We start from the raw sequence: 72,089 nt of genomic DNA on the forward strand, positions 1-72,089 counted from the left end.
GGGAGTAGAAACTCCTTGTCAGAATAGATATGTTGGATATTTTGCACAAGTCAAACATCTCTACACCTGGAATCTCCCTCCAAGACGGATACTCTTTATAAAAAGATTCATTATTTATTCGACTCCTGGTGTTGGAACAGGCGATGTATGTGATCTACAATTCCAAACAGTAATGGAGAAAAAGGTTGTCTTTTCCAGTACTTCATTAGGAAATTGTTCGCTGCCTCCCTTGGCCTCCCAAAGTGCTAAGATTACAGCCTCTGCCCGGCTGACCCCGTCTGGGAAGTGGGGAGCGTCTCTGCCTGGCCGCCCATCGTCTGGGATGTGAGGAGCGCCTCTGCCCGGCCACCCATCGTCTGGGAAGTGAGGAGCGCCTCTGCCCGGCTGCCCCGCCTGGGAGGTGAGGAGCATCTCTGTCTGCCCGGCCACCCCGTCTGGGAAGTGAGGAGGGCCTCTGCCCGGCCACCCCGCCTGGGAAGTGAGGAGCGCCTCTGCCCGGCCGCCCCATCTGGGAGGCGAGGAGCACCTCTACCCGGCCGCCCTGTCTGGGAAGTGGGCGCCTCTGCCTGGCCGCCCTGCCTGGGATGTGAGGGGCGCCTCTGCCCGGCCGCCCCACCTGGTAGGTGAGGGGCGTCTCTGCCCGGCCGCCCCACCTGGGAAGTGAGGAGTGCCTCTGCCTGGCTGTCCTTCGTCTGGGAGGTGGGGAGCGTCTCTGCCCGGCCGCCCCACCTGGGAAGTGAGGAGTGCCTCTGCCTGGCTGTCCTTCGTCTGGGAGGTGGGGAGCGCCTCTACCCGGCCGCCCCGCCTGGGATGTGAGGAGCGCCTCTACCCGGCCGCCCCATCTGGGAAGTGGGCGCCTCTGCCCGGCCGCCCTGTCTGGGAAGTGGGCGCCTCTGCCCGGCCGCCCTGTCTGGGAAGTGGGCGCCTCTGCCTGGCCGCCCCGTCTGGGAGGTGAGGGGCATCTCTGCCCGGACGCCCCACCTGGGAAGTGAGGAGCGCCTCTGCCCGGCTGTCCTTCGTCTGGGAGGTGGGGAGCGCCTCTGCCTGGCCGCCCCGTCTGGGAAGTGGGCGCCTCTGCCCGGCCGCCCCATCTGGGAGGTGGGGAGCGCCTCTGCCCAGCCGCCACCCATCTGGGAAGGGAGGTGCGCCTGTGCCCGGCCCCCCCATCTGGGAAGTGAGGAGCGCCTCTGCCAGGCTGCCCCGTCTGGGAAGTGTACCCAACAGCTCCGAAGAGACAGCGACCATCAAGAACGGGCCATGATGACGATGGCGTTTTTTTTTTCTTGAGACGGAGTCTCGCTCTGTCGCCCAGGCTGGAGTGCAGTGGCGCGATCTCGGCTCACTGCAAGCTCCGCCTCCCAGGTTCACGCCATTCTCCTGCCTCAGCCTCCCGCGTAGCTGGGACTACAGGCGCCCGCCACCACGCCCGGCTAATTTTTTGTATTTTTTAGTAGAGACGGGGTTTCACTGTGTTAGCCAGGATGGTCTCGATCTCCTGACCTCGTCATCTGCCCACCTCGGCCTCCCAAAGTGCTGGGATTACAGGCGTGAGCCACCGCGCCCGGCCTGACGATGGCGTTTTTGTCGAAAAGAAAAGGGGGAAATGAGAAAAGAAAGAGAGATCAGATTGTTACTGTGTCTGTGTAGAAAGAAGTTGACATAGGAGACACCATTTTGTTCTGTACTAAGAAAAATTCTTCTGCCTTGGGATGCTGTTAATCTTTAACCTTACCCCCGACCCCGTGCTCTCTGAAACATGTGCTGTGTTAACTCAGGGTTAAATGGATTAAGGCCGGTGCAAGATGTGCTTTGTTAAACAGATGATTGAAGGCAGCATGCTCCTTAACAGTCATCACCACTCCCTAATCTCAAGTACCCAGGGACACAAACACTGCTGAAGGCCGCAGGGACCTCTGCCTAGGAAAACCAGAGACCTTTGTTCACGTGTTTATCTGCTGACCTTCTCTCCACTATTATCCTATGACCCTGCCACATCCCCCTCTCTGAGAATCACCCAAGAATGATCAATAAATACTAAAAAAAAAAAAAAGAAAGAAAATGTAACTGCACAAAAACAGGTAACGGTGGAAAGCCACTACCCAATTCCATTTTCCCCTTGACACTCTCTTTCAACTTATCCTCAATGTAATAGAAGTTTGACTGCAGAGTGGCATCTTGGACTGCCCACATTTCCTGGTCAGTGTTGGGCAGGGGAAGCTGTCTGCCTTCCTTACAGCTCACCCAGAGGGCACTCACTGCGGCGCTCCCAGCAGTCTTGCCATCTACCTGACGCCCCCACCTGGGCACCAGCTCCTGAGTTCTCCTTGCTCAGCTTTGCTTTGTCAGAAAACAAGAAGGACAATTCATCTGGGAAGGGATAAATAGGCAGCTGGCAAGAGAGAGCAAGCTAGTTACTACTGATAAGGGAGGGTGGGTGTGGGAAGGAAAGCGAGACAGGCAAACTGGGAATTCTTTGTGTCATGAACCCTCTTGAGAATTGATTAAAAGCTACCAAGGCTTTCTCCAGAACACAACCATATGCATATATGCACACAATTTTGCATTCATTTCATGAGTTCCCATCTCACTTTCACACAAACATACCTCTTGTTCTAAAAACATAAACTCTAGAAGCTATAAGCTTCCAAATCTTACTAACCAAGAAATTCTGAAAAACTTTTTAATCATGACAACTTTTTAATATCAAGGATTCTCCAGTTGTAGTCTTATATGTTTCAAATATAATCAGTTTCAAAAGCAATTCCTAAAACACTAAAAATGGTCAAAATGGACACTTATGGTAAAAAATACTTGTTACCAATGTTTCTTCCCACGTTGCAAAGCACACTGTATTTCAAGTTTCTACATATGCATTTACATAAAATTATTTTTTTTTGAGATGGAGTTTTGCTCTTGTTGCGCATGCTGGAGTGCAATGATGCGACCTCATCTCACTGCAACCTCCGCCTCCTGGGTTCAAGTGATTCTCCTGCCTCAGGCTCCCAAGTAGCTGGTATTACAGGCGTCCACCACCACAAGCGGCTAATTTTTTGTATTTTTAGTAGAGATGGGGTTTTGCCATGTTGGCCAAGCTGGTCTCAAACTCCTGACTTCAGGTGATCCACCCACTTCAGCCTCCCAAAGTGCTGGGATTACAGGTGTGAGCCACCACACCCGGCCTATTAATTTTGTTTAAAGAAAAAAGACTTCCAAATCTTGGATGGCGGTTGGGTGGCGGGGGTGTCAAATCACCTGGTATTTGACTATTCAGGGCTCTTTTAGGGAAATAAAAAGCATAAAAGCAAACAAAACAGTTTTGTCCATCTACCAGGCTCATACACGCTGTGTCCTGAAAGGAGGGGGAACATCTCCAAGTTCAACTAAAAATGCATTAACTGCAAGCTGGGCGTGGTGGCCCACACCTGTAATCCTAGCCCTCTGGGAGGCTGAGGAGGGCAGATTGCTTGAGCTCGGGAGTTCGAGACCAGCCTGGGCAACATAGCAAGACCCGTCTCTAAAAAAAAAAATGCTAACTGCAAATTGCACAGTCTGCAAATGGTTCAGTGTAGGAACAGAAGGCTTTTTCTGATCTCTTCTTGAAGGTAGGTCCAGGGCCTTTGGCTTATCTTCTTTTCGAAGACCATACAGGAAGAGGTTTTCAAACAAGGATGGAGCAAGAGGGCAGCGGTGCTTGGACCAGCTGCAGGCAAAGACACAGGAGAAACTCCACCTGCCCTCTGTCACAGCATGTGGGAGAGCAGAAGGGGCAGAGATAACCGCTGGCAAAGGGAACATGTGGGAGAAAGTAAGGGGAAATCAATAAAACAGAGATTAAAAAAATAATGTGCTTTCCATGCCATGAAGGAAAGTCATGATGAAGGCCCAAGTTAACTCCCCAAATGCTTTCAGGATCACAGAAATGACACTGTCAAATACAACATTAGTTTTCTGAAGCCTATGGGCTGAATTTTATTTATGTTAAGTTAACTCCCATTTAAAAAGATAGCATATTCTACATCAAAGGGAAAAAAACTTTTCCTAATGTATACATTTCTCTTCTGAAGCACACGAGCTGTTGCTATATAATGCTTTGTGGTGTTTTCTCAACGGTACTTGCTTTTCTCTGTATCAGGAAATGCACAGTAAACAGGCTCAAGCCTGGGTCTGCTGCTTCTCAATGCCAAACCGGCAATCGTTTGATTGTGTGTGTGTTTTTAAATGCATTGTTTTAAGTAAGATTTATATATGCTCCATGAATGATGTTTCAAAGCAGGAGAGAAAAAGAGGATCAGGCATCGCTATAAAATCAGTTCCTGGTAAATTGTGTAAAAGTGCAAACCATAAGCTGTCAAGAGGATTGGACTGGGGTGGCCTTTGGGGAATGATTCAGGTTTCTGCGGTGACTATTTTGTTCTCCCTGGAAGTTCAGCTGGTGGTTTCCTGGGTCTGATCAAAACTTCACCACCTGGTGAAGATAAGCACTAGCTGTCTACCAGCTTTCTGGATATGGTTTTCCTGGCCGTGAGAAGAGACTAAAATGTCCATCTTTCTGAATTGCTGGCCTTCTCATTGTTCTCCAAATATACTTTGCTCATTTCTGAGTCTGAGTGCTAGTTAGTTTGAACTAGTTAGCTAGTTCTTTTCCGAGCATAGAGAAGTCAATTTTAGTGTAAACACAGTGGATAAGACCATGGACTTGGCAGTGGGATGGCCTGGATTAACTCTCTGGTCTGCCATTTACTGGCCCATGTCTCAGTTGAAAATGGGGATAATACGATTATCTACCTCACAGGGGTATTAAGAGCAAATAAGTAATATGTAAAAGTTATTTAGAATAGTACCTGGTACATAGTGAGTTCTTTATTTTAGAGTGTTTGCAATGACGATGATTGTTGTAGTTGTTATTTTTCTGGTGACCTCATTATGGTTTTTTTCTCTGGGGAGCTGATCTTGTTCTGACATGGCTTAGATGGAGCTGACCTCACCTGCCTCTGTTCTATGGGTGGGCACATAGCTCAGACCTGGCCAATCAATGAATTCTGTCCTCCCAGCTACAGTGATTGCCTCAGGGATAGGAAAGTGACATAAATTGGTCCAATCAGGGGATCACAGGAGTGTTTTTAGAACTGTTGAGAAAGAGAGCTTATCTTTTGTGTTGGGGTAGTTAGGGAGTAGGATGTAAGCCAGAAGATGCAAGGGGCTACTGTGTGCAGTCAGGCTGAGACTGAAACCAGTGTAGAGGAAAGCAGAGCCAGGTGATGAAGGGAGAAAGAGGAATCAACTGAAATTTTAGGACCCCATGGCTCTAGCCATGCCTGAAGCCCTAGGACCACTCTTTCTGCACAAGTCAGTTTGCGTTGGGTTTCTCTCCTTGGCTGTCACTAACTCAGCCTCCCCTATGACACAATCTATCTCCTCTACCCATTCATATGCAACCCATCCTTTGAGGCACTGTACAAAGCCCACACCTTCAGGAAGTAATGCTTCCTTTTCTAAGTTCCCATAGCACCTACCCTCTGGGCCATCAATCTAGTACTTATTATTCACTTTAGAAAGTATACCTTTGCCAATGCAGCTATGGCATCTCTTCAGTGCTACAGATTGACTCCGTGTTTTACTGTTTGGTGATTTCCATAACCGTTTGCACATCTGGCATTTTACAGCAAGCTTGCCAGTATTTATTATTTTAATTCCTTCTATCCTCTTATATCCATCAGAAGTGGATTAAATACTTCAGTACGCAAAGATATGTAAGCATAGGAGTACATGAAGTAAACTGAAGATGGGGCAAACAAAGTTATATTGTTCATGTAGGTAACTTTCAAGTGAAAAGCCCAGCTTCTTGTCACATGTGAGAAGCAGCAGTAGGATGTGGACTTGTTTATATTTGTCCCATCAGGTTGTAGGCTTCGTAAGAGCAAGGACTAGCTCTATTTTTTAAACACTGTCCTTAGTGCTTGGCTCAGTATGTGGCACATTGTATATGCTCAGTAAATACTTGTTGAGTGAATGCTGCATGTTGTAGTATAGGGGGCTTCCATTAATAACTAACCCTTACCAACATGTAAAGGAAATGAACTAAGGAACTAAGAAAGGAATTGCTAGTTCCGTGAAGCCAACACCTTCTTTCCATTATTCTGAGCTCTTTCTACCATCACCTCATTTCTCCAAATTACAAGAATAAATTAAGGCATTCCCTAGGATGACAGATGAGGTGTAACGACAATAGTATGTTTGGAATTTCCAGGTCTGTAAGAAAATTGGTATGAATTCCAGATCCAACAAGGAAAGGCTTACGATCTTCAGAATGAGTGAGTGGAGGAATATGAAAGTTGAATCACAGGTTTATAAAAAGGCACTGTATTGAAATGTTCATTATATACAAAAAAAAAATCTGGGTTTGGATCAGTCATATTTTCTTGGCATCATTATACAGCATCAGTTCTATAGAAGCTTTATGTACTATAAATTGAAGAAAATACATGCCCCTTTTCCTTTAAACTAGTTGATTTTCTCCCATAGAAAGTATGAATATATTAGTTATTCCCTTTCCCAGCACAATATTTTTTATTCATCCTTTATTATTCACATGCCAAAATTATCATTAAAAGCTCATTTTATTAGGTCAATAGTCTTGAAAACATTGTTGCTCCTTCACCATAAAATGCAAGCTAAATCAGACAGCCAAGGCCTTCAGTAATTTGACCCCAATCTACCTTTCCATAGCTGAACTTTTCCCCTGTCCCCCATACAAGCCTCTAATCCATTTACCTTTGTCTATTTACTGTCTCTCTCACTTGATTCATACCTTTGTTCTTCTGAACCTTTCTGCCTATTCAAACATGTGTTTTCTTTTAAGTAACATTCTTTAATCACTCCAACTGGAGGTAGGCTGTAGCGTTTATGGCCTGCATCACTAGTTCCTTGTGTTGTCTCAGCATTTCATGTGAATGTGTTCTACGTCTTTTACTATAAACTTTTTTTTTTTTTTTTTTTTTTTTTGAGACGGAGTCTCGCTCTGTCACCCAGGCTGGACTGCAGTGGTGCAATCTGGGCTCACTGCAAGCTCCGCCTCCCGGGTTCACGCCATTCTCCTGCCTCAGCATCCCGAGTAGCTGGGACTACAGGCGCCCGCCACTACGCCCGGCTAACTTTTTTTTGTATTTTTAGTAGAGACGGGGTTTCACCTTGGTCTCGATCTCCTGACCTCGTGATCCGCCTGCCTCGGCCTCCCAAAGTGCTGGGATTACAGGCGTGAGCCACTGCGCCCGGCCTACTATAAACTTTTTAAAGGCAGGGATCACACCTTAGATTTACTGATATTTTTCTTTCTTTCTTTTCTTTTGAGATGGAGTCTCACTCTGTTGCCCAGGCTGGAGTGCAATGGTGCAATCATGGCTCACTGCAGCCTCAACCTCCCTGGGCTCAGGTGATCCTCCCAACTCAGTCTCCTGAGTAGCTGGGACTACAGGTGTGTGCCACCATGCCCAGCTAATTTTTCTGTATTTTTGGTAGAGATGGGTTTTCAACATGTGGCCCAGGCTGGTCTCAAACTCCTGGACTGAAGCACTCCACCTGCCTCTGCTTCCCAAAGTGCTTGGATTACAGGCGTGAGCCACTGTGCCTGGCCCCTCTTTGCATTTTTCTTTACATATAATATAAATTATTTCAATGATTATTATGGTAATAACTTGGGTAATACATAGCTAAGGATTTTCACTGTTCACGTCTGGGGAGGTTTTGCTCTTTCTCAGGCAGTAATGCCAAGTGCAATCAAGTTTTCAAATTTATAAATATCCTTCATGATTGAAGTTAATCAAAATTGCTTTCCAAATTTTCTGTTTCACAAAGATCTTAATAACTGAGAGCTTTGCAAACCAATAAGCAAAAGACAAAATACCTAACAGAAAATTGGGAATGGGATCTTTATAACTTAATAAATAGCTACTAAAATATGAAAAGATGCCAATCTTTACTTAAAGTTAAAGGTGAGAAAATAAAAAATGAGATTCTGTCTTTCCACTCTGAGACTGGTGAAAAATTTTAAAAATTAAAATTGCCAGTTAACAGTGTGGGGAAAGGTATAGGGAACTAGGAACCTATATACACAGCTGGTGGGAGTACAAATCTGGTATAATGACTTTGGAGGGCTATTTAGCAATATATATGAAAATTTAAAATTCACCTAATCTGGCCAGGTGTGGTGGTGCACGCTTGTAATCCCAGCATTTTGAGAGGCCTAGGTGGGTGGATCACCTGAGGTAAGGAGTTCAAGACCATCCTGGCCAACATGGTGAAAACCCATCTCTACTAAAAAATACAAAAATCAGCCAGGCGTGGTGACAGGTGCCTGTAATCCCAGCTACTCAGAAGGCTGAGGCAGGGAGAATTGCTTGAACCTTGGAGGTGGAGTTGCAGTGAGCTGAGCTCGTGCCGCTGCACTCCAGCCTGGGCAACAGAGCAAGACTCTATCTCGAAATAAACATAAATAAAATAAAATAACATAAAATAAAATTTACCTAATCTTAGATTGAAGAAGTCTACTTTTGGGAATATATATATATATGTGTGTGTGTGTGTGTGTGTGTGTGTGTGTGTGTGTGTGTGTACACATATATATTTAAAATTATTTAAATGCATAAATATATGTATATGTAAAAAGTTGCCCATTGTAGTATTATATATAATAGCAAAAGACCACCTAATGCTCTTCAGTAGGGGATTAACCCGAGGTTAAGTAGCAAGCTATGGTGGGACCAGGATTTGAATCCAAGCTAACTCCACATTTATAAATACAATGCTTTACTGCTGTCAACTGAAATAGGGCCATTTTCTTAGAAGCTCAAAATGCTCTATTAAACGTTGTTCTGGGTTTTGGCCAAAGGAAGAGTAGTTAGAAATATGTCATAAACATTACTAAAGTCATTAAACCAGTCAGTAACAGAGACAAGATTAGAATTCCCATGTTCTTGAGTCTCAATCTATGAAGCACTCTGCCGTTTCTCATCTCAGCTTTGAGTTGACACACATTTATTTAACTTAGTTGCATGTCTGTAAAAAAAAAATGTTCTAATGAATCTTTCAAGGTGTTCTGCTAGCTGCTCTGTTTTGAAGTATATCTGATGCATGATTTATATATTAGATTGATTAAAAACACGTCCATTACTTCGGGGCCTTTGGTGGATTTTTAAAGGAAGAATATGACATATTCAATCCAGCAGTTAAGATTCTCCACAGGTCTCCCGCGGGCGTCAGCAGGGGCGGCGGCGGGTGGGAAATGGCGGAGTATCCAGCCTCCATCTTTGGCACCGAGAAAGTCAACTGTTCATTTGATTTCAAAATTGGAGCATGTCTTCATGGAGACAGGTGCTCTTGGTTGCACCATAAACCGACGTTTAGCCAGACCATTGCCCTCTTGAACATTTACTGTAACCCTCAAAACGCTTCCCAGTCGGCCGACGGTTTGCGCTGTGCCGTGAGCGATGTTGAGATGCAGGAACACTATGATGAATTTTTTGAGGAGGTTTTTATAGAACTGGGGGAGAAGTATGGGGAAGTTGAGGAGATGAACGTCTGTGACAACCTGGGAGACCACCTGGTGGGGAACGTGTACTTCAAGCTTCCCCGTGAGGAAGATGCGGAAAAGGCTGTGATTGACTTGAACAACCGTTGGTTTAACGGACAGCCGATCCACGCCGAGCTGTCACCTGTGACGGACTTCAGGGGAGCCTGCTGCCGTCAGTATGAGATGGGAGAATGCACACGAGGCGGCTTCTGCAACTTCATGCATTTGAAGCCCATTTCCAGAGAGCTGCGGCGGGAGCTGTGTGGGCAGCGTCGCAAGAAGCATAGATCAAGATCCCGATCCCGGGAGCGTCGTTCTCGGTCTGGAGACCGTGGTCGTGGCGGTGGCGGTGGCGGTGGCCCAGGCGGCGGCGGCCGACGGGAGCGTGACAGGAGGCGGTTGAGAGATAGTGAAAGATCTGGGCGATTCTGAGCCATGCCATTTTTACCTTATGTCTGCTAGAAAGTGTTGTAGTTGATTGACCAAACCAGTTCATAAGGGGATTTTTTTAAACAACAACAACAACAACAAAAACACAAAGATCGGTTTCTGAATAAAATTTGTAGTGATAACAGTTAAAAAAAAAAAAAAGATTCTCCATAAATAGGCCGGGCGCGGTGCCTCACGCCTGTAATCCCAGCACTTTGGGAGGCCGAGGCGGGCGGATCACAAGGTCAGGAGATGGAGACTATTCTGGCTAACACGGTGAAACCCCGTCTCTACTAAAAATACAAAAAATTAGCTGCGCGTGGTGGCACACGCCTGTAGTCCCAGCTACTCAAGAGGCTGAGGCACGAGAATCGCTTGAACCTGGGAGGCGGAGGTTGCAGTGAGCCGAGATCACACCACTGCACTCCAGCCTGGGCGACAAAGAGAGACTCTGTCTCAAAAAAAACAAAAAACAAAAAACAATAACAACCCTCCATAAATAGTGGAGGGATGGCTCACCTTTTGGTGCCAGATCAAAAAGATGCTCTGAGTGGTGGGAGGGTGGGAGGAGAGTGAGGGACCAGAAATTGCTTAGTATGTACAAGGTACACTATTTGGATGATGGCTATGCTAAAAGCCCAGACCTCACCACTACGCAATATATCCATGTAACAAAACTGTCTTTACACCCACTAAATCTAGAATTTAAAAAAAGCTCTGAGGAGATAAGTAGACTTGACCTCTCTAACTCAAGATGCGGAAACAGAGCTACCACAGTCTTGCTTCCATTCCTTATGGCTCAAACCTTCAAATGTCTTTTGCAAAGGCAAGCAACTGATTCTTCTCCTGCCAGGCTTGAGTTATTAAACTCCCATTACATTTAGACAAAATGCAATTCTCAAAATAGGATGCAAACACAAGCGCCAATGTGCCTAGTAAACTGAAGGAAGGAAGAATGATTGAAAGTACAAAGATCTTTCAAAATCAACATTGGATACAACAGATTCATAATTCTTTTTAGAAGTTAGCTCTGGAAGGGGCACTAGATGGACAGAACATAAGGGTTCATTTCTGTCTCCCTGACTCTGTTTTTCAATTAAGTTTTAGGACTTGCCAAAAATATTCTAGGGTTTGGAAGAGAAAAAGGTAAAAAGGTTGCAAGAGTGCAAGATTTCAAGATTCATCTTTGAAAGCTAGGCTAATGGATTAGTCTGCCAAAAATATGAAAATATAAAAATATTATAAATTAGTCAGATGTCCATGGCTGTAATCTGTTTGCCTGATGCTAGATGTACTTATGATAGGAAAAACAGGTGGCTTAAAAATAGCTAGAAAATGTTAAGTACTTATATAACACATTTTTTTGTTTTAAGTATCAAATGGGTTGTTATCTTAGTAGGGTTTCCAGTAAAAGAAGCGCCTATGATTTAACTTTGACCAATGGTAAGTTTTCCCATTTTAGGATTTCAGTGTTCATTTAGGGAACTATAATACCATGTAGTACAAATCCTTTATTAAATCAATGCATTCATTATCTGAAATAAAAGTTTTATTCAATCACTGTGTTTTGATAGACTAGACTATCGCACACAGGCAGGAGATAATGGATTGAAGAGAGTGTCCTTGAAGGAGAGGAGCTCACAGCTCCTTTCTTATACATTCCCAGGAGACAGTCCATTTCTGAAACCATCAAGATTTCAGAAGGCTGGCAAGGACTGTGAGCCAGCCCTGTGTGGTATAACAAATCAGCACATGAAGGAGCTAACTATATAACTAGTGAGAGGAAAAAAATGAAATCACCTCTGCTTAAAATCTCTCCATGTCGTCTTTTAACTTATTTAAGGTGATTGGCTCAGGTGGCTTTATGGCGACCCAGCCATGTGTATGGTAAGGAGTCACTAGAAGCCATCATCAAAGTTAGTAAATCTATTTCTGCTCTCTGCAAGCTTTACTCACTTAAATTGATCTGCCCATCTCTCTTACTGCCCAACAATTAGGGAAAGAGCAGGAAGTGCTCTTAGGAGAGGGAGGAGAAAGAATACGAGGGCTACTAGGCAGATATGCACAAACACAACACAGATCCAGAAAAAAGATGCTAATTGGTATTTTTACATTGGTTTGCAAGAGGGAAATCAAGGCTCATTTAAGAAAATGCTCACTTTCGGGGCCGGGCACGGTGGCTCATGCCTGTAATCCCGGCACTTTGGGAGGCTGAGGTGGGTGGATCATGAGGTCAGGAATTCAAGACCAGCCTAGCCAAGATGGTGTAACCCTGTCTCTACTAAAAAGACAAAAATTAGCTGGGCATGGTGGTGGGTGCCTGTAATCCCAGCTACTCGGGAGGCTGAGGCAGAGAATTGCTTGAACCCGGGAGGTGGAGGTTGCAGTGAGTGGAGATCATACCACTACACTCCAGCCTGGGCGACGGAGTGAGACTCCATCTCAAAAAAAAAAAAAAAAAAAAAAAAAAGCTCACTTTCCCATAACTGCCTACAACTTTGTGCACTGATAGGGTCTTACATACTTTTGTGTTTTGGATGCTGGGATAGTCATCAACATACACTAATTTTGATGCTGATGATCTCTAAACTCTTCTGGCAAGAGGGCATGGTTAATAAAAGTTAAAAAAAGCAGAATAAAATGGATTCATATATATATGTGTGTGTGTATACATACATATATATATACACACACACATATATATAATGTTTAGAACAGAAATCAAATATATATTTGTGTACGCTAAGAGAAAACCTTGTTAGTTAAATATTGATGTGAGGGTCTGTCACTTAGTGGCAAAAATTCTTCAAATTTCAAATCTTAAAGATCTCTTCCTCAGTTGTGGGTTTCTCGCAATCATGTGCTGGATGCATACACTACTACAAAGATCTCTGGGAAATGCTCTTTGGCAGCGGGACTTGGAAATTATGATGAAAAAACACTCACTAGCACAAGTTGTGTAAAAAGATGTTGATGCTACTTTCTGAACATTTAATAGCTGTTTGCATTTATTTATACACATAAGTGGCATCACCATATTAATATAAACTGTTTCTATCAAAAGTCGAAGGAAGTGAAAAGGAGAAGAGGGAGATTCCTAGAGAAAAAAGGGAAGCACAGAATCAGCAGCCTCTACCTTCCAAAAACATTTCAAAAATCACTCTACCCATCAGGAGGATTTTACATTTTCCCACTTTATAAAAGGAAGGGAAATAATTCTCGATTGGAGAGAAAGTGACCTTATGATCAAGCCATTGCATTGTTTCCCCACTTTTCAACTTGTAAAGAGGACAAGACATAGCTACCCACCTTCTGAAGCAAGGCAGGCCTGAGGTTGCACTTGCTTCATGTCCAGTTCGCAGTCAATGTCGCATCTACTGTGTCTTCCGCTTGCAGCTCAGATGCAGTCCTGAAATGCATTAGATGGCATGTGATGGCTTTTTCTGGGTATAGTATCAGAGTGATTCATGAGAAAGGGATCAGAAATGGGTTGAGTCTTGCAGTGCACAGTGTCTTCATACTCCTGACTAAAATGCTAACAAGGGAACTTTGCAGGACTCTAAAACAACTCTCAGTCATACTGTAGTATATACAGTGCTCCCCACTTTGGCCTGGGATTAAGATCCTTTTGAAAGGCCAGGCGCGGTTGCTCATGCCTGTAATCCTAGCACTTTGGGAGGCCAAGGCAGGCAGTTCATCTGAGGTTGGGAGTTCGAGACCAGCCTCACTGTTTTTTTCATATGAAAGGAGCCATTCACATCAATGGGTGCTTTGCGGGCCTTGGGGTCAGAAAATAGGCAGACGTACAAGGCAGTAGGTACCCGTTTCCATTCTTAACTAGGCTAGCATTTTTCCAGTTGAAATGCCAAACATATGCACCTTTAAATGCCTTACTTAGGCTTTGAATGACTGCAAAAAACAAGTTTTGCTTACAAATTTAGTTTTCCTGTTTTCTCAGTGCTAGGGAAGGAGCACTTTCTTCTTCTTCTTCTACTGACAATGAGGCTCAGCTCTTGACAATTTAAACTCTGTAAGAAACTCTAGAATTTTGATGCACTGTTGTATTCACTCATTAAGGAACAAAGTCCCTTTCCAAAATAAACAGACTTGAGGTCTAGATCATGAAGGCCTGAAGAAGTAAAGTTAGGTGCAGAAGAGCCATCTTTTGAAGAAGTTCACCATGAAAATAGTGCACGGGCACAGAGTGGCTGTAGTTATTGCTTGTGAGGATAAATGAGATAATGGATACTCATGGGCTGAATTGTGTCTTTTCCCCACAACCCCTGCCCCAAATGCACATGCTGAAGTCCTGACTCTCAGTACCTCAGAATGTGACTGTACTTGGAGATAGCGCCTTTAAAGAGGTAACTAAGATAAAATAAGGTCATATGAGTAGACCTTAATACAATATGATTGATATCCTTATAAGAAGAGGAGATCAGGACACAGTCTGCACACTGAGGAGTGACCATGTGAGGACACAATGAGAGGAAACCATCTACAAGCCAAGGAGAGAGGCCTCAGAAGAAACCAAACCTGCCAGCACCTTGATCTTGGACGTCCACCCTCCAGAACTGTGGGAAAATAAATTTCTATTGTTTAAGGCACCCCATTTGTGGTATTTTGTCGTGGCAGCCCTAGAAAACTAATACAGATTTGAAAGTATTGGTAATTTATAAAGTATTATACAAATGTTAGTTATCTTTACTATTATGTGATTGTGTTGCACTGGAATAATGTTATTATTCTAAAAATAAGAGTGAGGGAGGAAGACATATCATGAAGGAGCTAGGGAGTGGAAAGTGACCTGGATGTTAAAAAGGAACGTAGTTGAGTAAAAACGGATTGAATGCTAGGTGCTTGGTAGTACCAAGAAGAGTAAAGGATGCATTTTGACCCCTAGCAAATGTCAACATGATAAGGAAGATGCTGAAAGAAGCTCGGGGAGTGGGGGAAAGGCAATTACTTCTTGTCGGGTGTGATGAGTGGAGGTGGGGAAGAAGGAGTTTGCAAAGTTTTCATAAAAAGAAAGTAACATTTAAGGTTCAAAAACGAAGACTTTTCCAAGTCGATGAAGTGAACGCAGAGAAAGCAAGTTCAGCGGCACTATTACATGAGTGTGCCATGTTCCTGGGAAGAGCACACACTGTGCCAGCAGGACATGAAACAGAGGGGACAGTGCTAGGGGATAAGGTTGAGAAATGGTCGGCATCAATTTGTGAAGGGCCTCGAATGCTGTGTGAAGGGACCTGGATTTTACCTTATAGACAATGAAGAAGAAAAGTATATATGTGTTTTATTCTCTCAATAGTTCTTTACTTTCTGATTTTATCTGTTTTTCTCACTTTCATCTTTATGCCTTTACCCAGACTTCAAGTGCTGTCTCTCCCAGCCTACTGGGTTCCATCAGCCAAATGCTCCTTTAAGTCCATCTTTTCTGAAGACTTAACTGATTTTCCATTGAGTCCATTCTTGAAAGCTAATCAGTAACCTGGATGTCCTACCCTGTGCAAGGTTTGTCACCAATATGATGGATCTTTTAGGAAAAGTCATTTTAGCAATTTGTTAAGAACTGACAATAATGGTCATTTACAGAGGTCTTGTGAGCCAAAGTGTGATGGGCCCAAAACATAGATTAATTGGGAGAGTAAAATGTGTCTAAAAGTTGACATATACCCTGTTGTCTAGTCTGGGCATTCTCTCCCTCTCTGTATCTGAATTAAAATAACATCCATCAATTATGGAACACAGCCAAACAGTTAAATATAACTTATGAGATTAATTGGAAATGCATGCCAATTCTTGAACAAGTTTCAAGAGAAACCTTTATTGATTCATGTTTATATATCACAGAGAATAATGAAAGTCACATTCACCCTTTACTTAAAACAAACCCTCATCACATCTACTTAAATAGCTCTACAGAACATTTTGACTATGGTGGGTAAGCTGTAACACTACAGAATATGCATCTCACCAATAATCTGGTGAAAAAATGGGCTGAATGTCTAAAAAGGCAGAAAAACTCTTATTACCACATTTTCTGCTCCCATGTACCAACTCGTAAATTAGAAGTAAATGTACCCGCCTCTGATCTCAAACTCTATCTTCAGTACACTAATAAAATGCTTCCATATTGGCCAAGAGTTAGTTTTTATATTTTTAGAATTTATTCTTCTAATAAATGTAAAAAATTTAATACATAATTTTAGTTATAGAAAGGAAATTCTTAGAGTATCAGTATAAATGAAGTGGTTAGGAATAAGAACTTTGGTGTCAGATTACCGAGGTTCAAGTCCTGGCTCTCCAGTTTGTAATGTCCTTGCCCAAGTCAGTTTTAATCTCCTTGTACCTTAGAGAATTACCAAGAAGATTAAGTAAGGTAATGCAGCTACAATGCATGCATAGCACAACAGTGGGTAAAAACAACAAAGTGCTGTATAGAAAAAAATTATTTTCTGCTAAATGCTGGGTCTCTAAATCGATTTTGAAAGCTCTAGTGTACACCTGTCTCTTTCCACATGGAATGAAGTGAGTTGACAAGGAAGTCATACCGAATGCCCGATAAGACTCCCATCTACAACTATAACTCCTCTGCCAGTGGGCAAGAAATGATAATGCTGATGTAATTGATAAGTCACAGCTGCAGAAAAATCAGTTCATTTACAAGTTTCAACAAGTGGCTCAGAAGAAGTTGACTTTTACGCAGCTCTAAGCATGGAGGTCAGGGAGTTTGTGTTGACAGAGAATACTTTTGAACCTTTGAAGCAAAAGAAATTTTCATACCTAGGCAGAAAGGTTTATTTTGGGTCTTACCATTGAACAAAAGAGGTGCAAAGTGTAATATTAAAATTCTTAGTCCAGCTTTGCACCAGGAGACTGTGCTGAGAACAGTCAGAGTGAAGATCTCACTCCTCAAGCTGGGTGGTGGAGTTGTTGTTTGTTGATCGAAATGTTAAACCAGCATGCCGCATGGATAATTTCTCCACTGGGTAAATGGGTCACAGATACCAGAAGCAGTGCAGATGCCATCTTGTCCATCTGTGCTTCCAGCAGTGTCTGGAACTCTTAAGATGCCAAAATCAAAAAACAATAAGTTTTCACTGTTGATCTTGAACAGAGCAGGTACACAATCAACAGCTGTTCCACAAACTCATCTACCACTGCAAAGTTGATTTCTTTGGGGGTGAGATGTGGATAAAGATTCTCCTATCTTTCTGACACTCAGCACCCATTTTGTCTGGTCCTGTGGTATGTTTTGCTTGAGGAATTTTCCATTATCACATCAAATAAAACTAATGTTAAAATATTTGCCGTGTCCTCAATTTTTCTGGTTTTTCATTTTAGCAGAAATTCTACTTATAATATGATTGAAATGAAAATGCCTTTCTCTAGCTCTGAAAATGACATTCAGGTTATGGTTATTAAAAATAAAACAAAGAAATGGAACTCTAAATAAACATTTGAGACAAAATCTAATGATGACAAAAATCAGCAATATCAGAGGGCACTTGCTGTTAATTTGATGATGTTAATCAGAGAGGTGAGGCATATGATATGGTACCTTATAAACATGGGGCAGGGGAAAAAGTATATATTTTTTATTAATAAATAATAAAACCACAAGAAGAAAACAAAATTCTTTCCACAATACCGTTCAACTTACAAGTTCAATAAAAATTTCTCATATGGCAGTTTCCTCTCTAAACTGAGAACTTCTCTTGTAACTAAAACTGTCATGAAGTTGCCACATTAGACTAATGATCTTTAGTTATAATTGGATAATCAAATTTTAAATTGTCAAGAAATGGAACTGAAATTCATGGAATTTGCCAAGAGAATAACTCTTTGATACACATTTGACAATCTGAAAAATACCACAAGCTTCTATTGCATTATCCAAGGGCAAAGCAAGCACTTGAATATTCTTTTTAAAAGCATTTCCCTCCATGATCTCAGGATTAAAAAATATCTCAGCCACATTTGATGAATTTGTAATACATTTGCTTCAAGTTTCCTTTGGAGTAATTTTATCAGAGATGATTTTTCATGAATCTGGTCCTTGGTGTAGGTTAACTTACAGCTAACTTCTTATTGTAATGACATTTAACCACATACTCACAATGTTGCCCAGTCTCCAATTATTAACTAAGAATATGGAAGAAACAATTCTTGAACTGGGTGAAATTTGTAATGAATAGGAATTAAACATTTTTAATGTGTGTGGATTAAGAAGACTATCCTTTACTGAATTTATTTCACATTGAACTGTTGACATTAGACGTGATATTGACAAAAGTGGGGCTGATCAATATTGAACCCTAAGGGTCAAAGGACTTCATGTTTGGTGTAATAAGCAACTTAGTTTAGGTATTACAGTGTTTCAGCAAAGTAACAATTATTAAGGGTCAGGGGAGCTTTCCATTATAAACTGTAATTTGGGGAGGCTTGCATATTTCCAGTCTCCAAAGGAAAGTGATTGTGTGATCAAGCAAGATGGTGGCTTGGAAATAAAGAGAAAGCGAGTCATTAAATTTGAATTTGAGGAATTAAATTATTTCCATTTTTTAGATTCAAAACCTTTCTTTTCTTACCATCTCCGTAAATCTTTAATGAAATCACCAAACCCAGGAAATTTTGGATGAAAGGTAAATCTCATTTAAAATTTTAAATGGTTGGAAATCTTTTCTTGTGAAAATTATCTAGCACATACAAGAAGTCTATAGGCCAGGCATGGTGGCTCACTCCTGTAATCCCAGCACTCTGGGAGGCCGAGGTGGGTGGATCACCTGAGGTCAGGAGTTCGAGACCAGCCTGGCCAACATGGTGAAACCCTGCCTCTACTAAAAATACAAAAAATAGCCAGGCATTGTCGTGGATGCCTGTAATTCCAGCTACTCAGGAAGCTGAGGCAGGAGAATGTCTTGAACCCAGGAGGTAAAGGTTGCAGTGAGCCGAGATCGTGCCATTGCACTCCAGCCTGGGCAACAAGAGTGAAACTCCGTCTCAAAAAAAAAAAAAAAAAAGAAGTCTATAAATTATAAATACTACCGAAAGGAGCTCTGTATCAATTCAGCTAGATATGGTTCAATGAAACATCTTCTACACTTTCCACTTAGTCCCTGTGTAGAATGTTAGACCATATGGAGATCGTTACTCTTCGCTCAAACATACTTGATCATGCTTGCCTACTCAGTTGCTTAAGATTTCATTTTTCTGCAAATACTACCGTTTATTTAACTAAGAAATAATGCTTTAATTATTTACTGAAAATTTTATGTTGGACATATTGTGATTTGAACTTCAGAAAAAGCAAACAATAAGGTAAATATAATATATACCAAATATTTTATAAAAAATAATGATGAAATAAAAATGGGTAACTTCTTAGAAGTAGATATTGCCTGGCTTAGAATTCAACAACATAATTCATTCCCTTATTATTTTGTTAAATTAACATGAAAAAGTTTAAGATTATGGACTTTGGGTTTAATAAAAATTGCATATCTGAGCACAGAGGAGGAGGCCCTAGAGTACTAACTCCAGTACTGTCTGTCTATACCGGGCCCAAATAAACAAAACTTCTGAATCTTCAAGTCCTTCCTTGGGCAGACACTAAGTGCTCTGCCCTCTTGTGACACTTCTTTTTGAATTTAGAATGTATAGATACATTCAAACAACAGAAGTGGGCATTGATCAGTCAGGGAAGAAGACATGTACTTTCAGTTTCCATTACATTAAACAAAATACTCATTAGTGCTTGGCATTTTCCCAAACAAACACAATCAAGGTGTCCACTGAGGGCTCATTGTGCAGTTAAGAAGTTTAAAAAGACCTTCTAGACATCAGCTAGGGACAATTAAGAGATGGGTTAAACTACTCCGGGGTAAGAAGGCGGGAATTACTGGAAACAAACACATGTAGAAAATCAACTGCTAATAGACAAACCACTTTATTTTTAAGATCAGTTAGATATTCAAAGAGAGAAAGACTAAAGATTCCTCTGCTTAATAATTATTGCCCTCCTTGATGAAATCACAATACACTTTACTATGGGAGTATTCAGGTACATTAAAACTAAGTCACGTCTAGATATGTGGCAGAAAAAAAAAAACCTAATGGAAATCTGTCATCACAACATAATTGTTCCCATCCTTTACTCAACAAGTGAACTAAGTGCTACTACTACTAACAGGTCATAATAATGTAAGTTATCTCAGAAATCCATATCCATTAAAACTGTTGAAACATGTTTTATGCTAAACATCCACCCCCAGATCCTCTTAGAACAGCTTCTAGAAAATATTACTGAGAGCAAATACTTGCATGCAGATCAGATCAACTAAACTGTTTTTTCCAAGTGTTTTCTTCTTTCTTTCCTTCATTCTTTCTCTTTCTCCCTTTGTCTCTTTCTGCCATCCATCCATCCATCCAACATTCATTAAGTACTATCTGCCAGGCACTGTGACAAGTGCAAAGCCTCTAAGAGTGAACAAGACAGACAAGGGTTATGCGTACATGAAGTAACAGGCTAGCACATGCTGTAAAAGCTTTTATATGACCTTTGTTGCTGTTGGTATTAAAACAACTACATTTGAGAAATCTTAATTCAAGACTAGTATCATATGTTAAACTTCAAAAATCATTCATGTTACCTGTTCTTCACTCTCTGGGTAGGGGAATGAGAAGCAATGCTTTTCATATCAAAACTTCTCTTATTATTTTTTATTTTTATTTTTTGAGATGGAGCCTTGCTCTGTCACCCAGGCTGGAGTGCAATGGCACGATCTCGGCTCACTGCAACCTCTGCCTCCCGGGGTCAAGCGGTTCTCCTGCCTCAGCCTCCCAAGTAGCTGGGATTACAGATGTCCGCCACCACGCCTGGCTAATTTTTTTGTATTTTTAGTAGAGATGGGGTTTCACCATGTTGGCCAGGCTGGTCTCAAACCCCTGACCTCAAGTCATCTGCCCGCCCTGGCCTCCCAAAGTACTAGGATTACAGGCGTGAGCCACTGCACCCGGCACCTTCTCTTATTTTAAGGTGACATTTATGTTTGAACTTTGGCTGATGCAATCTAATTTACTAGGAAGTTCTAGGAAGAAATGTTAAATATAAACTGTTTCTCAAAAGGATGCTGTGGAATCTTTTCACAAGGAGTGTATGAAAGAATAGGCAAAAGGAAAGAACGCATACTTAACATGGAACATGAAAACCTCCTTGAGTTTGCCACAGTATACTCTCCCTGCTTTTTAAGTCAAAGACACCATTCTATCAGTACTTAACACGGATCTTTAAATCCCAGAGCTAATAATGCTTCCCAGCTACAGCTGGATGCATCTGACAAGCAGCATGTAGTAGGAAACCTCATAGGGGATAAGGTTCCTAACAGTCAACTAAGGGTTCAAATCCCAAAAGGGATGCCCCTGGAGTGCAGAGCACTTAACCTTCGACCAGTACCAACATGACTATTCACAAATTATTGATGCTGCTAAATCCCTGGCAGATTGCAGACAGTTCTTGTATCCACTGAAGCTGAAGCATATGGCCACTAATGAGATAGATTTTTAAAAAATACATATACACATTCAGTCTTTGCTACATGAATGTAAATCCACTGAAATGCTAGAAGGTGATTGAACTGGATGGAACACTGTTAAATACATGCTTAGTCTCATGTTATGGATCATTTCCATTGATATCTATCTGCATCCTCAGTACAGTTTAATTAAAGCTGTCTGGAACACGTCTGCCCTCTAAATGATCAGCAGTGCAATGAAAAGGTGAAATCTGAGGAGGCTTGAGGCCTTTTCTGTAAAGCATTCAAATGACTGTCTCTGTGGTTGAGAAGAGCAGCAGAGAAGAAATTCATTTTCAAAATTAGCCAGCCATTATACATTTTTTTTTTTTTTTTTGCAAAAAAAGGCAAAGCTTCTTCTGATGTCATCTTGAAATACTAGAAGCTGAGTTAGTCATAGCAGATCTTAAGAACTCAAACTGGACCATGTTCTGGTCCCAAATAAACATGTTTTTTTGGCTTGAAAACAGTAAATACTGTAGCAAACTTTCTTATTAGTATTTTATTTTGCAAAACAAAACCCCCAAATTGAACAATTTTACATAAAATAATCCCTTAAGACAATTTTGCAACTAGATGGCACGAACATCATCTGTTAGATATTTTCAAACAATTAAAATGTTTATTGAATCTCTGATGTTTCCAGCACTTGTTAAGGTATCAGGGGAAAAAGAATAAAATATGGATCTAGGGCATAAGAAATGTGAGACATGAAAGACTGGATTTTAGATTTATTAATTTATATTTATTTTCTGTGGCATTTTCCTTTATTATGATTTTATTTAAATATATGTAGATCATATTTGTTCTTTAATTCCAGAATTAATGGTACTTTATAAAAGTATCAAAAAGACTGTCATATTTAAATATTTTTTTCATTGGCTTTTCCACACAAATCCATCAGTTACGGTGTAGGCTTTTTCTTTTCATTTAATATTTGATATCGACTTCATATAGGACATTGAATTATACTGTGTGCCTAACAGCCACTACCTGCCACCACAAAACAAAAATAGTCTCTCCCTGTCTATTATAACATGTTCATCCAGGATGGGAAAAACTTAAGCGTATCACTAACCCAAAAAAGCATCCCTAAATTCACTCCATTCAGGAGTACAGATGATTTTAGCCCTGATGTCTCATAGAAATTAGTCAGACCTAAAAGATATTATATTGAAGCAAATAAGCAATATTTATTGAGTGCTTTGTGTGCATTGGCACTGTGGTGGGAACTGTGGGGAATAGGATTCAAGTACAAGCTTCCTCAATGAACTTACAAACTGGGAAGACAGACACATTGAAAGTCACCAAGGAATGATAGAGTCAGGTGAGTAAAAACTGGAGTGATGCTGAAAGGCATTTTGAGGAAGATGAAGCTTGAGCTGGGCTTTGACGAATGAGGCCAGAGGTCCAGGCCAGAAATACCATAACAGGCACATAGGGGCTGAAGGGCCAGGTACAAAATTGCCCAGCCTGGAGTGGATACTTTGTGTTGAGAACAGCTGGGGTCTAATGAGAACAGAAACTACTTGAGTTTATTTTAAATAGAAGGAATTTAATACAGGGAATTTACTTTAAAGGTGATCAAAGCTTGGGATGATGAACAGGAGACAGTATAGCAATTTAGAGATGAGCAACTTCAGGAAGCTGTCAGCAATGCTTTGGTTGGAATGACAAGGGAGAATACAGAGTTTCTGGAGCTCAGAAACCAGGGTCACTCAGAGGATGATGGAACTAGAGAAGGCTTAACCAGTTGGATCTGGAGCAAAGGAGGAATAAAAATGCAATCATTTCCAGAGATCTGCATGAAGCAGAGAGAAGGACAAATAACTTGACTTCTGCCACCCCCTAATCTCCCACCAATGTCTCCTATTTGCCAGGCCCAGTCTGAAGTTGACAAGGAGCCTAGGAAAAACATCCTGCAGGGGTCAGCTTCCCTGTGATACAGAAGAGAGTAGGGGAAGGTGAAGACTATGTAAGACAAACAGACTAATGATTAACAAACAGAGACTAATGCAAAATTAGGTAAGATTATTATAGTGGGACCCTTTTATATAATGAGTTATGAATGTCAGGGAGAGGAATTTAAACCAAATAGGCTAGAGGAAGCCATCTTAGGTTTTTGAGAAGGGGGAAGATAGAATGAAATTGAGATTTTGGGAATATATGGCCAGAGTATGAAAAAAGATTTGAGGCAGGGTGACCAGTTAGGAGGTAGTAACAGATTAAAGATGGCCACAAGCTCCTTGAAATTCCTCCCCTTGAAAGGTGGGGTGTATTTCCTTTCCCCATGAATCTCAGATGGTCCATGGAAGAAGTGACACTGTGCCAGCAGACTTTAAGAGGACTGGGAGATTCCATTTTGGTATCTTGGAGTCCTGAATTGCCATATGAGAAGTCTAACCATCCTGCAGAAAAAGATCATCTGGAGAAGCCCAGAGAATATGGGGCAGGCAAAAGGGCTCAGGTGAATCCAGTTGTCCAGCTGTTGCTCACCAAGGCACCAGACATGTGAGTAAAGCTGCCTTAAACCCTCAAGACAGGCTCAGCTACCAGAAGAATTCCAATGACTGACTGTTGTTAATGAATCATTCAGCTGAGCCTTGCCCAAATTTCTCATCCACAAAATGATGAGTTATAATACAATGGTTGTTGTTTAAATTCACTAAGTTTTGGGGTATTCTATTACATGGCAGCATATAACTAGAGTGGAGGCCACGCAGTAATATGAACATATCACGATAAATCCCCCAAATTAAAGTTGTAGTAGGCATGGAGAAGAGGCACATTTTTTGGAAGAGATCCTGAGTTTTTTTGTTTATAATGGGTTGACAATTTTTTTTTCTGAAGATGGTCACATAGCAAATATTTCTGACTTTGTGAGCCAACATATCTTTGTTGCTACTACTCGACTCTGTCGTAAGGCTAAAGAAGCCACAGACAATATGTAAATGAATATGTGCAGCTGAGTTTCAGTAAAACCTTATTTACAAAAACAGGTGGCTGACTAGCATTGGCTGTGGGACATACATTGCTGACCTCTGGTTTATAAGGTTTGAAGTAGGGAGGAAAATTCAACTGGAGATACGTTACATCTAGATAACACACAGGAATGGAGCTTTGTGATGTGTCAGGGCGGTAGTATAGATTGAAGAATAGCTAAATATTCTGGAAGAGGGACTACAACATTGGTGTTATATCTTTTTAAGGTTGCTTCTGCTTTGTTGTTTCTTTTAAGTGACATTAGGATAGTTAGTAAACACACTAGCGGGCTCAGGAATTACTTTAATCTATAAGATGGTTCCACTGAGCCAGGGAACTTATAATATGGAGACAATCAGAGAACAACATTAAACAGACTTTCAGTTACATCTAGGTCTGCTCTCAATGGTTTTCAGATTTGTACAATTTCAACCCAATATATTTTATGAGTAAAGTGCACTGTTCTAGAACTATTTTTTTTCCTGTGTGTGGCTAATACCATTCTAATTTTTAATTTATATCACATTCATGATTTATTTGAACAATTATGAGTTTGGCAATATTTCTTGCTCATATTTGAAGAACATCTGCAACATTAATCTCAAAGCATTTATATCCTAAACTATCCTGAGAAGTCAATGGTTATTTTCCATAAATTTATGATATATTGAAGGCATTTTGTCATGCTATATACTGTTATGTCATGGGAAAAAAGCGTGACCTTTGAAGAAATAAAACAAGCAGTTTTTTAGTTCTCCTGCATATCTGTTAAGCTTATGGATATTTAGGCTTTATAAAACTTCTATCAGGCAGCTAAACAATTTAGACTCACACAGCATGTAAATTCTATCAAACAAGGGCTCTTTACCCTTTCACCTATTGCCCTACATGTGCTTGGCACAGTGGTACAACTATTCAGAACAAACACTAATAGTCTGCTTAAAATCTTTAATACAAGTAATGCAGGCATGCTAGAGGATTCTAGTGAATATTGAAAGGGGTTTTTACCCATTTAAGGCAGAGAATGGCTTGAACAGTTCTGTTTGGAGCCAGAAAAAGAGCAACCTGGTTCAGAGGTGAAGGCTTCTTATAGTTCCTGTATTTGATAAAATACAGGCCTTGTAGCATTCCCTCATAGACCTGTGACCTCAAGCCCTGGCCTTTAGACTTTTTCCCTCCTTGAGAGTGAAATGATTAGTGAGGTCCTTCTATTAGATATGTTAGCAGTTTCTGCAAAAAAGAGGATTTTAATAATACTAAATTGCAAAGAATTATGAGGCAGGGCTTACTCCTGGATACTAAGACAAACCCAGTTGAAGCTGACTACATAAGCTCCTATGCAGGGCCATCTGTTTAGTTCTAATAGTATTTTCTTTCTTTTTCTTTTTTTTTTTTTTAAATCTTTGTAGCTTGGTTTCAAACCCTGTCTGGGACACCTGCTCAATGTGAAATGAGATTGGTGAGTCTCAGTCCATTTGTGGCTGGCTGAAATTTTCCATCTTCCATTCCAGAAAAATGGTCCATAAGGAAATTAAGTGAAAAGAGTTAGACATCGTCACACATGGATTCACATGTAGGTGTACTGAAGGCCTAGAGAATCTTCCTGTGTGAAAAGTACAATATAAATTCAACACTGGTTCATTGGTTCATCCACTTCTCCTCTCAGCAGCTCTCTAACACCTGAGGTCTCTGATACCCTGAAGAGGATGCAACTTTAGGGACATCTTTTTACTATTCTAAGCCACTGCATAATTTGAACTGAGATTGTAACATGGTTTGAAATTGGCTGTATTTGCTGCTTCATTTAAACAGGAATGGCGTATGAAAATAGTATAAGAGGTACATGTTCTGTGCTTTTCTACATTATGTAAATAGATTCTACATTATGTAAATAGAGATTTAAAGTCTCTCTAAATAATAATTAAAGAATATTCATAGTTTAAGAGGAAACAGATTAGATGCCTTCAGACCATATATTACCCAAGAGAGAAGGTGGACGACCATAATTTATTATAACCCAAGGCAATATTACCCTAAAGTGGTATGAATTTTGATTTCAAAAGTCAATAGGGTCTTTTCCATATAAATTTAAAGTCACCAAAAATTTCCATGAATTTACTAAATACACAATTAGTTTCTTGTTACAGATAATTTCTATTGATCCAAATCTGGTTTGTCAGCATGGATTAATCACAATCGTCCGGGATTGAGATCTGTATGGCTCAAGGGATCAGTTTCTGGGCTAGGAGCCTCTCACCCCCAGGTCACTGTTTCCAATGCATAAAGGAGTTTTGAAAGGCCTATTTGACAGCTGGTGTGAAACCAACCAGCACTTTCAACTAAGTCTCCTGCATAGATTCATTGTCCCTTATATTAAAAGGCATTAGCACCTACTGTCTGAGGGTATATGTAAGGTGAAAAATTATTGCATTGTCACCAATCTTAGTTATTATTCATAGCTATGCCCATATTTATAATCTCCTATGGTAAGCAATAGCAGTTGCTATCTTCAAGGCCTGCCGTATCTAGTTATAAAATATTTATCTCTGTATGACATTTTCCTGCAGTTGAAACCAGCTGATCTCTGATAGACCAAGCTATTGTATATTCTTTCTTTTCTAGAATAAACTGTAGAAATATTTATTTTCTAGACAATGTATGTGTGTGCAACTCCTTTCTTTGTTTGCCTTTCAGGTCTTCCCTAAAGTGTAGGTTATAAGGTTCTAATCTGTTATCACTACATAAAAACTTCAGGCCCAGGTCTTCGCCAGGCTTCCCTAAAGAAAATACTGTCCCTGGCAGTTCCTGGGTTAGATGATTGTCCTTCACTTGCTCACAGTCTTTAGGAGGCTTTTAACCCCACCTAGGCATCTATAATGGTCTATTGGGTAGATCTATGGGGCAGATCAGGGTAGTACATATGCCCTGCTCTGTGGCCACATATTTCATCACTCTAGGTCAAAGAAACCCTCTGAAGATTCTCTTCCCTTCAGCCCTCTACCTGTAAAAGCCCTTAATAGCCTTGTTTATTCAAGGTGAGTCAGGCAACCTGGTTTTCAAGAGTTTTCTAGTTCCAGCCCCATAGATTTTTGTTGTCAAGGACCAAACAACCTGTTCTTTTCCTGTCTTTGTAGAATAATGAATAGGCTTTTACTATAATGATATTAGCCATTCTCCTAGTTAGGAAAGAAAAAAAAACCCGGTTACCCTGAATTAAAGAAAGGAGGTTCTAGCCATGTTGGATCATGTATTAAGTTTTGCTACCTTGGCTGGGTGTGGTGGCTCACGCCTGTAATCCCAGCACTTTGGGAGGCCGAGGTGGGCAGATCACCTGAGGTTGGGAGTTCATGATCAGCCTGACCAACATGGAGAAACCCCGTCTCTACTAAAAATACAAAATTAGCTGGGCGTGGTGGCACATGCCTGTAATCCCAGCTACTCAGGAGGCTGACGCAGGAGAATCACTTGAACCCAGGAGGCGGAGGTTGTGGTGAGCCGAGATCACGCCATTGCACTCCAGCCTGGGCAACAAGAGCAAAACTCCGACTCAAAAAAAAAAAGTTTTGCTACGTTTTCTTTACTAAGGTATTTTAAACATATGGTTCTTCTATGAAACTGTACATCTAGGAAGCTCAACTTAGTGACTTGTGCCTATAGTGACTGTTATACTGTGAATGCAAGTTCATGATTCTTATTCATACAAAGCATGAAAGGCCGAGGCGGGCAGATCATGAGGTCAAGAGATTGAGACCATCCTGGCCAACATGGTGAAATGCCATCTCTACTAAAAATTCAAAAATTAGCTGGGCGTGGTGGCGGGTGCCTGTAGTCCCAGCTACTTGGGAGGCTGAGGCAGAAGAATCGCTTGAATCCGGGAGGTGGAGGTTGCAGTGAGCCGAGATCGTGCCATTACACTCCAGCCTGGGTGACAGAGAGACTCCGTCTCAAAAAAAAAAAAAAAGAGAATGGGGGCCGGGCACAGTGGCTTATGCCTGTAATCCCAGAACTTTGGGAGGCCAAGGTGGGCAGATCAGTTGAGGTCAGGAGTTCAAGATCAGCCTGGCCAACATGGAGAAACCCTGACTCTACTAAAAATCTACAAAAATTAGCCAGGCGTTCTGGGGGGCACCTGCAATCCCAGCTACCCTGGAGGCTGAGGCAGGATAATCACTTGAACCCAGGATGCAGAGGCTGCAGTGAGTTGAGATCACACCACTACAATCCAGCCTGGGTGACAGAGTGAGGCTCTATCTCAAGAAAAAGAATGAAAAGCATGTAGTGTTTTCTGATCTATTCTCAGTGGGGGGTCATGGTGATCTTTGGATGTTGTGTAGAAGACAGTATAGTTCTCGACTACTGGGCCATGTCCATACAATGAAGCCAGCTTGGCAGAATGTCTCAGTGATAGAGGTCATGCCCACAGGAATTGGTGGCTTTGTTACTAGTTATCCATACATCTGTGGCTACTTAATTTCAAGTATTTGCTGTGGGATCAGAAAGGAAGGTGTGGGGGATCTAATTAAACCAAGAAATTTGCCTTCCTGGATTCCAGATGTCAGGGAAGTAGCCCAAGATAATTATCTTCCAATTCCAAATTGTTGATCCAAATTGCTCCAAACTGACTTGAGTGCTCCTGGCCATAAAGCTAGAGGTGTGGGAAGAAGGAGGAAGCTCCTTTGGTTTCAGGTAAATGAGTGGAGTTGACCTAGCTAAGTGGCTTCTTTCTCAGTCCAGGGAGGGGGAGGCAGACAGTTACATTCATAGAATGTCTTAGTTGAGGACAAAGAGCTGCTGGATTCACCCTTAGGGGATTTACTGTTGTCCTAGAGAAGGCCATCACTAAGTAAAAACACTGAATTCTTTGGAATTTAAATTTTTCCAGTGTCCTCATAGCACCTTGTATACATTTCAATTACATCATCATAGTGAACTTCAATCATTCACCGGTTTTCCTTCCCAATGAATAATAAAGGCAGTGACTATAAATTATTTATCTTTACAGAACAGGGATAGAATCTGATATATTACCTGCACTCAAGAAATGTGTGACAAATGAATGCATGGGAGAATCCAGAGAGGAACATGACATGTTCCATACTTCTTTCTTATCCTATTCTTTCCTTTTGGTGATGGTGACTTAGAGATGGAATCATTACATTATCAGTGTAGTAGAGTTGGTAAGCCCTCAAGTGCCCTGTGCTTAATTTGAATTCTGATTTTTAATACTTTTTAGTTATGTGATTTTGAACAAGAATTAAATCTCTTCATCTGTAAAATCAGGATAATCCTTATGTTATTTGGATGTTGCGAGGATTAAATAACATACAGTTCTTGACACCTATAAGTTACATCATTAGTAATATCACTGCCATCAAAGTGAGAATATGTCCAGCTTGCTGCTGTTGAGTCTCGGTGAGAGGGAGAAATCATTTACAGCATCAAGTAAGAGTGCCTGATTTATTGTCTTGGATCATGCTAAAGAATGGACTAACCCCCAGTTATTGTGCATCCCCTGGGTGATTCGATTTACCACGTAGAAATACGTGTCTTCCCTATTCTAATTTCCTTTAGAGAAATACAATCTGATTATTTAGTCAAGGCAATTCCTTCTTTCTTCTGGATGGCCAAGGTGTGTGTGTGTAGGGGGGAAGTGGGTAGAGCCTGATATGAACCATGTTTCAGTGTCCAGCAATCCTGGGGGCACTGAGGAAGAGTGTGAGTGCATAAATATGGGATGCTGACATTCTGAGCAAGCCAGAGAATGCACCTAGATTCCCAGTGTGGGCTAGAAACACAAGGGAAAGGAGGCACTGATTAACAGAAAGTTCTTGAAGAAGTCTGACATTGGAAGGGCAGACTTTCCAATGGAGTGAATATGGAGGACGCCTGGAGAGGAGAAAACATCTTAGCCTAGAATCTTTGCACACAGTAGCAGAATGGTAGTCTGCTAAATAGTAGAGGTAATAAGTGCCCATAAAACCAATATAAGGTAAGAAAAAAATATTTCTGGAAACATTAGACGATCTCTAGAGTCTAAATTTCCCTGGGGAAATGTAGTTATTTCATATTTACTAGGTTTCTTTTCATCAAAAAGAAACATTTACTTGAGTCTATATTACCTCTTTTTTACTTAGTTTATTTGCATTTATAACTCTTCTAAAATAAATTGGTAACCTGGAAACACACAGGTACCATTTTTTTCTTGCCACCGGCCAGTTCTAAATTATCAATAAATAAAAGAACTTCTCATACCCAGACCTTGATTTGAAAGATACCCTGAAGATTTACAATATGCTAAACCAGGGAAAAACTTGGGAGTAATCAGTACAATACATTTTGCTCTCCATCATAATCAGTTTTTCAGCCTCCATGTCGATAAAACTTTTTCTCCTTTTTCACAATGGTTTACAACTTAAATAATTTAATACAACAGTTGTTATATTTTTATTGCAAGCTTATAAAACCGGTACTATAAGTCTTTTCTATGCAATATATTACCAAAAAGTGACAGTGGAGAAGGGGAACTGATGATTACTAAAACTGTAATTCAATCTTCAAGTTCTGAAGATGTCATAAAAACGTCTTCTGCTTTACTTGCATATGGCAGATACTATCAGGATGCCTCAAATGAACTCTCTCTGGATATTCAATCTCTCCTTAGGCATTATTTCCTATACAATAAAAAAGGGATTTCACAATGCAAATGCAACTGTGATTCAAGCCCAATAGTTCTTTTTGTCAAATAGGATTTTCTTTTATGAAGTTTCATCTTAGAATTAATTTTGATATCAATGCCTGTCAAGCTGTGGAAATTGAGCTGAACCAAGTGAGCCTATTCCTCTTTGCGCTGACTTGTAGGAAGTGGTAATTAGAAAAAATGCAGAGATTTTGTACTGTGCTAAAGAAAATTTAACTCATCATGCTACATATTGTCAATCTTGTCGAAAGTATAGAAGTGGTACATAGCAACATTCTATAAATGCCTATTTTATCATATATTTTTTAAATCCCCTCTTACTACTTTTCATCTTAGTTGCATGAAAATTATTTTCTAATTCTGACCAATTGCTGCTATGATCTGAAAGGTCTGTGAAATTAAATAACAGATTCCGATAGTGTTTATGATTAACAATGTTCCACAAAACTTAGGACACTAGCATGGAAGAAAACGTATTTCATTAGATAAAGAGGATGGCTAGTTATTTGTACATTCTTGCCAACTGTTCTCACTCAGTGGTCTTATCACATGTTTACTGACTTCAGTCTAAAACAAAGAGGCATCAAATTCCCCAAATCTCTTCTTTGAATGTCCAACATACAATTAATCTAATGATGTTGCAAATAAAATTAAAGAACTCTTATCTTCCTATTAACAGAGTCACTTTGCCTTCTGTATCAATGCTGTAAAGCAATACTTCACAAAATCCTTTAAAAATCTTCCTAGGATGAGAATAAATTAGTTTTTATAGGGAGGTGGAGGAATTGAACTTTCATAATATGGCTGCCTGGAGAGCAACACATACAGTTGGAAGGTAAAATTTTCCATTTATCCCCCAGCCTGAGAGAGTGCAGGTGGTGCTCTGTGGGTTTCTGCACTTTGTCTCCCAGCCAGTGCAGCCCTGGCTGACTCCACAAGGGGTGAAAGGTCACAGACGCTATGTGAGTGGTGTTTAATTCTCACCACAACAGAGGCTGCTAATCACATAACATTAGGGTGGATTATGATAATTATAAAAAGCTGAACAGAGAGATTCAACAATAGCAACAGCACGACCACAGCTGTGATGGTAGTGATGAAAAGGTGGTGCTTTCACGGCCCATGGTAATGGGTTTGATTGAGATTCTGGCAACCTTTGGTGAAAGACACTTTGCCCCTTGCAGCTTAGCTTTTTCTAAACCACCTCTATAATAAGTAGAGTAAAAATAACCCATTCAAACAGTTTCTAGTGTTGGAAGGAGCTCAAAACATTCTCCTGTAGCATGCTGAAGTCCTATTCGTCTACAGAGTAAGAATTTATTTCAGAATCACTGCTTTCCAGCAGGTCTCAACTTGTACAGCTGTTGGCTTCTGAGCCTTACATGAAATTTTAATTTGTCTGATCCCATTTTACTCTTCTACATATGTAACCCCCTGTAATGGATTTTATTTGCCCTAGGAAAATTTGGAGAACAATAAAGAAGAGCCTATTCTTAGGAGTTTTCAAATTCAGGAAAAATTGATGGCACATTTTGAAATAGGAAAAAGTCAGGCAATGGGTATGAAGTGCAATAAAGAAAAACTAACTGATAGAGTTAGTCCCTACTGATTAGATAGTTCGCTTTTCACATTTTGGGGGCAAAGAAAATGTCATAGCCTTTTGTTGCTCACCAAGTTGAAATGCCTTGCAACATTAGTTGTTTTACTGAATCAAGAGAGGCAGAGATATTTAGAAGCCACGAATCGCAAGGGGAACTTGGGCCGCCATTACCCCCAAAGTTTAGCGCTAGGGCTGGCTTCTAAATAGCACTTACTAACCGCACTCCTTGAATATACAGAAGATGCAGCATGTTTAAAATAAAAACACAGGGCTTCGGCCATATTTATGTATTTATTTGAGACACAGTCTCGCTCTGCCGCCCAGGTGTCACGATCTCGGCTCACTGCAACCTGTGCCTCCTGGGTTCAAGCGAGCACCTCCAGATAATTTTTGTATTTTTAGTAGAGATGGGGTTACACCATTTTGGCCAGGCTGGTCTCGAACTCCTGACTTCAAATGATCCACCCACCTCAGCCTCCCAAAGTGCTGGGATTACAGGCATGAGCCACCACACCCGACCATATTTATAAGCTAATGGTAGCACACCAAATCTTACTAGGAAGTGAAAAAGTAGTCCTGGTTGACAGATAAATGAAATGATACATATACTCTATGCAAATAATGCCATAAAGCAAATAGTCTCATATGTTCTAGGTAAGGCATCTGGGTAGTTTTTAAAGACTTTTTTTCTTCTTAAAATATGATGATCCAATGTAGTGCTAATGAAGGTGGTAAAATCTACTACAAAATCTGAGTCATGAAGAAAAAGTTCAAAACTCTTTGACACAGTTCAGTGGAAGAGGCACCAAGTGCCTTTAAAATATCATGTTATCAAGCCCAGCTGCTATGAGGTTGGATAATTCCAAACCAGGGTCTAGGCAATTTATCCCAGTTGCATACTAGTAGCCCACCTATTCTGGCTGATTTGATATTAGCTTGGAAAGGCAGTTTTGGGCTAAATAGTGCTGGGGCTTACATTACAGTAAGTTCATTTTAAACTTTCAGCTGACATGAAAACATTTATACTGAGAAGTTACATAACTACATAGGCAAATGGCTACTTAAATGCATGCATCTTTATTTGATTCCTGAACCACAAGAGGTAATGATGATGATAACCATAATAATGACAACAACTAACAGTATTTAATATCTACAGGTGTTGTATTAGGTGTATTGACTGCATTATCTCATTCTCACAACATCCAGAGGCTGCCTTTTGTTTAATTACACCTATTTTACAGATGAATAAATTGAGGCTGAGAGAAGTGAAAAAACTGGCTTTCTGAATTGGGTGAAAATTTGGGCTCTACTGAGTATCAGAAACATTCTGGGATAACAAATGGAATCATCCTGCTGTGCTGTGATTATTGGCTCTTAGCAGCAATGCAGCTTTAGGAATCAATACAGTGCACGAGTTCTATAAATGTGCCTCTTAATAAGTTAATAAAACAGAGATATTCTCATTGCCTCTCCATCAAAGTTTCAGGGGAAAAATGAGAATATTAAATGCAGTAGGATAGGGAAGATCTGCTCCATTTGCTCTGCAATGATAATCTTTTACAAAAGAGGATTTTTATTATTAATTCTTTGCCTTCTGGGGATATTATAATTTTCTAGAATGTAGAACTGCCTTAAGCACAGTAATTTGCTGAGCTAGACTGAATCTCAAAATGTTTCAAATGAGCTGACAAACAACTGCATAATTAGCCATTAGTAGATCAAGTCTGTATGTTACTGATAGCCAGATGAACAAACCAATGGGTAGGCAAATTGTAGATATAGTTTTAAAAACCAAGAGCCTGTGTTTTATTTTTACACGCTTTGTAACTTGTTCTTTAAAGAATTAAAAACCACATTTCATTTGCCCTTTAAAAAAAGAAATTTAGATTATTCTATCAAATAAATCCTTAGAGACTTAATCATTAAATACATACTGCCATGTATGAATAATGAAGGATTTGTGTGGTGAATGCAACTCATGCTCTAAAAATGACTAGATGGTGGGATTTTTCTTTTCAATTAAAACTGGCCTCAAATCTATTGCTTGCATGGGTAATGCTCTTTCATCCTCCTTTTGAGTTTTGGTTTAAGTCCAAAGTATGAAATACATTTGGCCTTGATTATGAAAATAAAAGGTTTTGCATGTTCAAATAAGAAAAGGAAAATACAGTCAGTTTTTAGGCTTAAACACTCATACCTTATTCAAGTGGCTGGCATCCAGTCCAAAATGTATCCATGTTACAATTCAACCTCTCTTTCTTCTCATTTTTCAAGAACTTCTCACTGGATCATAAAACACCTGGGCTGGAATTTGTCATGCAGAGTTACAAGCTAGGTGTAGGATTTTTGTTTATTTGTTTTAATATTAAAATCAGCTCAGCAGTTTTGAGGACCCAATAAAGAAAAGAGGAAGATTTAATTTAAACAAGGTTGTACTTTATGTTCTGAACTCAGAGGTCACAAAGCCAGACAGATAAATGTACCAGCAGAAAGAAAAGCAGCAGCAATTTTCCTGAAGATTTACAAATTAGAGAATTCATATTTTACCTTAATTGGCTTAGGTGTCCTCCTGTTTGGGGGGCAGACCAGGTATAATTTCTTGAGATTCTTTGCAGATCAATTATTCTGATTTTTATCTATTAGTGTTTCAGATGTCAGAGCATAGTAAAATGCTAATTTGAAACTGTGCAATGGGCACAAGACGATGTGTGAGCCTAGCTAGGGAATGGATTTGTCACTACATTTAAAAAACTATTTTGACCTTTGACAATTTTAACAGCCTCTAAAATTTGTATACCCTTCTTATGCTTCCCATTATCACTGATCCTCCATTTGATGCCAACTAATAGCCTTATGTAAAATTTTACTGTTGTTGGGCTCAAGTTCTGCTATTATTACAATGATTATTTATCCACAATCTGATTTCTATTTTAGTCTCAGCCTTAATTTGTTACAGACCTTGAGTCCCTGTTACTGTTTTTATATTTACGTTTATTCAACTAGCCCTTTCATTTTATAAATTGGCATTCATTGTATTTGCATATTTGCATAGTTGCACAAATAGACCATTTATATCCTCTACGTTAGAGGCATAAGGTCATCTAGGTTCTCAATCCAACAAGGAGTGCCAATTTCTTTTTCCAAAAGTGTGCCGGCTGAATTCAGTTCATGATGAAAAAACAAGACCTTTGATTCATAAGGTATCAGCAATAATTGCTTTGGTGTTTTTTGAAGGCATTGGAAACATTTTCAACTATTTTATAATGTTCTGACTTTGTCAGGAACATTTTGCCTTCATGTATTTGATAGGTAATCTTATCTGTATATTTTGTATCCTTTTGTTCTAAACTCATAAAAATGACACCAGTATTCTACAACGTCCAAGATACCTCATTAGGATTTTATTAATGAACCTTTTAAAGGCAATCCCTCCCTAAAAGGGAAATTACATTTGGTTCAGAATAAATGAACTCACACAATTAAAGATCTGAGTTGATTTAAGGCTATGCAGCTGAGAAACTTAAGCAGATTTCAAATTTGGAGGAATATACCGTCATGGCCCCAGATAAGAATATTATTCCTAATTTGATTATACTTTCACAACATGCAATGCTATATTTTCAGAATTAGGTAAATACAGAAATATGGGTCATTACTGGGTTTCAGTTTTATGCATAAATAAAATGTTAGGGAAAAAGTTTCACTGAATTTTATTTTAATCCTTTGTCACCTCATCTCTCTGACATTATAAATCCCACTGACATTATAAAGCAAAACACAGTTTTGCTATTAATGAGACATACAAAACAGCTTGTCTGGCATTTGATTCCTATAAAAACTTTGAGGTCAAAAGTTATTTCTCACAAATGCATAACTGTAATGGATATTGAATACTTGGGCTAGGCTTTTGATCTGGAAGGATTTTGAAAAATCTTTTTTATAATGGACAGTGTTTGTATTTTTACATTAAAAGACTCATAAAACCAAATGAAAACACAATTGACAGTACTATAATCAAAGGAGGAAAAAAGACCTCCAACCATTTAAGTAAGTTGTTTCCTTACAAATGTAGATGGAAAAATACTGCAAAATAAACTACCAAAATCAAAAGTTAACAGACCATGATCATAACTGTCATTTATTTCTGACTTGTATGAGGAAATAAGTAAAAAGTACAGGCAAAGGAAAATGCGAACCTAAATTTTGATGAACAAATTTCACAGTAGATAATTCTTCTGCTTTTGGATTTTTGCCATCAAAATATAGTTAATAATTAAGAATCAGAGGGCATAAATCACCAAGAAAAATCAATGGACAGCTTCCAGAGAGAAAGAGAAGAGTACATATGGCTACAGATATCCAGGACTGGAAACAACGGAACTTTTGCAAGATATTTACTCCACCAAATAAGTTATTTTTAAAATTATTTATTTATTTATTTATTTAGTTTTTGAGACGGAGTCTCTTGCTCTGTCAACTAGGCTGGAGTGCAATGGCGCGATCTCGGCTCATTGCAACCTCTGCCTCCTGGGTTCAAGTGATTCTACTGTCTCAGCCTCCCAAGTAGCTGGTATTGCAGGCGCAAGCTGCCATGCCCGGTTAATTTTTTTTTTTTTTTTTGTATTTTAGTAGAGACGGGGTTTCACCATGTTGCCTAGGGTGGTCTTGAACTCCTGAGCTCAGGCAATCCACCCACCTCAGCCTCTCAAAGTGCTAGGATTTTATAGGCGTGAGCCACCATGCCTGGCTGCGAATAAGTTATTAAACAGTGTGTGTGAATTTTGTTTTAATTATTTTACTAAAACCAGCAGTGAGGATAATGATTACTTGCATTTAAGCTTTGCTGCATTAATCCTATAAAAATATTCATGTTGAAGTATGGTGGTTCCATAAAACATTAAACAGAATTATCATATGATCTAGCAGTCCTACTTCTGAGTATATAAACAAAAATAACTGAAAGTAGAGACTTCAACAGATATTTAATTTTTTTTTTTTGAAATCAACAAGTATTTATTGAGTGCCTATTAGGTGCTAGATATTGAGACACATCAGAGAACAAAACCAAGAGCCCTGCCCTTGTGGGGTTTACAGTCTAGCACTTAGTGCCAGTTTACCTGCAGGCTACCTGGAGCCCGGGGCAAGTCACTGCCCCTCTGTTCCTCGGTCCGCAGCTGCCCAATGGGAGAATAAGCAGACGTGGCTCAAACGTGGATCACGTGCCTGGTGTACTGCAGATGTCAAACTGGATTCCCCACAACCCACCACCCAGACAGTAGATAGCGCTGGAAGTTGATTTTTAATGATAAAGTACAATGGAGGGAGGGCAGAGGGGCTAAGCCAACTGTCTGGGGAGCTGTGGTGGTGATTGGCTGCCTACACAAACTGCTGCTACTGCTGCTGCTTCTTGGTGGCCGCCTTGCTGGCGAGGTCCTTGGCCTTCTCTGTAGCTGCCAGGGCCGTCTCCTTTGCCTTCTCCTTGGCTTCCCTGGCTGTCTTAATAAGTGTTTTGGAAGCAGCCTCGCCTTGCAGCTTCGCCAAGATATATTCAAAACCCTTCAAAGTCTTGGTCGCGTTGCTTTTGAACTGGGCAAGACCAAATTCCCAGACAGCTCTGGAGACACCACATAAGCTAGAGGAGACCCACGCTTCCCGGCGGATTTCGGTCCAGCCACTGTTGTCAGAGTTCACACAGTAAACACATCGTTCCTCCACCACCATCGGCCGGGCGTGGTTGATGTTCCAGGTGAAGGTGGTCATGGTCTGATTCTGTGGGTCCACAATAGAGTCCTCCAATATGTATGTACACCGAGTGAGCCACATTGGCAGGAAACAGTCGCTCGGCCCAGCGGGGCATCCTGTCGGTCTTGGTCATGAGTCGCCGGGACAGCAGTTTCTGGTCAGGCGTCACCTCCCGGTGTACTATGTCTTCCGTCAAGATATGTTTGCCACAGGGATTCGGGTACCGCTGCCAAAAGGCGGCGAACACTTGGTCCCAGGAACTGCGGAGCACGCCCTGGCCCAGTAAATACTTCACCATCGTCCCGGCCGGAGCGGGCTCAGCACCCGCTCAGCATCAGGGGTGTGGAGCCTGGGAGGCACGCGGGGGCCGGGCCGGGGCTCGGCGCGCACCCGCCGCCAGGCTCGTAGCTCAGTCACCACCGCACCGCGCCCAAACAGCTGCCGCTGCCGCCGCCATGAGTTCAGATATTTATTTATTTTTTCTGGTCAGGAGACTGGATTCAAATGAACAGATATTTGTGCATCAATAGTAAGATTATTCACAATGGCCAAAAGATAGAAATGACCCAAATGTTCATTGGCAGATGAATGGATAATCAAAATGTGGTATATACACACAATGGAATATCATTCATCCTTAAAAAGGAATAAAATTCTAATTCATGCAATAATAACCTTAAAGACATTATGCTAAATAAAATATACGCCACACAAAATGAGGAATATTGTATGATTCCACTTATATGAGGTATGTAGAGTTGCCAAATTCATAGAGACAGCGTGTGGAATAGTGGTTATCAGGAGCTGAGGGGAGGGGAGGACTTGGAGTTATTGTTTAGTGGGTACAGAGTTTCAGTTTGGGATGATGAAAAAGTTCTGGAGATGGATAGCAGTGGTGGCTGCACAACAACATGAGTGCACTTAATGCCAGTGAATTATACACTTAAAAATGACTACAGTTGGTCGGGTGCGGTGGCTCACACCTGTAATCCCAGCACTTTTGGAGGCCGAGGTGGGCGGATCACGAGGTCAGGAGTTTAGAGACCAGCCTGGCCAACATGGTGAAACCCCGTCTCTACTACAAATACAAAAAAAATTAGCCAGGCGTGGAGGCGGGTGCCTGTAATCCCAGCTACTCGGGAGGCTGAGGCAGAAGAATCGCTTGAAACTGGAAGGCAGAGGTTGCAGTGAGCCGAGATCACGCCACTGCACTCCAGCCTGGGCAATAAGAGCAAAACTCCGTCTCAAAAGAAAAAAAAAAAATACTACAGTTGGCGGGGTGCGGTGGCTCACGTCTGTAATCCCAGCACTTTGGGAGGCCAAGGTGGGCAGATCACGACGTCAGGAGATCGAGACCATCCTGGCTAACACAGTGAAACCCCGTCTCTACTAAAAATACGAAAAATTAGCCGGGCATGGTGGCAGGCGCCTGTAGTCCCAGCTACTCGGGAGGCTGAGGTAGGAGAATCATTTGAACCTGGGAGGCAAAGGTTGCAGTGAACCGAGATTGTGCCACTGCACTCCAGCCTGAGCGACAGAGCAAGACTCCATCTGAACAACAACAAAAGACTAAAGTTATACATTTTATTATATTTTACCACAGTGAAAAATCACAAACAACATTCACATTGGGTAACAAAAATTATTTAATATTCAAGCTTTTTAAACAGTGTGGTAGAACTCTGAAATTTACAAGGATTTGGAGATCTTTGTGAATCCCTAATTTTATAAGTATGAAAGTGTTCTGACTTTATTCTAACTTCCAGCTTTCTCTCCCTTGATAGTTCTTTCTCATACATATCCTCCCAACACACAAAAAGCAAATTCAATGTCCATTGACTTTTTTTTTTCCATAGTATGCATTTATTGCATTGTTAGGGACATGAGAATTTCTCCCTGAAATGGTTTTCTTTTGCTTTGCCTAGAAAGTTCTGTGAATTCTTTCATGTTACACATCTGATCTGCCATCAAATTCAACATGCTACTATTTAATCTATTGGAAATTTCTATTTTCAGGCTAAAACAGATTTTTTTCTCTGAATTACTTTCCTTCCTCTTTATTTCTATCAAGAGCTCTAGCGGTTGGCTTTCTTCTTTGAGCCAATTTTTGCCCATAAATCATCATGACAGTTACTATGAGAAACAAGTAAAAAACAAAGATGAATAGTAATGAAAGTGCTAGATGATAAGATATGAATACTGGACAGTCAGCTAGGTTCATTGGCTGGTTAAATGATGATTCTTGAAAGTATCTGTGATTCTAACTCTTGCTTCAGGAAAATTACAAATCAGCACTAATACAAGTTCACATTTGCAAAGTTCTAAGAACAGTATCTGACACATAGTAAATATATAATTTTAAATACAAAATACATGTTAGGGGTCTTTAGCAAATCAGAATCAATATACAAAGATCATCAGACCTAAAAAATACCAAAGCTGAGTTTATTGCTGGACAGACGTGGAGGAGCTTCATCACTGAGATGCAAGTTAGAGGGTCCCAACCAGGAACTGAAAGGCTAGATGTAGGGCAAAAAAAGACAGTATAACAAACAGGGAAAGATTTTGAGTTCACGTTTCTGATTGATGCATAAGGTGGACTGTTAACTCTTCTTATGATTAATATATTCAGGTTCCATGGCACCCATACTGAGAAAACTGGTTTCAAGTAAGTCTGGGTGAGTTGCATAAGATTCAGTGGACCTAGGTTCATTCGATGGATGTCTTAAGCATATGAACATGCTTGAAATGTAGTGTGTTTCTTATAAGCGAAGTGTCTCGAAAATGTAAAAATCATTAACATTTAATTTATGATTGCTGAGGATCTTTGCATTTTTCCAATAAAAATATGGATAGAATAACAGTGAGAAAGTAACCATGGATTTACAGATGCTCTAAAAAATGATATAAGGAGTTTTTAAAAGCTTTCCACAGGAGTTTCTGAAGTCAGCTCTATCTTTTGATGAACCCATATAATTAAGAAGTTCCCTGGTAAGAGAAGCCATGAGCACTTAGGAAGAGTAGAATTTACTCAGTGGGCTTATCCTATTTAATTGAAATTGAAACAATATAATGAGGATTTAGTAATATTTCTCTATTCTCCTAGAACACCAGATAGAAAATTTCAGTGTTTCATTCTGCAATGTACAGTAATTTTTGTGTGTGTGTCAACATTCCCCAGCTTTACTTCAGGTCCCTGAGCTAGCATCTGTCTAGAATACATGCTCGGTAAATACTAGTTGAATGAATACATCAATATATGAACAGACTGACATTTCTCTTTCCTTTATTCACCAAAAATAGTAAGTAGGAGCTGACCTATTTGTTCCTTTCGGACTGGCACCAAAAATCTAAGTTTTTTTCTGAGTGGAATGACCAGTTTTATAGAGGAAAGCTCCACAGTCAGACAAGCCACAAAATAAAAACTGATTTAAACTGGAGACTTAGGGGGAGAAAACACCAAAAGTTGAAATGATGGCATTAAAAAAATTATTAGAAAAGGTAAGACATGTCTTATAGAAGGAAGGCTTCCATGGAAACAAAAAATGAATCTACTGTTTTACCAGCTTTTTCTGCATAAAGGATAGATTCAAAAATTATGCTTAGAAAAATAATGAGTAAGACTGTAGAGATGAAAACATTGCATTTTATATATTTAATTTAAACATTTTAAGAGAGTGAATTAAGGCATTATTTTCCCATTAAAGAATGTTTCCATTTTAAGCTTGGTGGAATAGCAGGTTTTTCTTGCCATATGGTAAGTGATTCTTATGCTATAGCCATTAGAAATTCCCCCATCATCCCTGAGTGGGTAATTATTACTTGAAATAGCTCTTTCAGGGTGATTATTATAAAATATACCTGTCTTCTGTTGATCTACCGCTTTATTTATCTCATGTTAAAAGATCTTTAGGAACCCTTCTATCATTAATGGACAAATTCCATTTTACAGATACATCCATTAGTTGCCAGGAATAACTGTGATCCGATTAAAGTATAACCATTTAAAACAAATTCACACATTAAATGCTTAGTACTGTACATTGTTAAAGACTTATATCTCCAGACCCAGTTTTTTTTTTTTTTACTTGATAGAAGACAAAAAATGAGACCTCAAATAGTGGATGGATCTTCTCTTGTCTAGACTGGAGGAAAAAAGGTCTAAAAAATAAGCATATTGCTTGAGAAATCCTTCCAGAAGGGTGTTCAAGGATCAATGTAGATGTTATGAAATAACAAAGTATTACACATCTCTTTGAGATGGAGGGAAGCTCATTAAAAAGAAAAACAAACAATAGATCTCAAATGGGTATTTAAGGAAATAAACATGACAAACTATTTCTTATATTTATGACGTGATTCTCAGAAAGATTAAAGCTAATTTGTCATTCTCATAATAACTATTTCCATGCGATTAAGATCATAAATAGAATTTGTTTTCACAAGGGGCAGTATTGGAGAGGCAGAAAGAGAAACATGCCAATATTTAGCAAAATTTATGCATTAGATTGTAAACACCTTGAAGGCAGGGGCCTAATTAACTCCATGCCTCATCCTCAGAGCCTAAAGTTGATTCTGACAAATGTTATTACTCAATAAATTCTTGCTGAATGAGTAATTTAAATTAGCACATGACAGTTTTCCTAATCTCAGTGGAGAATCCACAACCTACAAATGTGCTAAATTCCAAAAGGATTTTGAGGCAGATTGCAACTTAAAATACATGTCTCCACAGAAAATGATATCATGGATGGTGGCGGGGTTGGAAAATCAGCACATGAAAGTCATTTAACCCAAAATGCAGCAGAAACATTACATATTTGAAATGAACAAGTAGCAGGAAAATAATACTGCAGCAATAAAACCAAAGAGAGAAATCATAAAATTAAATAAAAAGTTAAATTTTTCTTGTCTCTCTGTGCTTGGAGAGAAGTAGATTTAAGTATAAGAAGATGAAGAGATGTATAGAAATTGTCATGGAGAGGCTTATATTCTTAAGGAATTTTAGAAGCTGATGGCTCTTAAAAATTATGTAAATTTCCCTTCAAAACATAACCCTACTTATTCATGATAAAAGTCTTTGATAATACTATTTTAATGCTTATCAGTCAAGATTAAAATGATTTTTTAAAACTCAAAAGTGGAATGGTGAGAAGGGAAAAGAAACAAGTGAAGAAAAATCAAGTAAACCAACAACAAAGATGAAAATATTATAAAACGTATTAATCTAGTACTCCCTGTGCTCCAGACACTGAGGATAGATACAAAAGTGGATGAAAACAGTCCCTGCCCTCAAGAAACTTCAAGCATAGTAAGGGAAGTCAAACTCATAAAAAAACTAAGTGTAATAGTCATTATAGAAACTACAAAAGAGGTAACTGGGGTACAATAGGGCCAACAAGAAGGTGGCCAGAGCCTCTTGAGACCGTTGGTGAACCAGGCTTATGAATCTTAAAAGAGGAGGAGTTTCTTTGCCGGCAGATAGAGTGAGAGCAATTCAGGCTCAGGGAACAGGGTGAGCCGAGGAAAGTGTGCGAAGTGCAGAGGCCGAATGGAAGGGAGGTGATGCACTGGGACATGGGAATGGAGGGGCAGGCCAGGGCTGGAGCAAGAAAGGGTTCTGTGGTCCCCATGGGAAGCAGCCTGTCTTAAGTCTACAGACCCCTGGAAACTTAGGGGGTTTTAAGCATGGAAATAACATGACCAAGTGGACATTTTAGAAAGGTCACTCTGATAGCATTATGGAGGATGGATGGTAGGTGTGAAATACTGGTAGCAGAGAAACCTGTTAAAAAACTTGAAGGGAATGAAAACTGGGAGTAAATAGCAGAGTTAATTATAGAGAGAACCAGGAGAGCCATTTGGTCTGTATTCATCTTCGTGAAGAGCCTCAAATTTAGATTCTTGACGTTATCTTCTACTGAGGTTATCTACTGTCATTAGAATTCATTGTTGGGATGGAACATTTAAAATATGCTTAAAATGTTGTAACCTTGTTTTAATATGTCTTTAATTTTTAATACACTGAGAGCCTTGATAATGAAAAGGATCCAACAACGGGGAGGAAATCTCCCTCTGAGAAAACTATTACCTTGCTGTGCCTAGTTTGTGCTTAGCCTTCTTCTCAAGATAGAGAATGGCAGGACTAGAGAAGAGATGACAGCTAGAAAGTTTCCATAACTGGCACCAATTTAGGTTTTTGCAGTTGGGTGAAGAGAGTGTGCATCTCTTTACTTACAAGTTTTTGATGTTTGCAAGATGGGTGTTCATAGCTTTGGAGTGCCTGAACTGTTATTAAATAATTCTCTCTTTACCTACTTACAATATAGATGAAGGTGCAGGATTTGAAATATTTAGTAAAAGGTAGTATGCTTCTCTAAATTACTCTCAGTTTTCCTGACATAGAAGATTAACTTTGAGAAATGACCCAGAGTTAATTGTTTTTAAACTAAATTATTGAAAGTGGCTCTTTTCTCTCATATTTATGTCTCTGGTACTCTACTTTTTAAGACCTTATGAAAAGCATTATAATTATCTGCAAAAAAATCATTTTGTGGTTGTTGATTATAAAAAATGAAATTTAATTTTTGCTTTTTAAACATATTGGATTAGCTATTGTTGAAAGGAAGTCTAGATATGTAGCAAAGTTAGTTAGGGGCTATTTATTTCCAGGTAATCACAGCACAATCACCCTGATGAATAAAGTAAATAATAATACAGCAAATTTAAAGAGAGTTGAATTTTGAAGTTTTTAAAAAAGGATTCATTCATTAAATGCAATCGGTTATTAGCTGTTTGCTAAATGATTAACATATGTCTAAACTTAATAATTATCTATCACTAACGAAGGGTCTGTACATCATATATCTACAAAAATAAAAACACACCTTCAGGACAAAGTGGCATAATTGTAAGGCCAAACTTGATTGAAACAAAATGTCACAATTTAGTCTTGTATGAATTCAGACTGTAAATAAATCTAAATTATTCCTTCTGAGTTCAGTTGTTCCTGACACGTAGAAAAACCAGGAAAATATATCTCTTTTCAGAAAGGAAACTTTTTTTTCTTTTAATGCATGACTAGATCTTTATCCATGTGGGAGAAAGCAACAAAAATGATAGCAGTATTACAGTATTAAGATGAAGAGAGAGGGTCTTCATATTTCTAAAGTTAGCCATCTCATACAAGTCAAGGACACAGAAAAGCTCTTTGTCTTTTGGAGTATTTGAGTCAATGTTTATATCCAATGCTCTGATCCTCCTGGTAGGGATTTCTTCTTTCCTCTTCCTCTGAATTGGACGGTCCCTAAACAGCTTGGGCACTGAGGGGACCAAGCAAAAGAAGGCACTGGTAGTATGCTAATTAGTGCGCTGAGACCTGAGAGAATCTAAGCGTCTTTGAGAGAAGTCAGTTTACTCCCTTCTTATTGCGGGTTCAAGCTTATCATAGTTCTGGTAGTTGACACTGAAACGTGATTATCTTATGCAGATACAAAGTTGTACACAACTACTTTTTGGCTGAAAGCATAAGGAACTTCAAGATCCTTATTTTAATATTTGAATTGGGATTTGTTCAATACTAATTATTAGCATGCTTTAGAAAGTTCAAACTGTTTTCCTCATCAGTTATCAGTTTCCTGACCTAGAACTCCTACAAGGAAGATGGCCTAGAACAGTCATCTATGAGGCACATTCTGGTCCTCTTTTATGTTTAAATATGTTCTCTTCCTTAATGTTTTGATCTCACCAGACATTTTTTTGCGGGGGTGGGGGTAATGGTGAGGGAATTGTTCCTGTCAAGAATGCTGCCTTACTTCGCTTTTTAAATTTTTTTTATTTTTGCAGGATAGACTCATGGCTTCCTTGACAGGAACAATGAAGTAATTGGTATTGTACCTCCTACTTAACTAATGTGTGACCCAAATTTTGTGGCATAAGTTTTCGATGAGTAGTTTCATTTTTTTCTGCTCTTTTAAAAAACTGGGGTCAACATGACTTCTTGTTCAAGTGCGGAGAAAACAGAAAGGCCCAGTCTGCAGAACAATTCACAAAGAATCTTCTAATACAGTCCCTTTAACTTTGCACTGAACTCAAATAAAAAAATCAGAGCTTCCAAAATGGTTGTAGCGAAGCAAGCAGTCTCCCGAGTGTAGTTGTAGGCATGTTCTCGTACTCACTTCTACCAGCGGGCCTCTCTCCTTTGACTTCTTTTCTCATATGACAGTGGTTAACTGAAAACTGACAAGAAGAATTTGGGGTTTTATGTTGAAAATTCTGTAAGTATATATTAAAGATCTATGCTTCATGGTGGGAAGGGATAGTTTACTTTTGGGTATTCAACTCACGGGTATTCTAAACGTTAGGTTTCCCATAACACAAAGGCAGAGGCTAACACGTGCCAAAAGTAGTGCCACGTTTAAAGAATTCTTCTCATGAGTAGCATATACTGGCCTCAGCTCATCTTTACATTAAAAAAAATCTGCTAAGTATGGATTCTATATTCTAAAGACTAAGAATTATAAATAAAATCCGAACCATGGAAAACTGAACAACTTTCTAAGATGTTTACCAGAGACATGTGCATTCAGATCTTTCCTCAAATTAGATCTCTGGCATTCCTTTCTTGCTTTCTAGCATTGCTCCAATGCCATATCTGTTTCATGGCTGGGAGGAAGCCAATTTCAAGGATCTATTGCACAAAGAACTATTTACTGAGACATATGGAATGTGTTCACTACAAAATAAACAGGAGTAACATGCCTTTAATATAGATTTTGACAATAAGAAATGAGACTAATTTGTCTTTGCACCCTCATGCTCTAGAATACAGTGGCCATATCTTTGCTATTTATTATAGTGCAGCACCTTCCATGGTTTTGGAAGCACATAATTTTTCTAGCTTAGTCTCACACTTCACCTTTACATATGCCTTCGCACTGTTTTCCAAAAGGTGAAAATCTATTACCTTATAAGTTTTTAAAATGAGAAGACCTTTTCATACTAATGCACAAGTTTCCTATGTTCTACCAATGGTGGCATTATTCTCTCTGCCTGCCAGATTGAAAACTTAGTCATTTTGACTCTTTTCTGTACGTCATAAAATTCTGGCAAGTTCTCTTGAGTCCCGCAAATATAGATCCCACTTTAGTACTTCCATCATTTTTCCTCCTGTAGGGCAGTCATTTTCAAACTTTAGTTTGCAGATAAGGACCTGGGAAACTCATGACATACAGATTCTTGGCCCCAGTCTTAGATTATTTAGTAGGTCTTAGGAAAGGCACAGGAAACTGAATTTTAATAAGTCACTTAAATATAATCTGTGGTCTAGATTTTGAAAAGTCTATTCTACAGTCTTCCTATCTCTGTTGTATCTTTCAAACTATTTCCAAACAAAGCATCCTACAGATTATATCATGCTTATTCACTAATTTATGCCTTCAACTATTTGTTGAACACCTTCTGTGTTTCAGTACTCTCCTATGTATTGGATTCATAACAGTGACCAAAACAAACATCCCTGATGTCATAGAGTTCATAGTCTATGTTTCCCCAGGTTTAGGAAGAGGCTTCTATAACTTATCAGATTTGATCCACGTTCTGAGTCTGATGTTAAGATTTTACTAACTTGTCTCTTACTATCTTTCAACAAGGATGTTCCTCTCTAGTCAGGTCATTTTCTCTTACTGTTTTTTAGCCTTTCTGTCTCCATACAAAGTCAATCTACCTCTGGTCTTTGGTCTTATTATTCTCCACAGAAATATTGTTCAGTATTGTGGACAGGGAATAAAGTTGAGAAAGCAAGATTCATTTATTCAATTACATACATATTTATTGTGAGCCAAACACTATTCTAGATATAAGGAAATTCAGCAGCAAACAAGACAGAAAACAACTATACAAAAAAAAACTCCCAGAAATATCAGATAAATGCAATATAGGGTGTGACAGTGATAGTGACCCAGAAGCTACTTCATATAGGGTAGTTAGGGAATACATTGAGGCTGAGAGCTGAATGACAAAGATAGTGGCTGTGCCAAGAATGGATGCTGGTGAGAATGTCAAGGAAGGGTAACCCTCATATGCTGTTGGTGAGAATATAATTTAGCACAGTCATTAGGGAGAACAGTAGGAAGCTAAAAATAGAACTATCATATGATCCAGCAACCCCACCTGTTGAAAGAAAGAAAATCCAAAAAGAAAGAAAATCACCATATCAAAAATATATCTGCACTCCCATTTTTATTACAGCACTATTCACAATAGCCAAGGTGGAATCAATCTAAGTGTCCATCAATGGATGAACAGACAAAGAAAATGGTGATATGGATATACAATGGAATATTATTCAGCCACGAAAAATAATGGAATTCTGTCATTTACAACAATATGACTGGAACTAGAGGCCATTATGTTAAGTGAAATAAGCCAGGCACAGAAAAATGAATATTGCATGTTCTCACTCATGTGTGGGAGCTAAAAAAAAAAAGTTGAACTAATGGAGATAGAGAATAGAATGGTGGTTACCAGAAGCTAAGAGAGTAGTAGGGACAGGGAGATAGAAAGGGGATCGCTAATGGGTACAAAAATATAGTGAGATAAAAGGATGTAGTGTTTGGTACCAAAATAAGGCAACTATAGTTAACAATAATTTATTGTAACTTTCAAAATAACTAGAAGAGTGGAATTGGAATGTTCTTAACACACACACACACACACATACACACACACAGACAAATAAATGCTTGAGGTGATGGCTATCCCAATTACTCTGATCTGATTATTAGACATTGTATGATTGTATCAAAATATCACATGTATCCCATAAATATGTACAACTAATATGGATCCATAATAATAAAAGATAAAAATTGTAATGTAAATGTAAATAAATGTAAAAAAGGAATTTGCATGTTTTCAATATTTTCTTCTAAAATATTTTAAATTATTTATTAAAATTAAAGGGCAAAATATGAAATACATTTTAAAAAAATGGTGGCCATGCAAATTTCAGGGGAAGAGTATTACAAGCAGAAGGAATAGCTAGCACTAAGACTTTCAGATGAAAATGTTTGTAAGAAGAATATGAAGAAAGCCAGTATGGCTGGTGCACAGTGAGAGATGATAAGGCAGTAAAGGCTAGGATCAAAGAACTCCACGTAGGCCAGATGACACAGGGGCAAGACTATGGATTTTATTCTAAGTGGAATAAAAGGTCACTGGAGGTTTTTAAGCAGGGGAGTGATGTGATCTGATTTATGTTTTAACAAAGCTCTCTTTGGTTTCTGTGTGGAAACTATAGACAAGCAAGAAGAAACCAGATAGAAATTTCTGTGGCAGCCCAGCTGAATGACAACAGTGGTGTGGGTAGGTAGTAGCATGAATGGATTGAAATGGATAGACTAGGCAGATGTTATGGAAGCAGTGTCAAGGGGCTTGGTGATGGATGGGATGTAGTGGGTCAGAGAGAGGACTCAAAGGTAATTCTGAAATTTTTCACTTGAGTAATTGACTGGGTGGTCATATCCTTCACTGATCTAGGGAAGACTGGAGAAGGTGCAGATTGGGGTGAGAGGGTGAAATCAAAAGTCTAAATGGTGGGTGATGTGGCTGAATATATAGCTGCTGGAGTCAGACTGTAAAAGGCTTTCAAGAAGAAAAAAATAGTGGCGGCCCCTATTACTATTAGGATTATCTAACAGGATATCTGACAAAAATTATATATTGTAGCATTTTCAGAGCTTGAAATACTGGTTCATAAAAATGGGGAAATTTTACTCAGTTACGAGTTCTATTGCCAATGGGCAGTATCTCAAAAACAGGATGTCTGTAAAGAGGATCTTTGCTGTGATGAGGAAGAAAAACTGTTGCTTTTTGTGAGAAAATGTTTCCAGTTTACAATTAATTTTATTTTTTAGACTGAATTCCTTTTCCAATTTCACAAGCCTGATTAATAAGAACGCTCCCTTTATAATTTAGGAAATAGAGACGGGGAAAATCATCAAAGAGAATGCAAGTGATGAAGAAAATCAATGTGCTTACCTACTCTGTGTTCACTTATCCTTCATTTTCCACTTCTTTTGTCTATATAAAAACTTGGGCACTGAAGCCAAGTGAACCATTGAAATGTATATTTTTTTCCTAAACAAGCAAATTTTGGCTCATGTGTGTCAATTTCAAAAGTAGCTGCTTCTTTCCTAGATGAGCCATTTTCTAAATAAGTGATTTTGTTTTTTTGTTTGGCAAGTTGAGTAATTTTGGCTTTGTCAATAGTTGGTATTATCATCAAATAAGAGGCAAATTATTCACTGTGAATGAATTAATATCTTGAAGAATCAGTTACTTATGCCCTGAGTGATAAGCTTGGGAACTGTTAATCAGCGCACTGACAGAATTTGTCAATGAGATCAATGCATCACTGCTGGGGATCTTCCAGGAATGATGGAAGACAGGAAACTGCCAGAAGATTAGATTCATTCATTTGCTTGCTCCTTCTTTCTTTTTCTTTCTTCTGCTTCTTCCCTTCCTCTTTCTCTTCCTTCCTTAACATATATTCATGATCTTTTCTGTGCTAAGTGTCAGGGATAACCTTAAGGAGACCATATACTGCAATGTTAACAATCTAGTGGGAAAATAAATACATGAAGACATCAGACATCAATAGAGCACAGTGTACTAAGTACAATAATAAAGGTCTATAAAATGTTTTAAAGTGCAGATAAGACTCTAACTTGCCCTGTGGGGATTAGGAAGGGCCTCACTGAGATAAGGAAATACAAATTTGGTAAGTGGAGAAGGCAGTATTTCAGGCTGAAGAAAATATATGTGCAAAGCCATGCTCTTGTGAAAAAATATGATCACCACTACCACAACAACTGTAATACCATGTACTTACTTTACGTCAGGCACCATGTTAGGTGCTTCTCATAAATGAATGCATTTAATCATTATAACCACTCTATAAGGTAGGTATTATTCCCATTTTTTTTTTGATAAGAAACTGAGTCCCCAAATGGTTAAGAAATTTGTCCCAAAGAAAAACTTTAGGGGGTTGCTTAGGAAGTTGTGACCACTTTGGTAGGTTGGTGTGTGAAGGCTATGGTGGAAAATGTCTAGAGATGAGGCTGGAAAGACCACCAGAAGTTTAAGAAATACTAAATTACATTATTGGGTAGGGTTTAGGCTCATTCTTAAACAGGACACATTTTTCTATCTCTGTCTCCATCCACTCAGTTTTTGAATATCTGTTACATAAAGGACTTTAAGGAGGACACAAAAATCCTACATAAAATGAATAAAAATGAGGGTGAAAGAAGAGAAAAGACAAGAAAATGTAATGGAGTTAGGAATAAGGCCAGCTGAGTAGACATAGTGAAACTCGGCAGACACTGGTGCTGTTTTACATCTTTCTGTGGAAGTTGAACCAAACCAGGAGAGAAGACCAACCTACCCACTGAGTGAGCTGAAACTGTACCCACTGGAAAGGCCAGGATTTTCTGCAATAATGATTTCTGAAGTCATTTAATCAGATGAATAGTGAATAGATGCAAAATAGAAGTCCTAACGTCTTATTTCTCATAGCACATTTGATATGATTTTAGCTTGAAAAAAATTATAAAGGCCAGGCCACCAGGTCAGGCACGGTGGCCCATGCCTGTGATCCCAGCACTTTGGAAGGCCAAGGCGGGTGGATCGCTTGAGCCCAGGAGTTCGAGACCAGCCTGGCCAACATGGTGAAACCACGTCTCTACTAAAAATACAAAATTAGCTGGGTGTGGTGGTCCATGCCTGTAATCCCAGCTACTCAGGAGGCTGAGGTGGAGGTTGCAGTGAGCTGAGATCGCACCACTGCACTCCAGGCTGGGTGACAGAATGAGACTCTGTCTCAACAAAAAAAAAAAAAAAAAAAGGAGATAAAACCAGATACCCACCTTAACCAAAACACAATCTTAATAAGGCACTCATGGAATGTCTATCTTTAATAATTCTACTGCTTGAATATCTGCCAAAATAACCTGTGGCATTTATACCAGTTTAACTAAATAAGCGAACTTGCTGGTTGGCTCATTATTTTTAAACCCATTAAAATATTCAGACACCTAACAAATATGCTAACTTTGGTTTTGGGAATGTTTGATGTATAGCCCTTCCTTTTGGTAGATTAGCTAGAGGGGGAAGTTGATTATTCAGGCTGCTCTTAAGTTTATAGGATTTAGGTTGGGCGCAGCGGCTCACGTCTGTAATCCCAGCACTTTGGGAGGCCGAGGTGGGTGGATCACTTGAGGTCAGGAGTTCGAGACCAGCCTGGCCAACATGGTGAAACTCTGTCTCTACTAAAAATACAAAAATTAGTCGGGCATGATGGCTCATGCATATAATTCCAGCTACTCGGGAGGCTCAGGCAGGAGAATCTCTTGAACCTGGGAGGCGGAGGTTGCAGTGAGCCGAAATCGCGCCACTGCACTCCAGCCTGGGCAACAGAGTGAGACTCTGTCTCAAAAAAAAAAAAAAAAAAAGAAAAGAAAAAAGGGTTTACAGGACTTAAATTACATCAGCCAAATAGTCTCTATTATAAGAGATCTTAATTGAATATATCCAGACATACTTATAAGATTATTTAGAAGCCAGTTCAAAAGAAGAGAGGAATAGAGCCAGAACACAAACTATGGAAAAGTTAACTGCTCTGTTAAAAGATCGTCTCAAGCAGTGCCAACTCTAGTGTCAGTAATCTGACTCTATTTTTGTATAAACATTAATAGGGATAGTATGACCAGAGAGGTCTATATTGAGTTTGTTTCTTGGCCAATAACCAATTCCTGTGCACAGAAGCAGAAATTAATGGAAACTGCACATAATCTGAAAATGCTCCTGGTAGATATTTGCATGAAGTGGTAAAAAGTACCATAGTGTGGTGAGAGGCTGTGGCACGACAGCTAGCTCTAAAGGCCACCAATTCCTTATGAGAAAACTGTCCTGAGGAACAGAAACTAATAATTGGTCAGGCATGTGGGTTGTGTGTGATTCAAGTAAACTGTGAAGTGTCCTAGTAAGTCTATGATTTGGGGGCACAGAAGGTGAGCCTCTCTGAAAATGGAATAAATGACAATCTACCAGGAGGTACTGTGCCCCGAGTCAGTAAAAGTTTACAACACGCCATTAAAGAGGAGGGATCTCAATTCAGAAAAATCACTGAATAGCTCTGAGAGCAAAATGTCTTAACCAGGGACTTTATTGGTTTACGTTTTCAATCAGCTGAACAGAATGAGGCCCTGACTGGTGGAAGCTGAGGCAGTTAGCTATGTCTTAAGGTGACGAGAACTGAGTCTCCCTACCTATCAGTGGGGTCCCCACAACTTTTCCCCCACTCATTTCATACCTATGTTAACTTTGTCTAGAATGCATGCTTATTGTCTAATGAAACCTAATGGCATGTGACATGGCTCTGGCTCTATAGGTCTTTTTGGAACCAGGGTTTTTTTCTGAGATAATAAAATGTGTTAAATAAGCTTTAAATTTTATATGGCCATAGTCTCCCTCCTGTTCAGGTTTTTTTTTTTTTTTTTTTTTTTTTTTAGCTACTCAGCAAATCTGGTCAAACTAGGTACTAGAAAAGTGAAAAATGGGACCTGCATTTGTTTTGAAATGTGTTTTAAATTTAAATAAATTCTTTTAAGTAAAATTGATGGTAAATTCTGCTGATCTGTGGAAAGGGATTAACTTTAGTTTCAAGTTCCAGAGGCAGAGATTCATCTGGTTCTCAGTGAATTGAAAGAGATTCAATTGGTCATCAGTGAATGTGGAAAGCCACTCAGTCAGCTGTGCTACTTTGAGCTCCCCTCAAACTCCTAGTCCAGTTGTCTATGCTCATAACTCACACATGTACAGTTATATCTAGGATTAACCTAGGACAAAAGCACTCACTCATCACCCATTTAAAATATCCTTTCTATGGATGATGAGAATCCCATAAAAATCTGTGGGGCTGGATTCTGGAGAACCATGGGTAACATTTCTAGATTTCCTCAATGTACTGTGATTCAATTTATCAGATAAATGAACATGTTGAGGAATTTTCTCTTGATTTGACAAATTTATCTCTAAGAGAACATTCCATAGTCATTCTATTGGAGACAGTCTTCATTTTTCATGAATTTCAGGTTGCCACCAATGTTTAGAGGGACTATTCAGCTTCAGGGTGACATATGAGCTATTTCCAAATATTTTGTAGGCTGTTATGCAGATGTAGTACTACACTCATTCATCAAAGCCATATAGGTGGAATAACATCTTAACAGTCATAGAGCTATGCAAAGCTGAAATTACCTCAGAAGGCTTGACCCCTATTCCCCACTCCAAGAGAAGTTCAGTAAGAGTGTGGATATCATTTGGCAGGAAAGTCATGTGTAGAAAGTACTTGGATCACATGATATGGAGCTCTCTGAACATAAAAGTTCTAAGAATGAGTGTTTAAAAAAAGTGTTTTAAACCACTTTGTGGGGTTATCAGCTACATGATAACATCTGAGGAAGGACTTTTTGTTGGAGGCAAAATGTATGCTTATGTTTCACACTTCTAAGTTTTAAAATTGTTGTATTATTTATCACTTTTCAGAGAGCTTACTAGAAATAAATGTGAAAATTTCCTAAGATGTTGAATACTAATAAGGTCATAGATGAAGTTGGAATATTACATTTTTTCTTTTAGACATAACTCCTTGGGTTATATAGAACCCTAAATTTATTTATGTTTTACCTTTTTATTTTGGAAGAGTTAAAATTTATAAAAGTTGATAGATTAGTACGAGGAATGCTTATCTACCTATCACCTAGCTTCAAGAATGATTAATTTCTAGGGCAGAATTATTAATTTAAAAGGCAGAATAATGACCCCCAACAAAGATGTCCATGTCCTAAACCCTGGAACTTGTTACTATATTAGGTCACATGGCAAATAGGAATTAAGGTTGCTAATCAGTTGGACTTGGGATGGGGAGATTATCTTGATTGTCCAGGTCAGACCAATCTAATCACATGAGTCCTTATAAGTACAGGAGGGAGGCAGAAGAGAAAGACCAGAAGGATAGCAATGAGAGAAGGACTCGGCCTGATGTTGCTAGCTGAAGATGGAGGAATGGGACCCTGAGCCAAGGAATGTGGGTGGCTTTTAAGCTTGAAAAGGCAGGAATATGGATTCTTGTCTAGAACCTCCTGGAGGCATGTAGGCCTGCCAACACCTTGATTTTAGCTTAGTGAGACTCATTTCAGACTTCTGACCCATAGAACTATAAGATAATAAATTTTTGTTGTTTTAAGCTATTTAGTTTTCATAATTTTGTATAGCAGTCATAGAAACCAAATTGCTAAAAAAGAAAAAAGAATGTCAAAGTACGAAGAAAATGAAATAATCCTTAAGGATATAGGTAGAAATTTCTTTGTGTATGTTTTCAAGTAAAACAAGTATTTACAAACTTAGCAAAGAAAGAGAATGCTGTTATTTGTAGGGCTTTGAGTACAATAGAGATATAAGAGTGAATACCTATAAATGAGGTTTTAATATATGCTAACAAAAGTTAAATAGACATTTAAATTGCTGCTATTAATTTTATTAATTATTTAAATGATTTAAACCTATTATTCTGATCTTGTGGTACCATTTTTATTAAACTACTTATCTCCATTTCTTAAATTACAAATTAGATAGTCTGGCTTATTTAAATGTCTATATTATGATTGCTCTTGATGACTTTTCTTCATATGCTATTTATCATCCAGTTTCAACCAAAAGGCAAATATTGGAGAGGGAAAATCATATTATTTTATAAAAGCTAGTGAAATTGTTTATACTTATTAAGATATGGTACTTTCAATAAAACCAATTAAAGTCTAGAATCATTTTTCAAAATCATTCTTTAAATTCCCATTTATATTTACAGGTTTTTTTTTCTTGTCTTGATACATAAAGTATTTAATTTGAGTTGAAAAATCAAGCAACCAATCACTCAACCAATGGAATGACTCACTTTGGAAACATATCCATAAGTGAAAACAAAAAATAAAATGAAGGCCGGGTGCAGTGGCTCACACCTGTAATTCCAGCACTTCGGGAGATCGCTTGAGCCTAGGAGTTCAAGACCAGCCCTGGCAACATAGTAAGACACTCGTCTCTGCAAAATATAAAAAAAAATTAGTGTGGTGGCACATGCCGTTAGTCCCAGCTACTAGAGAGGCTGAAGTGGGAGGATTGTGTGGGCCTCGGAGTTTGAGGCTGCAGTGAGTCACGATTATACCACTGCATGCCAGCCTTGGTGAAGAGAGCTAGATCCTGCCTAAAAAAAAAAAAAAGAAACAAAAACAAAGCAATTAAAATTTATAAGCAGTCATTTTTGAAAATCAATGCAAATGACTTGGATGGAATTTTTCATATTTATTTTTGAATCTTGATAGTGTTAAAACAAAGGGCAAAAGATCAATGACTATATTACTGAAGTCACATATACTAATAGATCATTCATTTCTTTTATGTTCCAGGCCTTCCTCCTCTTAGATACCAGCTATATGATTCAGAATCTGGAGTGAAGTTTTATTAAATGTTATCATTCGAGGCAGATTCAACTATAGTGTTTGAAATGTGCAGATTATATTTCTTTGGAAAGTTGCAGGAAAAATGTTGTGGCAGCATATACGTGCCTTAGAAGTGTAATTTAAAAACACATATCAATAATATTGAGCATATGGCACAAACTTTAGCACACAGGCACACACTAAGTGACAAAATCTCAGGAATACATATAAGATTTGACATTCTACTTAATACACTTATTTTCAGAAACTTATTCCTTCCAGACACTATGAAAAACGAAAAGGTACAAAAGTGAGGGTAGTCTCTAAAGGTATTATGGTGGTTAATTTTACGTGTGATAGTTAATATTACATATCAACTTGGCTAGGCTACAGTGCTCAGTTGTTTGGTCAAATACAAGTCTAGATGTTAATGTGACGTGTTGATTGTATCGATGTTTTTAGATATGATTAGCAATTATAATCAGTAGACTTTGAGTAGAGCAGATTACCCTCTATAATGTAAGAGGGCCTCATCCAATTAGTTGGCCTTCAGAGAAAAGAATGACGTTTCCTGAGGAAGGAGCAACTCTGCCTTGAAACTGCAGCATGCCTTGCTTGAAACTCCAGCTCTGCCTTGAAACTGCAGCATGGAAACTCTGCCTGAGTTTCCCACCGGCTGGCCTGCACAGCAGATTTTAGACTCAAGACTGCAATATCAACTTTTACCTGAATTTCCAGCCTCTTGGCATTTCAGACTTTCTAGCCTCCAAAATCATATGAGCTGTCTGTCTGTCTGTCTCTCTCTCTCTCTGTATGTATGTATAAATATATTTATATCTCTATCTATATATCCCATTGGTTCTGTTTCTCAGGAGAACCCTGACTAATAAAAGCTATTATTGCCCAAACACTTTTCAAATAAAATATTACCTTGATTACTTCCGAAATAAGGTAATTCTATAGTCTCATTGTGGAGACCTTTCAATGCCTTTATGTAAATTGATCCAAAATATTTTGTTCATTTTAACCCTAATTGATAATAACTTTTAAAAAGTTAAAAGGGATTTTATTTTTTCTACCCAATATTCCTCTTCCCTGAGATTCTTTCCCTACCTCTGCCCAGTGTTCACAACTTTCCTATCCAGCCCATGAGTCATCTCTCACATATACTTCATTTTTTCTAAATTATAAGATCAATGAAGAGTTTTAGAGACATTCTTAGTTTTGATTTTTAAAAAAGTCTCTTTCTGTGACCATCACTACTGTGTTCTGGTTTGTAAGTACTCCCCTTGGTGACTGTTTTCTATCATGTTAACAATTTATGTTTAGCCAATAGTTAAAAAAAATGTGTGCTGGAATAATTGTTGAAATAAACTAAATGACTCTGGATCAATTACCATAAGGCTGTCTTAAGAAGACTTGTTTTGTCTGCCTTAAAAGAAGAACCTTTAATAGGGTTTAAGAGAAATCTGTGTCTTCATTTTATTTTTTAGGCTCAGAATAACTAATTCTGACTGAAACTCTAAAAAGAATTGGAAACAGCGGTTAATTAAAAGCCATATAGTCCATGGTCAGAAGGTCCACATTCCTACCTAAGTAGACAGCATATTTCAAAATGTTTATTAATATAGGATTTTTTCAAAACAAAGTTCAAAACTACAAAACTACTCTTTTGCTATTGCTTAAGAGGGAGTTACCCCTTATGCAATTTATGACTCAGATTATCTTCTTAAACAATGTTACCCACATAAACCTTACTTGAAATCAATGGTACTGGCATTCAAACATTTTCCTTATATGGAGTTAACTGTGTCCTCTATCATCTGACTGAACCAACTAAAGTCATTTCTCTTAAAGACATCAACAGCTCAGGAAAAAAAGTTTTCTCCCTAGGGCTGGGGGAGGACTTTTACTCTGCACTTTAAAATGTTTGCTCTGTTCCAAGAAGATATTAGGATCAGTTGACTGACAACAGGAAAAATTTTCCTGGCAGAGAAGGAAGCCAGAGGAGATTCACATGCAGACAAAATTTTAACTATCAGGCTGTTTGTGTACCCCATGTCTATTCTAATATGCCAAGTTGGGATAAATCAAATGGGCTCTAAAAATAGGAGATAAAAATGCAATTTCACAATAATTCTGAAGTTTACAGAATATCCATCTTAAGTGTTTCTTTTTTACAGAGTTATTTATTACTGGGCAAAGCTAAACGGCTATTTCAATACATGCACTACTCAAAGAAAAAAAAAATCCCTGAAAACTCTGCCTTTAAAAAGCGTTATAAAGATACAACAGTTTTACTGAAGTGCTAGGGTGGGTTTAGAGAGACTAGGACCCACACAGAGATGCCCAAAATCTGTTTGAAATCAGGAGGGAAAGCAGGACAGATGGGCCATGTAGTGCTTGGTAGATGTGACCACTTTCCAGCTGGCCATCCCTCCACAGGAGAGGTCGGGACTGAAGTGCCCTGGCTCAGTGTGAGGTACATATCTATGCAGCTTGCCTCCATTACGTCCTCAGATCTTTAGGGCTGACAGTCTCTTACGGATGTGGAAGCTGGACTCCAGGCATGAATGCAGAGAACTAAGCACACATGAAAGCACTGTTGGGGTGGACATGAAGCAAATGCTGCATAGCCCTCAGGACGGACTCCAGTCAGCCTTTCATAGCAACTTTATGATCATCCAGTTTTCCTTGGTTTCTCAAAGAAAATGTGCTCCTTGTGAGAATTAGTGGAACAACAGCTTGTAGACACCATCTTTAATTCCTGCCGTAATATATGTTATGAAAATCCCTCAAAGAGTACAGGAGGCCAGGTTCAGTGGCTCACACTCATAATCCCAGCCCTTTGGGAGGCTGAGGTGGGGAAATTGCCTGAGCCCAGGAGTTCAACAAAAGCCTGGGCAACATAACAAGAGCCCAGCTCTACAAAAATAAAACAATTAGCTGGGCATGGTGGCTCACCCTGTAGTCCCAGCTTCTTGGGAGGCTGAGGTGGGAGAATTGCTTGAGCCTGGGAGTTGGAGGCTGCAGTCAGCTGTGATTGCTTCACTGCATTCCAGCCTGAGGGACAAAGTGAGACCCTGTCTCAAAAAAAAGTGCAGAAAATTCTGATTTCTGAGTGTGAGGAGAGCAGAGGCTGGGCAGACTCTTCTGTCCAACAGTAGAACATTTTTACCATCTCCTGTATTGCCTTTGGGGACCTTACCTACCCCCTGGGCTAAGACTTCCAAATTGAATCTTCTAACCTAGCTGTCTTCCCCTTGCTGGGGTGAGCCTTTGGCTTTTTTTCTTGCTAAGATATTTCACAGGCAAAATGAAGGGTGCAAATGAAAATTCAAAATCGAGGCATTCAGGGTTAATTCATGGCTTGCTAAACCATCTAAATTGAACTTTAAATAATTAGACTTAAAATATATTGGGTCAGAAGATAAATCTGATCACAGCAATACAAGAAGAATCTGATCTGGTTTTACCTTCATTCTTCCCTGAAGAAGGCTCATTTTGAGAACAACTGAAGAACAAATTTAACTTAAATTTGATATAGATTGGATCAAGAAAACTAAAGACAATAGCGACAATGAAACAATATAAAAAAGAAAAGCTTCCAGACACTGATAACTCTAGGAGAATTAATGCAGTTGAAAATTACTTACTGTATGCAGTTTACAAGATTCTGTTTAAAAAAGCATAAACTATTCAGAAAGACTGAAATCTATTATATTAATGATATATTTTTTTCTTTGAGACAGAGTCTTGCTCTGTCGCCCAGGCTGGAGTGCAGTGGCACCATCTCGGCTCACTGCAAACTCTGCCTCCCGGGTTCACGCCATTTTCCTGCCTCAGCCTCCCAAGTAGCTGGGACTACAGGTGCCTGCCACCACACCCGGCTAATTTTTTGTATTTTTAGTACAGACGGGGTTTCACCGTGTTAGCCAGGATGGTCTTGATCTCCTGACCTTGTGATCTGCCCGCCTCGGCCTCTCAAAGTGCTGGGATTACAGGCGTGAGCCATCACGCCCAGCCACCGACATATTTGTTTATAAAGCTTTCTTTATTTTAAAAAATAAAGCTATTTAGGAGAAGCATTTTTTGTGCCTCAAAACAATGCAGATAGAGAGAAACGGATACACAGAAATATTAACAGTTTGATTTTATTAAACTGTTAATTTCCTAATGATTTTTCCAGTTAGAACTTTTTTAGGATTCTTTATTTTAGGATTCTTTATTTTAATGTTTAATTTTTTTCTTATTTTGGGGACCATTTTCCAAAAAGCATTACTTTCTGTTACTTCCAGTAAATGCATAGTATTTTATGGAAAAGCTATCTTTTGTTAGATAACTTTTTACCTCTTGGGAGGTGTTTTCTCTCTGTCTCTCATCTCTCAAAAATCCAAGGCAACTTATTTCAAATAAGTGGCAATAAATTGAAAATTTTCACAAGTGTTAATCTGGCCGAGGTGTACAATACTAATAAACCAAGAGCTTCAGGAATTGAGTTACTGGCTTAGCTAAGACCTGACTAAAATGGTTTACATTTTTTTAAAGTACCAAAAAAAGCCTTTTCTAAAATCACAGTATGCTGTTTTTAAGTCAATTTTGGTTTGTCTCCTCCATTTTTTTCTTGGTATGAACTTTGAATTTTAGGATTCTGAGGCAAAGATTTTAGTTGATTTCTAAGTGTAGGTAAATAACACTAACCTTATGATTAATTATATCTTCATTTCTTTTCTTCTCTAGATTATTGATTAAAATAAGTATTCTGTTTTTCTGCAATATGTTCTTTCTGCAACAAACAGAAATGTATAAAGAAGAAAACCAAAGTCATTTATAATCCCACCATCTAGAGAGAACCTCTTTTTACATTACGATGAATTTCTTTCTAGTCTTTTGTGTGCATATATACATTTCCAAGTTACTTATTTTAGATTTCATAACATAGATGTGCTATCTTTCATGTTGGCACTTAACAGAGAGTTTCATTTTTTACTTTCCTAGTGTCCTTTAACTGAAATTCCTTTACATGTGAAGCAACTGTCCTAGAATTTGGGAAGACCAATGACTGACAATTATTCTTCATTAGAGGAGTTACAATATGAAAATACTGCTTGAGAGCTGGTTAGCTGATACAAACAGTATGAACATTCTAGGGAGCTAGCTCCAGCTGTATTCTTTAAGCTGGCAGGCTCTTCTAGAAGGCTAACAATACACTTGCGCAGAAAACAAATGTTCCCTGTTGCTGTCTATGAGGGGTAGATCCCTTCAGTTTGTCAAAATTCTTCTGCCATTTCTCCCTTTGCTGGAATCCAGTCCTGGACATGCAATGGACAATTATTGACTTCACTGGAACACACAGAGATGAAAACAGCTTCAAGTTCTGGGGTAGTAACCTTAGCCAGCCATCAAAGAATTATTTTATTTATGCACTGTGAAAAGGATGGCTGGGGATATTTCTATCTGTATATCCATCCACTTCTCTCTCCATCTATCTATCTACATTGTTTTGAGGCACAAAAAATGCTTCTCTTAAATAGCTTCATTTTTAAAAATAGCGTTTTAAAAACAAATAGTATATGAAACATTTAAATCCCCTCTGCAATAGCATTTGTGTAATATTTCATAGTTGCATACCAAAATAAACAAAAGCCCAAAATGCCGAAAGGCAACCACCAAAATGGTATATAAAGCTTAGATAAATGTAATGGGCTTATAGTTTCTGTGTGTGTGTGTGTGTGTGTGTATGTATACATACACGCATGAGCACTTTATTCAAAGTTTTACTCATTGAGTATATATTACTTCAATAACATTAGTTGAATGTAACATTACTTTTATGATAGATAAAACAAAGTAAGCTTATAAGGAAGAATTTTAAAAGTTCTCACTGTAATAATCTTTCAATTGCGGCTCTTAAAAGTATATTTGACCACAGAATGTATTTTAAAAATGTAATATCAAAACCTAAAACTGTCAAGACTATTTCTTTGCTGAATGTTATGGGTATTGCACTCCATGTTTTGTTTTAATATTTCATTTTCTCATCTCCTTATTTCCTCCTTTTTCTCTCCTTCTTATAAATACTAGCATAGTCATACATCTAAACACTATCTTTTACTTTGGATGTTATGAGGAGAGGGAGAAGAAAATTGATATGTTTTTACCTTTGCATTATTTCAACATGATCTCATATAGTTCTTTTAAACATTTTTGCCCTATATATTTTCTGTCCTTCCCTTCTCTCTCCATTTTCCTCTCTTTCCTAGAATAATCATGTTGATCTGCCGTATTGGAGAAGTAGCAGTAATGGTACTACTAAAGGTGAATTTGAAAAATTTTACAACATTTATTATCATTGTGTCTGGGCATTGACTTAGCCTGTACATTATTCATATATGGAACCTCTAAAAGTCTTTAGGCTTCTTTATTTAAAATGGTATTCATTTGGTGAATATCTACCATGACCTTATCACCCAACATGTCACCAAGCAGCTAATCAGGCTGTCCTGATGTCCTACTATCAAGGTTAGTCTATTCATAAATGTCTTCGGAAAATTGTAATTGATTCTAGAAAAATCAAAGTGGGGACAATACTCCTGATTTCTTTTTCTGGAGGAAACACTGGTTAATATACATTACATATAACAGTGTCACATTTATTGAATAAATTAAGCTCTAAAGTGCCAAATAGAGCTCATTATTGCCATCAAGCAAGCACTTACATGGTGCTTTCTATATGGCAAGCATTTGATCTAAATGCTTGATGTATATTAACTCATTTATTCCTCTAACAATCTTATGAATAGGTACAGTATTATTCCTGTTTAACAGATGAGGAAATTGAGGAGCAGGGAGGTTATAGAAATTGCCCGAAGTCTTGTAGCTCTTAAGCAGCAAAACTAAGATTTAAAGCCAGACAGCTTACCTTCCGACGCCTTTCTCAATCACAATGCTATCATACTTTATTATCAGTATATATTTGATCATTTTTTTTTAATATACAGAGCATTATCCATGCACAGGGAATGTAAAAAAATATAAAAGAGTTTCTGCCTTCAGGGTTCTTCAATCTAGTTAGAAAGAGTAAACAATATAAAATTGTAAACAATACTAGGCAGCAGAAGCAGTGACAAAGGAGTCATTCAGATGAGTTTTCTAGGATTTTTAAGGTGGCCTGGTCAGTGATAGCATGGGAAATTTGGAAAGGCTTCATATATCCAGACTTGTGAAAGATTTGGACCAAGGATCAAGATGCTTTTTAAGATCTTTAAAAAAAGTAATCAGAAATACAGGTAACTTAAAAATGTACTCAAACTCACTAAGACAGATGGTCTGAAATAATCTGAATTATCTGTGGGTAGAGTGAGTACTTGATTAAACCCCAGCAGGTGAGTGAGAATTACTAATATAAAACAATGGAATTTAAAACACAATTATTATGCCATTAATATAGAAGAACTAGAGTGATCAGATAATTCAGAAAATGCTTGCCTTGATGCCTTTAAAAGTGGGACATGCAACGCCTTGGGCTGCAAACAATTAGTCCTGCATGTCAGAAGCTTGGGAGTGACAAGACCATTTGACAGCTCTGAACGATGAATCAGTGCCCAGGAGAACAGCAATCTAGAAACTGACTTGATTTGATACTTCTTTTTGCTTAAAGCAACCAACATTTCAGTGATCTATAGTACTCCAGGGTTATATTTATCTACAATTACTGTAATGCAATTGTTTCAGAAGAAATAATGGGTAAGTTAAATAACAAGACCAATGGCACCTCAGGATAAATAAGAATACAGGAAAATTTAATTGTTATAAATCCTGTACATCTATTTCTGCCACCTCTTTTAAGTTAACAGTAAAGTTATTTCATTTTTCTTCCATTTAACTCACAAGCTACAAGACTGTACTATAGTTTGGCTTCCCATTTTAGCTAATTATAGTTTATTCTATAAATTCCATATTTACAGGGAACATTATGTATCAGTTTCTTAACATTAATGTCTTTTGTAGAATGTGTTCAGCTTACATATAGACTGAATATAGGTTGAATATTGGTTCAATAGATTGAAATATATTCAATATTTCAATAGGTTCTAATAATCTGGTATAATTATTTTCTCTCTAGTATTTCTACCATCCACTCAGTTATTCACAATTAGAAACCTAAGGGTCATTTTTGGTTCTTTCCTTTCCTTTGCTACTCATACTTAGTCAACATGTGTTCTTGATCATACTTCTTAAATATTTTATAAATGTGTATAATTCATAAAGGCAAATTATTTCCATAGACCCGGAGGCATATATATTCCTGCTGAAATTAGAACCCAGGTCTTTTGATTCCTCATTCAGCCCTTTATTCGATCTATGATACTTTCAGAGTAGGGACTTTCTTTTTAACTCAAATCTGTCCTTTCTCAATAAGTAACTACAGAGTAAAAAATAATAAATGCAAGCTCCCTGCAAACATTAAAAAAGGGCACAGAAATACCAATGAGTATTAATGTGCATAAAACACTATTAGCATTACCTATGACACTTGACTCTGAATTTATCATTCTTATGCTTCATTAAAGAATGTTTTGCTGAATGTCCCCCTGGTCAATGTCTCCACCTGTGCTGTGGATCTTAACTGCTTTTGCCCCCTCCTGAATCCTACTCAGGGAATACTTCCCTCCCCACAGTATCTAACATCTCCATCCCCCTTCTCTCCTCCCTTGCTCTTTCCCTTCAGCCTATAACTATCCTTATATTTCTTCCAACTTAAGAAACAAAGAAAAGCAAACACACACAAAAACCCCAAAACTAAACTAAACTGAAAGCATTTCCTTGTCACCTCCCCTCACCACACAACTATCACTAGTCTTTTTTTGTTTGTTTGTTTTTTGAGATGGAGTCTCTCTCTGTTACCAGGGCTGGAGTTCAGTGGCCCCATCTCGGCTCACTGCAACCTCTGCCTCCCAGGTTCAAGCGATTCTCCTGCCTCAGCCTCCTGAGTAGCTGGGATTACAGGCACCCGTTACTACGCCCAGCTAATTTTTTGTATTTTTAGTAGAGACGGGGTTTCACCATGTTGGCCAGGCTGGTCTTAAACTCCTGACCTCGTGATTCGTCTGCCTTGGCCTCCCAAAGTGCTGGGATTACAGGCGTGAGCCACTGTGCTTGGCCCACTAAGTCTTCTTTAGTCAAGCTACTTACAGACCTGACCACCACACGGGCCTTCCTCACTGCCTGACCGCCATGCACTCCTCAACCCACAGTCACTTCTGGCCTGGCTATGACCATGCGTACCATCATCTTTGTTTTGCAAAGCCAATGTACACTTTCCTATGATTTTGCTGAGCCTTTTATAGAATTTGACACAACTGACCATTCATTTATTTAATGAACAATTAATCAGTTATTTCTATGGGCCAGGCATTGTGCTAAAGAACAAGCCTCACTTAGTATTCTGCAATAGACTGCAATTAGATTCAACTGTTCACAGGCTATGATTGCACTAGAGGTGCATAAAAGAATTATCTCTAAAGCTAGGGTCTTCTCACTGCCAGTGAGTGGACAGTGAGTGCAGAAATATTTTTATTAAGTGTATCCATTCATGTTAACTACATATGCGATCCCGATGCTTGTTCTGCTCCACGGCCCACATATCTCTTGAATGTAGAATACCTGCACCGGCTTTCTCTGAGGAGAATGAGGATCTGGTCCACTGGGAGTCTTATGACTTTTTAATTTTATGTCCTCAACTGTTTTACATAAGGGACCAGCAAATTGGAAGTTGGAAAGATTTTTGCAAATAGAGACAATGTAAATGTTATTTTCAATTGAGCCTCATGTCCACCTTTTAAAACTAGATTACTTTTTTGGAGGTGACAGAGAGAGAGAACGACAGATCAGAGTTATAACTAGAGAATAAAATAAGGAACATATTTCTTATCAGATGGTGCAATTTAATAAAAGTAACAACAAAGGAGGGGCTTGAGAATAATAATAGAGAAGTTCCTTAGCCATTTGAACTGGCAGTAGACAGTAAGAATTTATATGAACCCATTTAAGAATCTCATTTGGTTTCCAAACAGTATCTGCCAATAGTGATGTACAGAACAACTCCACAGCTGTTATTCATAATAAATGCTTACAAATATAAGAAAACTATTTGGCCATGGATCATGGGAGTTTTAAACAAATATACGTCTGGAAGGCAGAACTCGTGTTGTAAATTTTATGCAAGGCCCTTAGAAATCTACTTCAGTAAACAGCAAATGTAGCCATTACTCCTACCTCAATGTGCAAACTTGTGGTGAAGAACACATGCTACAGCCTTTACATGGGAGATCATCATATTCATGCAAAGTAATAAAAACAATCACAAAGATTCAGTCTCCAGTGTTTTCCTGCCACATAGCCATGTAAACAGTAACAAAGATTTAGATGCTCCTCGAAAGAATCATAGAGATATTAAAAGATGATGATGCCAAAAATTCGAATTTCCATTAAGAATCAAAAAAAAAAACAAAGGGTTTTTTTCTGGTTTACATTTCTGGCTCCAAATGATGATGTTTCTATAAGGTTTTGGAGACATTCAGAACACAAATTCAATGGCTATATCTTTCATAAGTTTATTTTTCAACTATCTCATCTCTCTCCTGCTTCACCAACCCCACAAAAACAAAAGATAAAGAAAAGCAAACATCTAAAGGTAATGAGACAGGAAGAAGTAAAACATGTAGGTAACTCGATTGAGTTACTCAACTTTAACCCGGGGAAGTGGGTTTGACTTTCATAGTAACCAAAATTTCTAGTAATTCATGTTAGGATTAATTTTAGCTTCTGGATCTATCTTTTTCTTTTAGCTTAAATTACAGCATTGTTTGTAAAACTGCGGTCTACAGTATTGTTTTTAAAATGTAACGTGCATTCAAAACTCCTGGGGATCATATTAGAATGAAGATTCTGACTCAGTGGGTCTATCCTGTGGACTGAGAGTCTTTATTTTTAACGAATTCTCAGGTGACATTGATGTCTCTGGTCCACGGACCACAATTTGAGTAGCAGGCATCTGGATTTGAGAATATAGCAGATCCTCAAATAATGTAGTTTTGTTTAACACTGATGAGAAATAAACAAATCAATCCCAGGCTGGGGCCACCATCTGTGTGGCATTTGCATATTCTCCTCATGTCTGCATGGGTTTTCTCTGGATACTCCATTTCCTCCCACATCCCAGCGACATGCACAGTAGGTGAACTGGCGTGTGTAAATGGTCTCAGTCTGACTGAGTGTGGGTGTGGGTTTAAGTAGGCACCTGTCCAATGTGGTGCCTGCCTTGTGCCCTGAGCTACTGGGTTGTGTTCTGGGCCACCCTTGACCCTGAACTAGAATAAGAAAGCTGGAAAAGGAATAAGTGAATGAATACAAATTATTATAAAATAAAAATGCGTGAAGTCTATGCTAATCATACAAATGATAATAAGCGACGCAGAACGAAATGCTCAGCAAGTCCACTATGTTTGTTATTGTTTGTTTTTGAATGTGTGGTGCTCGGAAGTGCTCCTTACAATTTTCACTTTGAAGAAATTTATTCCTTGATTTAACTCACCATGACTACAACTGCTGTCACTCACTGAGTCATAAAAAATTGGGTAAATAATTATCTTACTTGTTTTTATTCATCCTTCTTACGTGTACATATAGCTCACATTAATTTCAACGTTTAAGATTAGATGTGTCTTTAATCTTTATTTAGAAGTTTAGTAACGTTTTTGTGACCAGAAATATGCCGAGGAACTTAACTCTTGTTTATATCAATTAGCCTATGGTAAAATTAGTTTTCTTATACATCATTTCACATAAAGTTGCAGTTTCCAGGAGCTTAGTGACAATGTTAAGTGAGGACTTACTGTATTAGTTCCTTGAGATGCCTCGAGAGTTCTGTGCCTAGTATTAATAAGTTAGGAACCACTGCATACTGTATCATCCTCTTGAAGAGTCACAGTTGACATCAGCATATTAAAAAAAACTCTGAAAATTTTAAGGTTTGAGACACTGGCCCAAAGAAGAGTACACCCTAATTAGACCATTACTCCAAAATCGATTTCCTCAGAAAAACGATTATATTGCATTTGTTTGTTTGTTTTTTGTTTTTTATTTTTTTGAGATGGAGTTCTGCTCTTGTTGCCCAGGCTGGAGTGCAATAGTGCGATCTCCATTCACTGCAACCTCCACCTCCCAGGTTCAAGCAATACTCCTGCCTCAGCCTCCCAAGTAGCTAGGACTACAGGCATGTGCCACCACACCTGGCTAATTTTGTATTTTTAGTAGAGACAAGGTTTCACCATGATGCTCAGGCTCTTCTTGAACTCCTGACCTCAGGTGATCCACCCACCCTGGCCTCCCAAAGTGCCGGGATTACAGGTGTGAGCCACTCAGCTCAGCCAGATTATATTGCATTTTTGAGATGAGAGGAAGAAGTTAGAAATAATGGGCTTTGTTGTACTTAGTGGGAGGAATATAATTTTATTCTAGAAGGTAAATGAACTCTCTGAGATTTAGCGAGGGCAGGGCAGCAGAATGTGACAACAGTGGTGTTTCTGCCACAACTACAAAAAATATCATGATACAGGGGTTGGCAAACTACAGCCCTTGTGGTCAGTTTTTGTATGAAGCAAAGAAAGGCTTTTATTTTTTTAATGGTTGAAAAACATCAAAAGATTAATATTTTATGATGTGAAAATTATGTAAAATTAAATTTCAGTGTTTAAAGATTTATTGAAACACAGCCCCACCCATTTATTTATGTATTGTATACGGCTGCTGTCACTATACAAAAAAGAGGTGAGCAGTTGCTGAGAACGTATGGATCACAAAGTCAAAAGTATTTACTATCTGGCATACAGAAAAAAACCTGCCAACTTCTGCAACAATGGGCATAAAAACATAAATTTACAAAGATTAAAATATATGGTATTTTATATTTTATTTTTCCCCTCCTCTTATTTTTAAAAATTATAGTTTATTGCCTAAGATTCAGTATTAGGCCCTATATTTTGTTTAGTGAGGGTGTCGAACTAAAAAAAAATGCATAGGTGGTTAGATGGTATTTGTATTTAAGTATTTCTCAAGGCTTAACACTCAATTAGGACTTTAGGAACTTAGGCCTCTACATTGTTTGTATAATTAGGCCATCCTTCTAAGAAGCATGGAGCTTGTGAAATGGAAGATCTCTGGTTCTGCAGAACATCATAATGAATTTAGTATGTAAGTTTGACCCTCGGAACTGTGAAGAGCAGAAGAGCTCTGTAAAAGAAAGGGACAAAAATCTGCACAGTCCTAAAGGAAGAGAAAGAGAGAAAGACAGAGAGAGAGAGAAGAAATGAACAAATGGAAGATCATAGGTAACATAACATAAGCCCCTTCAAGAGAGCCCCTCAAAACATTCCAAAAGTCTGCAAATGACATGAATGCTTGAGGTAGGGGATTTTGTTGTGAAAATCTGGAAAGGGTGGAGTTTAACATTTGGGGTGAGTAATAGCTCAAACCCAAGAGATAAAGAAAACCAAGGAAATTAGTAGAAACATTGGGGAAGGCACAAGGATTTCAGAAGCTGCATAATTGAGTAGTTCATACTTGAGTGGTTCATCTTACCTAGATCTCCAGAGAGAGGAAGGTAGCATCTGATATCTGACTTACATAATCAATAAATATTTGTCGAAAGTTACAATTAGGAGGAATAATTTGGGGGGTTCTATTGCACAGTAGGGTGAAGACGGTTAACAGTAAGGTATATTACAAAACAGCTGGAAGAGGGTTTTTAATGTTTTCACCATAAAGAAATGATAAATGCATGTGGTGATGATGGATATGCTAAACCCTGATTTGACCATTACACAACATATACATGTGTCTAAACATCAAATTTTAGGCCATAAATACATACAATTACAATGTGTTAATTTAAAATAAAATAAATAAATAAATATTTGTTGAATGGTGAACTGGCACAAGTTACTTAACTTTGTAATGTCTCATTTCCTCTTCCAGCAAATGGGGACAAGAAAATCTACTTCTCGTCGCTGTGAGGATTAAATTCATTATGCATGTAGCCCTGTATCTGGCATGTAATAGGGCCTCAACCGGTGGTAATTATTGTTCCCATTACTTTTGTTTCATAATTTTAAGCAGACTGTCAGGCACATAGTAGGTGCTCAAGTAGCATTTGTTGCATATGAAATAAAAAAATGTTCTCTCCATGACAAATGTGAACCCAGTATGAAACCATGGGTACCTTTTAAATAGTGCTGTAGTTTTACATTTTGATTATGACTGAAAGGAACACTAATAAGACAAGTTGCCTAAACTGTTATGAAATTGGGATTATTACAGTGGCAGGTTCCTTTTACTCATAGTAGCCTTAACACTATCAAACCTCTGAGGCCCTGGAGACTCATTGGCCCTACACCGCCGTAAGATATCATGCAGAAATATCACAGCCTGTAGATGATTGTAATCAAACACTCATAAGTTTGATTGAGACAAAGAGGCAAAGAGGATAGCAAAAAATATCTATTCATTTTAGAAAAAATGTGAATAAGGGAGCCACATGAGGAAAATGTTCTTTTTCCCTCAGAGCATTTTGGAAAATGTAATGTTCTACAACTGGCTGCTTCTTCCTTCCACATTTGAAGGTAGGACAAATTCAGAAAGGAAAATGGACCTTTATCTCCGGCCTGTCTATGACCTTCAGCAGAGGTTAATAGAGATGGAAAAGAAAAAGTAGCAGATCTTCTCCTGCACAATTACAGTGCACATTGCCCGATCTTTTTTGCATCATTATAGAGTATTAGAGCTAACCATAAAAAAGGACTGGATTTATAAACTCCTCATAACTGAAACAAGAGCCAGAGAACTATAAAAGTTTGAATCCAGATTTTCTTTTACCTTG

General features: G+C 38.7%; 1 protein-coding gene and 1 pseudogene across 1 annotated transcript; one reads left to right on the top strand and one right to left on the bottom strand.

Annotated features, from left to right (window-relative positions):
• The first annotated feature begins 9,277 nt into the window (after positions 1 to 9,277).
• LOC101126856 (splicing factor U2AF 35 kDa subunit-like protein) lies at positions 9,278 to 12,537 on the top strand. The gene has a single exon (XM_055363254.2). The coding sequence runs from the start codon at positions 9,278 to 9,280 to the stop codon at positions 9,995 to 9,997; it is 720 nt and encodes a 239-aa protein (XP_055219229.1). The 3' UTR covers positions 9,998 to 12,537.
• A 25,380-nt stretch (positions 12,538 to 37,917) lies between these two features.
• LOC101153573 (PRELI domain-containing protein 1, mitochondrial-like) lies at positions 37,918 to 39,050 on the bottom strand (annotated as a pseudogene).
• Positions 39,051 to 72,089: the final 33,039 nt, after the last annotated feature.

This window comes from Gorilla gorilla, chromosome 16 (assembly GCF_029281585.2).
Source record: "Gorilla gorilla gorilla isolate KB3781 chromosome 16, NHGRI_mGorGor1-v2.1_pri, whole genome shotgun sequence".
NCBI classification, from domain to species: Eukaryota; Metazoa; Chordata; class Mammalia; order Primates; family Hominidae; genus Gorilla; species Gorilla gorilla.

Excerpts from the sequence above, each read along its gene's own strand:
- LOC101126856 (XM_055363254.2), top strand. The coding sequence starts at position 9,278 with ATGGCGGAGTATCCAGCCTCCATCTTTGGCACCGAGAAAGTCAACTGT.